The sequence below is a fragment of the Brienomyrus brachyistius genome, chromosome 1, assembly GCF_023856365.1.
Source record: "Brienomyrus brachyistius isolate T26 chromosome 1, BBRACH_0.4, whole genome shotgun sequence".
In the NCBI taxonomy this organism is placed as follows: Eukaryota; Metazoa; Chordata; class Actinopteri; order Osteoglossiformes; family Mormyridae; genus Brienomyrus; species Brienomyrus brachyistius.
This window is the reverse complement of record NC_064533.1, coordinates 12283728-12354608: the sequence shown is the minus strand read 5'-3', so window position 1 is coordinate 12354608 and position 70881 is coordinate 12283728. Positions and strand designations below refer to the sequence as shown.

The 70881-nt window shown below is 44.5% G+C and overlaps 4 protein-coding genes across 13 annotated transcripts in view; 2 read left to right on the top strand and 2 right to left on the bottom strand.

Moving 5' to 3' along the window:
• The window catches only part of LOC125751493 (toll-like receptor 2), a 6899-nt gene extending 3054 nt beyond the window's left edge, over positions 1 to 3845 (bottom strand). The window contains exon 1 of one of the 2 annotated variants that reach the window (XM_049030357.1): positions 3679 to 3845. In XM_049030357.1, coding sequence (XP_048886314.1) covers positions 3679 to 3680 — 2 coding nt within the window. In that variant the 5' untranslated portion in view covers positions 3681 to 3845. Of the gene's footprint in view, positions 1 to 3261; positions 3646 to 3678 lie in introns of those variants that run through there. The other variant, XM_049030364.1, reaches the window with a different exon arrangement.
• Positions 3846 to 6437: 2592 nt separating this feature from the next.
• On the bottom strand, positions 6438 to 10170 carry LOC125747761 (troponin I, slow skeletal muscle-like). The gene is made up of 6 exons (XM_049023237.1): positions 10096 to 10170; positions 9826 to 9867; positions 9565 to 9696; positions 9260 to 9349; positions 7845 to 8027; positions 6438 to 7308 (listed from the first exon to the last, which is right to left on the bottom strand). Exons 1-6 carry the CDS (start codon positions 10168 to 10170, stop codon positions 7210 to 7212), a joined length of 621 nt encoding a protein of 206 aa, XP_048879194.1. The 3' UTR covers positions 6438 to 7209.
• Positions 10171 to 14378: 4208 nt separating this feature from the next.
• c2cd5 (C2 calcium dependent domain containing 5) lies at positions 14379 to 44962 on the top strand. 9 transcript variants are annotated; one of them, XM_048996848.1, is made up of 30 exons: positions 14379 to 14698; positions 15437 to 15534; positions 15622 to 15708; positions 16012 to 16183; positions 16308 to 16403; positions 16564 to 16719; positions 17134 to 17335; positions 18587 to 18802; positions 19754 to 19905; positions 21068 to 21292; positions 22315 to 22403; positions 25403 to 25511; positions 28207 to 28260; positions 31424 to 31538; positions 33158 to 33253; positions 35254 to 35448; positions 35794 to 35980; positions 36217 to 36381; positions 38315 to 38455; positions 38564 to 38627; positions 39292 to 39353; positions 39468 to 39566; positions 39845 to 39934; positions 40504 to 40591; positions 40881 to 40973; positions 41533 to 41571; positions 41774 to 41875; positions 42740 to 42933; positions 43409 to 43555; positions 43660 to 44962. In XM_048996848.1, exons 2-30 carry the CDS (start codon positions 15445 to 15447, stop codon positions 43789 to 43791), a joined length of 3657 nt encoding a protein of 1218 aa, XP_048852805.1. In that variant the 5' UTR covers positions 14379 to 14698; positions 15437 to 15444; the 3' UTR covers positions 43792 to 44962. The 9 variants fall into 9 exon arrangements, with proteins under 9 accessions (XP_048852805.1, XP_048852279.1, XP_048852192.1 ...); XM_048996322.1 differs by lacking the exons at positions 18587 to 18802; positions 28207 to 28260 and having other exon boundaries at positions 14380 to 14698; positions 21071 to 21292; XM_048996235.1 differs by lacking the exons at positions 18587 to 18802; positions 28207 to 28260 and having other exon boundaries at positions 14380 to 14698.
• Positions 44963 to 46758: 1796 nt separating this feature from the next.
• On the top strand, positions 46759 to 58584 carry LOC125720981 (alpha-N-acetylneuraminide alpha-2,8-sialyltransferase-like). Its single transcript, XM_048996930.1, has 5 exons — positions 46759 to 47630; positions 50313 to 50457; positions 53213 to 53322; positions 53984 to 54076; positions 55979 to 58584. Exons 1-5 carry the CDS (start codon positions 47449 to 47451, stop codon positions 56484 to 56486), a joined length of 1038 nt encoding a protein of 345 aa, XP_048852887.1. The 5' UTR covers positions 46759 to 47448; the 3' UTR covers positions 56487 to 58584.
• The last annotated feature ends 12297 nt before the right edge of the window (positions 58585 to 70881 follow it).

The window sequence follows — 70881 nt, the reverse complement described above, 5'->3', positions numbered from 1 at the left end:
CATATACCATATCATACATATATATAGTTAGTTGCATCTTCTCTTCACACTTTTGTGACAGGAGACCCGGGAGCGATCCAGGTGCCGAGGGAAGCAGGCAGTTTTATGAGAACCAGGGCAAACAGAAGCAGAATCGAGAGGCAAAAGTGTGGTCGAGCTCATGAAGCGGAAGATCAGGTAAAGCCAGGGAAGTCAGTCCTACACAGGAGATGTTGGACAGGGGACAACATGGGGATCTGGGGGAAACAGAAGCGGACAGCAACACAGCAGGCAGGTCAGATCAGGGCTACATGGGAGACAAGCGGGAAACAGTCATTATGCCAGAACTCGGCGTGAGGTGGCACAGGCTCTTAAAGGGGCCAGCGCCAGGCGCATTCAATTCACTGAGCGAGCCGGCATTCTCACGAGGGGGGTGTGACACATACCGATATTTTCAGTCCAGATTAAGGTAGAATTAAGGACGGACTGTTTAAAAATAGGGCATGCTCACTATTTTATCTGAATACTTTCTGTTTGGAGTAAATGTAGAGAGCATGTATAGAGACGACATAAATTAACTGCAATGACTGCAGTAAATTAAATAGGAATTTTCCAGAAACCCTTTACCATCAAGTGCCACCATTTTCCAAAACTGAAATCTTAACAAAATCTGAAGAAGTACTAGGTGCCGTGTTTCGCTATATCAGGAAGGCTCAAATGCAACCTCCACTCAACATGGCACACAAGCTCAAATGTCAGGAACGGGCACAGAAACGTCTAAAGCTGATTTTACAAAGGTTTTGTGGACAGATGAGATGACAGTGTCTCTAAATGGACCAGGTGGATGGGCCAGTAGACGGGCACCTTCTTCAGGTGGCAACAAGGTGGTAAAGGAGCGACAGTGAGGGCTGCAGTTATCAGTGATGAATTTGCAGTACTTTAGCAACTTTGTGCAAAAATTCACTCCAAGATCTACTGCCAATCTTTAGAAGACACCTTCTTTAAACATTGGTATAAGAAGTCGGCAGCTTTCAAAAACTTAACGATATTAATGCATCAAAGCATTCCATAAATAGGCTGGCTTAGAAAGACTTGATTGGTGATGCAATGATGACCTGACTCCCTTCACCACCTGACTTAACCCCCATTGGGAAATACTGGGCCTTACTGAATTGTGAGATTTACCAAGATGGCAAATAGTACAATTCTCAGAGCAGCATCTGGGAAGGCTGTCCTAGTCGCTTAATATAGGATGTGATCAAATCAAAAACTTGATTGGTTAAATTGGTATTAAGGCCCATGACGGTCATTGGTCAGAAAGGTGACTATACAGGACATTAAACTTGGTGAAGTGGACTGTATATAATGGCCAGTAGTTTCTGATTTTTATTCAGAGTGAATAACTAAAGCTTATTTAAATGATTACTTCCCTAAATTATGAAATGATCGAAATCCACTTATTTTCCTATTGCCTTACATTTCTACACACTGTTTATTGTTTTCCTTATATTACTGCTTGCAACAGGCTAATGTAACATTTTCTCCTTAAATAAATTTACTTTGAGCAACAAAGAAAAATAATTAGATTCTATCGCTGTCTAAGTTTTCCTGAAAATTATCATCCGGAATTCCACTTGCTGTCATGACCAGCGCGTCCAGTCCTCGTGTGTGCCACGCCCCCCGATCATCCACGTGTGCTTTCCCGATTGTGCCCAGCTGTTTTTTTATCAGTCTGTGTATTTACTCCGCGTTCAGTCCGCGTTTAGTCCGCATTCCCAGACCTGTCATTGATATTCGTCGCTGTCTCCCCTGTGCGTCCGAATAAACCCTCGTATCCCGCATTCTCGCCTGCCTGCCTCATCCTTCCCCGCTTCCCACCTGCTCGGTTACCCCTGGACGGGGCACTTGCCTAGTAAGTTTAAAAATAAACACTTTGATTTCAGCCAATGGTTTCTTTTTAAAATTTTGCTTTATGTGCATTATAATATGAACTCGATTCACTATGTATTAAAAAGACTCTTTATTGAGTATCTTATTCAGTGAGCCTTTCTTTAGTCACAAGTTTCTACATATAACTGTCACCTTAATAATTTTCCATTGCTTATTACAATGCTGTTGTCACTATACAACAGCAGCATGACATTTTCTATTAATATGTCTCTCACAGGGCGGCATGGTAGTGCAGTGGTTAGCACTGTTGCCTCACACCTCTGGGTTCCAGTTTATTCATGTTCTATAATACATACTGTGTTTGAAAACTTGTCAGCATTACGATTTCAGGACAGATCAACCACTCTCTTAGCAACATTACGGGTTTTTGGTTGCGGGTGTTAAATTCGCTACTGCTATTAACACTAATGGCACATTAGCGCAAATGAAGGATTGCGGAAAGCGAAGTACGTCTTGCTTGGCGGTTAAGAGTTTTACGTTCATTGGTGTGAGAAACTGCGGTTCTAGTGCTAAACCACTAACGAAAAGACTACAAAAGCTGCGCCGGTTAAAATAGAAGCGCCCCGCCAGGTTTTAAATCATAACTTTCTGTTTTGGCTGTCGGTCCGGGTCCGTATGGGACAGCTTCTTGGTCCGGATCGCGGTCTGCCTGTTGGTAACCTCCGGTATAAGGGGAGGGTTTCGCGTTGATTATTTTATTTTTGAAAGTTAAGTAACAGAGACCTGTAAACCCATATTTGCTATACATTTGTCTTTTTAACTTGGTTTATTCAGAATAAACCATTCAGTAGGCAGGAGACTGAGTCCTCATCTTCTGTTCTATAAACACACACAACGCAGAAAATATTTAGCCATGTGTCAGCCCAGGGTGTTAGACACCCGGGCTACATCAGTAAATTTACTGTAGTTTTATGATACACTTTAACATTTCTTTGGTAAATTGCCAGAAGCCGAAAAAAGTTCTACACTGAACTCTGCAGCTGTTAATGCTTAGGTATCTGAAGGTAGTGTCCCTCACACAAGCTTGCACACAAAACCATACTTCATTTTTCAGTCTTTATACGGGGAGATAAACATTATACCTCAAACGTGCGTTTTGATTGCATTCTTCGCATTTACGTTTTATGCGTTTTAGATAATTAATATCTCAATCTTTCAAAATATGGCACTTAGCAAAATGACTATGCTTCCAAAAATAATACCTGAAGGAAAAAAATCGTGTATTAACAGGAAGCACCACACAGATGGACCAAACTGAGCATTAACTATGCAAATAAAAAAATGACATGTAATGTGTAACCATCATTTTAAACACGGGGAAAGTTCTCTCACCTGTCACAGAATTTCTCTGATAAATGTATTACATTACCTAAACGAAAATGGAGTACAACAAAATGGTAATGCGAAACTATGGTAACCTGTAACAAATCACAACCTTTAAACCCAGTGATACTTCACCATTTAAGACGCTAGAGCTCGGCTGTGAAGCCGCCATACCCTTATTTTACATGAACTTCAGCGCATCTGCTGATTAACTTGACTTGAAGGAATGATTGATTTGTCAATGTCGAAACTGCCAGTTAAGTTTTACTTAGCCTTTATTTTATGTTATTTTGGTCCGCCGTAATCTTTTTATTGTGGTGATGTAGTGTGCAGATGCAGGATTTCAGATATACAAATTCCGATTGAATTCTATGTACTCTATACATTCATTTTACATAAAAGAAACCGTAAAATATTAACACTCACATGTCATGATCACGTAGTTTGACCTGCCTGTTTTACGTTTATTTGTTATAGTATTTATTTTAAAAATATAGTTTTTCTTCCGTGGCTCCAGGTTGTTGTGCTCTCGATGGTGAGCTGCACTCCCTGCTTCCCTGGACCCAAACGAAGGCATCGTCCTCTGCGTGTTTTAAAACTGCCGGTTCTTACTGGGCATGCGCAGGTGCTCCGTAGCAGGAACACCCATAAATGGAGGTGATTGGCACCTCCTGAAGCTTCAATGACAAGGGACATCAAACCTGCGGGACCCTTACTAAAATGGAAGCAGAAGAGGGCTATAAGGAAGTAGAAAATATTAAGCCGCCCACTGTCTCAGCACCAGCTGAGCTCAATCTCAGACCATGTTTGGCAAGTTTGCAGTTTTTTTCCAGGACAGGATGCACTGATGTGGTAATGGATGCTGTACATCTCAAAGATGCACCACCATCGGTGCAGTGGTGTCTTAATAGGTGGGTATACTGTTATACTATATAATGATGTATATGCCATTATCCACTGGGTATACAATAAATACATTTTTAAGAGGTGGATATAAATGGTTCACCTGCATATACCCACCACCTCTGTGCAGCAGTGAACTGCAATGAAGGAGAAAATCATCAGGTTATTACCCTAAAAAAGATGGCTCCATATGCCTTTGTGATGATTTTCAGAAAGTCAGTTATGTGTCAAAATTTGGTGTGAATTCCATGCCAGAAATGGATGAACTATTACGGAGAATTGGCCGTGCTCTGTATATTATAGCTTGTGATATAGGCTACAGAGAGGTGCCCTTGGATGAGCAGTCGAGAGAGAGAACTGCACCCACATCACCTTCAGGTCTACATCATTTTACGGTCGTGCCATTTGGTCTTCATGGACTCCCAGCCACCTTGCACCATTTAATAGACCTTGTCCTTTAAGGATGTAAGGTCTATTTTACAGCTTACTCAGATGATGTAATCATCTACAGCATGACATGGAAAGACCATATCCGCCATCCCTGCAGCATACAGAAAACGATTCGAACGTTGGGGTTAATCCTGAACCTCTGCAAATGTGTCTGGCTAGAAAAGAAGATCTTCGATTCCAACTCGGAGTGCAGCAGATTCACCGACAAGTGGACAATGTGGCATCAATGCTCAATGGTCTATGGCTAAGAACAAAGAAATAGGTTTGTACTTTTCTAGGTCTTACGGGACGGTACAGAACATTTATCCCGTAGTTTGCAACCGTTGCTTACAAACCTCATCACCAATACTAGCAGCAACCCTATAAAATGGAGCCCAGCATGTGAAGAGGTATTCCTTAGACTAAAGACAGTCTAATATGCCAGTTGTACTTTAACAATCGACTGTACACTCTCACTTCTCTCTGTTATCTTCCCTGTCCCACCAGTTTTAATTTCAAAGTTCAAAGCTCACCCTCAATAGGGTTCATATAAGATTGATTGTTTCATTACAATGCAATACAAAGTGAAACTAAATGATGTTCCTCCTGAACCCACAATGCAACATTCATGAAAGGACAAACATTTCAGTTCTAAAGACAGAACTATGGGATAATTCATTTAATACAAAAAAATTCTGGAGAATTGCCAAACGTTGAAGGGGAGAAGAGATGGGAAAAAGACTACTAGCCATATTTTCCACATAACATAATATGATTTAACATAACATGACTTGACATGACGTCACATGACTTAGTAAAATCATTGTCATTGGTTTGTCGCCTGTCTATTATTCACCTTCTAAACATTTATGTTTTGAAAAGTTTTTGTTTTTTCAGTTCAGGTAGTTATGACTGTCGGACAGGAATTAACCAAGGTTATTTAAGTAGCAATGTATCACTTGATAAATAATTTTAAAATCAGCACGACTGGTTTGCAAAGATGCACTGATGTCATAATGTCTTCAATGCTTCAGGATCAGAGGACTATTTAATACAGATCATAGCATGACTCTTCTGGATGAATCATACTGCTGTATGGAGAGTGAGTGAAATGTTGGTGCAATACTACTCTCTTCTTTGCAAATGCTTCTGGGGGAGCGAAAATAGCAGTAATACCAGGAATCATCCAGGGTCAGACATTTAAACCGCCATTCACAGACAGCACCCTCATCCTACACAGACATGGGATTCTCGGTGACGATCCAACCAGCATTCCGTTTGCACCACCATCCCCTCTCTACCTCTCACAGCTTACTATTGTCGATGGCTGGAATTCATCGCTGCTGCTCAAGCACTAAAAATAGCCCATGACCTGCCGGTCAGTGTTATGGGTTTAGCACTAGTTCTATTCTCCGTATTACACATTGAACCGATACGCTCAGTGTTATAAAGCTAAATTCTCTTGTGGTTTTTATTTTGAGAATGCTGTTGACGTACTGAGTCCTGAGCCGTGAAGTCCAATTGCGATTGGGCAGAGGGCAGCGAGGCCGTTAAGGCCATGGAGATAAACGTAAAGGTTTGCTGGTTTAAGTACCCAAGTGAAGCTGTGTTACAGTAATTTTGATTAACTTGAATTACTATAGCTGTGTAAATAGATGTAAATACCTTTACGGAAAGGCAGCATCTAAGCAAGTCCTCAAAGATCAATTAAATACGTGATTTATAATGTAAAATGAGTATTTGTGTGCTTTATTTTTATAGTATTCCACAGCAAAACTTCCATGAGAGTAATAGCATATTGTGAAAACACAGTTCACACATGCATGGTGCTTAGGTTAAAATAAAACACCAGATCAAGACTGATTCTTTGTTTATTAGCAGTTCAGTTATTTTCAGCAATTATATTATATATTATATGATTTAAAATTATTGTATAAGTACTGTAAACACTGTTTCGTTTCAACAACCTTAGAGGGTATGATCATATAATAAACAGCCTGAAAATGTTAACCATTTGTAATCTAAGGGGACTTTTGAGTGATTTTCCCTTATTTTTGCAGTTTATTCCTGAAAATCTGGAATCCTTCTCATGGCATCTAATTGTTACACCATTGAGTCAAGGTTCACTTAAGGGTGAATGAGGAATGGAAAGAAGGACGGTGAAGCACAATGTAAAATGCTGTAGCTGCTACAAACGTCCTCCTGAGAGAGATCCAGGCGTGGCCATGTCAGTTAGCTGCATTCTGACCTTGATGGCATTAACAGTTTGAAGTGTATAAGCGATTAGTCTTTTCAGGGGTAGTTCCAAATCATATTTCAGTTAACCATTGTTCCTGACTCCAGAGTATATACCATGTAATCTCCATGCATTGTGTTTCATGCTGCGTTTCAAACTAAACATGAGAGATACCCAAAAGGTCCCGTCACTCTTATTGCCTCTTAGTTAGTAGCTACGCTAAAGTACATCTCAGTTACTTTAGAACACAGCTCTGCACACCCCTAGCCTTTGTGCTAAGATTTCATTGTCTGTAGTATACACCCAGAGATAAAATAAAAACGTCTCTTTTTCTAATTTCTTCATATGCATTTCCAGTCTTTAGTGAAGTGTGTCGTGCATCCCAGAGCTCACTGGCCACCAGCGGCATCGAACATCTTCTTCCTGCCCTCCATACCGGACATAGCCTCCACATTTTTACGCCAGTCCCCAACCTCGGTAGTGAGCACCTGCAAGAAAAGGTACATGCAACTGTTGAGGGGTTTATTCCGAGCTGGAAATGAAGATTGCCCTCTTACCACGTAGAACCCCCTCCCCCAAACAAATACTGATAAGACACGTAGCCAGGTAGTAAAATAATAAGTTTTAACAACCCCAAAATTTGCTTGAGTAAAATCTACCAAGTGGTATTCTCCCCCCCTGCCCAGACTGGCAAAATCGGTAAGGTTGCCAGACCCCCCATGAAATTTATTTCTGGCTATGGGCCTAGTCTGAAGGGAATAATTTAGATGGAGGGCAAGGACGAAAATATCTGAACACTAGCCTACTGGCTACTAAAAAACTGCATGTCAGGCTACATTTTACTGAACTAGGCTAGCTGGCTATTCACTGCTTAGATGCTTAAGCTCCACTCCATGGATGCATTTATTGATCAGTGCTCATTTACTTATACTAATTGCTGAATATTCAATCAAGGATGTTGGGAGGGTATTATTCTTATATGACTCTCTTGCTTAAAGGCCACAAAACGGCCCAGGAGCGGCACCTTCTCCTGCTTGATGTCCTCCTTCTTGACGGACTTGAGATTGGCGCGCAGGTCCATGGAACCTTTGTGCTTGGAGCCCAGAAGAGCGCGCATCATTTCGTCGGCAGATACACGCACTTTGCGGAGCGCCGGCTTCTTGAACTTCCCACCCAGGTCCTGGACCTTAAGCTTCAGCTCATGGATCTGAGCCGAGTAAGAACCGTGTAATGGTGAGCAGATAAAGATCCAAGACAGGCTAGAAGCTAGGCTTGTGCGATATCTCATTTTTCATACCGTCATACCTTTCGGACATTATATTGCGGTATACAGTGTTTTCAAAAGCACAGTTATTCCATTATTTTGAAATCTTGCCGATAAAATTAACAGAGCATGGGGGGTGGGGGGGGTTCTCCCATGATGAATATCATCAAATGGCACTTTATTTCTTGAGGAAACATCTCCATCCACTTGATATCCCCTATTACCTTAATATTGCCCAAGCTTATTAGAAACTAAAATGTATAATTAGGCACAAAGTTCCTGTGCAGCAGTATGACAATTTCACCGATCACCTAGGGAGACCAGCACTTACCGATCACCTAGGGAGACCAGCACTTACCGATCACCTAGGGAGACAAGCACTTACCGATCACCTAGGGAGACCAGCACTTACCGATCACCTAGGGAGACCAGCACTTACCGATCACCTAGGGAGACCAGCACTTACCGATCACCTAGGGAGACAAGCACTTACCGATCACCTAGGGAGACCAGCACTTACCGATCACCTAGGGAGACCAGCAGTTACTAATCACCTTTTGAAGACGTATCTTCACAAAATAACCGTGAGGAACAATGTATGTTATTAAATGTCAGTTAATTTTTCATTGATTATGAATGCATTGTAACAAATTCTGCATTGGCGGTACAATGAGAAGTTAAGACCACAAAAACACCATTAGAACACACAATATAACACTACCTTGTTTTTTTAGCAAAAGGCATGATTGATAGATAGTGTGCACACTCCCCTTTCTTTGATAACACGAGCATTTAGATAATTTCATTTCAGCATTCACTAGCATAATTGCCTTAGGATAAAAACTGTTTTTTAACTGGTTTGTCCTTGTTTTTATTGCTCTAAATCTCCTGTCTGAGGACAGAAACTCAAACAGACGTGGATGTGTTGGGTCATTAAGGTTTTTTTTTTTGCCTTTTTAGAGCAGCAGAAAGCACACAGTAAAGTTCTTCTAGGGTGGGGAGAGTACAACCAGTAGTTCTCTGAGCTGTAGTGACGACTCTCTGGAGCGGCGCCTTCTCTGCAACTGTGCAGCTGTTGTACCACACACACATGCAGGAAGTAAGTACCCTTTCAATGGAGCAGCGATAGAAGGTTGTTAGTCACTACAACATGGCCCAAGTTGGGAAATACGTACATCTCTATTATTCTTGACCACTTTCGCCTCACAGTCGTATCGCTCTTCGTCCACAACGTCGATTTTTTCATGAAGTTGCTTGCAAAGATTCTGTGTGAAGAAACCAAGAAACCACATAAGCATTTGGGCCCTAGTTAAGCCTTTGGTTGAGTTATGGTGGGATTCACCCATTTGCAAACGCACCCCATAAGTCTTCTGAGCCATGATTTGTTTCTGAGCACCTTTGTGACTCTGTCCTACCTTCCAGTCATTACTGAACCCCTGTGCTGTGCATTCAGCAATGGACAATTTGTGGTGTCTCTCACCTGCAACTCTGCCATCGACAGGCCTGAAAACTGGAGAGGGGCCATCTTCTCACCCAGGTACCGCACTTTCTCTTCATCCCTCTCCAACTTCTCCTTATCCAGGTCCTCCTGGGCCCTGGTCAGGAGCAAGATCTGAGCAGAAGATTATATGTTATATGATAATATGATCTCTTCAATGGATTGTTAAGAATGGTTGTATTGTAAAGATTGTTAGGAGGAAACATTTCTCTTGCGGCAGGCTGGCATGGTCCAGTCATTCACCTTCAGAGAAAGCCTACGGGAGGCTGATATCTTCGACTTTGGCTGTCAGAAAACATGGTGACTGGTGTTATCATCAAAAAATATATGATTTTGAATTTTAAGTACAAGAACGATGAAGTTTGAAATGACAGTAACACTGAGGGTAGTTTTTAGTAGTGGACACCACCACTAATTTAACTGCTGTGTTGTGGATGGCATTAAATTTACTTGTTCAATACTTTTTTGTGATTGTAAATGTACTGAGTTGGTATTATAAGTAGTGCAACGTACCTTAGCCTCCCCTTTGGGATGAAGTGGTCGTGGGACACTGCGCGTCTGTTTGGGAAAGACACTGGTGAGTAACATTCATCTCGTTACGGAAAACAAACCACCCAGGACCAAGCACTAAATGAAAAATCACTAAATTTAAGCACAGTGTGATGGAGAAGAACGCTGTGTTCGATTCTCCCACCCATGTGTGAAGTTTATGTGTTTTTTTTCTTTGTTTACATGACATTCCCTTGACCACCCCCCCCTGCAGTGTATAAGTGTGCAGTTGGTGAATCAGTATCTTTGAATTTCCCTTAGCGTGTGAGTGTGTGTCTCTAGGCGATTAGCTGGCATCCTGCACTTTGTGATTCACTGAATAGGCTGGAAGAGCAGTTAATCTAAAGTGGAGGCAGAAATGGATCGATGGTTTACTGTTAAACATCCCCATGTGTGGCGCAAGTATCTCATCTTTTTTTCCCAGAAATGCAATATGATAGTTGCATGTTATGTTGCAAGAAAAGCTGTGATAGATGCGTATAACAGGTTCGCAAGCAGTCAGCAGTAATGCATTGGCTACTAAGTTACTGTCCACCAATGGTAGAAATGATACTGCAAAGTATGTCAGAAAAAAAGTATTTAAAATATTTTTTTACATACTTATTTGCATTTCACTCAAAATGATTTATAGATACTCCAGAAATATTTTTGCTGAATACAGCTAAATATACTTTATAAACATTTCTTCATGTGGGTTACTTATGTGTTGAAATGTATGAGAATATATGTGAACAAAAGAATATAATACTTTGGTTATGTTTTACTATGTTGAATACAAACTTACCTCACTGTCATTTCAATTTTGAAGATAAAGGCAATGGAACAGACAAGTAAGACAGACGTACACAGCAGAAATAAAGAGGGCAAGGTTAATGCATCTGAGGGTCTGAAAGGAACTCATTTGTGTAATTACAGGTCACAGGGGTTGTAATTGAAATATTAGCAAAATGCAGGTGACTTGAAATGCATTTTAAAGCAGGATCACAACATGATATAAATGCTATCTTCCTATTTATCGAGTTCAAACATTTTCCAAAGTGCTTAGATTATGTGTGGACACATTTAACACCAGAGGCACTTGTAAAAGCACAGAATCAAACTAATGAAAAGATGCATTGCTCCTGCAGTACCACATCATCGAACGTGCAAATTAAAGGAAATGGGAAATTATAAATCACTGCTACACTTGGCAATCATCATAAAATATTCTATCATGTACGCCACTGCTTGAAAGGTGTACTTACTCAGACATCGTGACACCCTTTGAAAGAAAACAACAGGTTAAGTGGCAAAGAACACTTAAAATGCACTGTTACAAAAAAACTGCAAAGCAAAAAGAACCTTTGCTATTATTTAAAGCCTTTTACACTGAGATAGTAGTCAATTGAGTGATTCGTGGAAAATCCAGCAGAGCCGGACCTGAGAAAGAAAAAATGAATTGTCACCTGTTGATATGAGGGAACAGCAGTAATAGCAATAAAAGGGGCTGGGGTACTGTGGGTCGTTAAGGTTTAACACCTATTGGACAGTAAATATAGCACAATAGAAATGGAATGGTATGACCTGTTGGCAAGCATCAGACAATACCCAAATGGTGTATCCAGTCGGAGGAACTGTGTCTTAAATCATGACACCCGATTTATCGAATCATTGGAAAAGTTAATCTTATTAAGCTTGAAGACCATTAAACAAAAATGACTCCACACAAAAGAACAAGGACACTCAGACTATACTAAAGTATAAAATCAAACTGGGTGGCCAGGATGAAAAGACATTTTAAATTGCTCGTTTTGTCTGTATGTCATTGGTATACTATCAGTATAATATAATCTTAATCCTCTTCTAGGGATCAATGAAGTACCATATATCGATGTACGTGTTCCATACTTTGGAAATTAAGGGGATAATATGTGTGTGTGTGTGTATATATATATATATATATATATATCCTTAATTTCCAAAGAATATAATGATGCTGTTATATGTTGAGCAAGCAACAGTTTGTAGATTTACAAATTTATTTAAAAAAATTATAATTGGTTAATAGCCTCGTGCCCATTGTTCCCGGGATAGGCTCCGGACGCCCCACCACCCAGTAGGATAAGCGGTTTGGAAAATGGATGGATGGATGGATAATTGGTTAATATTATTCTATTATAATTAACTGATTTGTTTTTTTTTCCCAAAAAACGAAATGCAAATTCCAAAGAACAAAATATTTCTATGATTTCAATAAAGTATTAATGCCATATTTCAAATAATGCAATGCCCAATCTGCTACTTCCATACAAACACAGAGCAATGAATATGAATTTGAAACGCGAAGGCAATACAACTAAATACAAACTCTGACCCTTTAAAATGCAGCTTTAAAATAATACCTCAAAAAACTGTAATAATGTAGCAGAAAAAAAAGCAGAATTCTAAAAGATTGCTTTTTCCAGGCTTATATCTTGGCTTCATTGTTGTTGCACACTGCCTCACAGTACAAACAGCCCCACTGATGCACATTCCAGTTTCCCCACGGAAAGGTCATTTAAAAGAATCCCTGACAAATGTTTTGTCATCACACTTGTGGCAGACAGCAGCAGATGCTCATGCCATTAGTCGGTAATCCTTACACAGCCATTTGTAACTTGTGGACAATGCATGTTTCCTACAGCTACATCTTTCATTGTACTGAGGTCGGACATGCTCCCTGTCTGTGAAACATCAAAAAACAAACAAACTGAATCTAAGGCAACCAAACAAACAAGCTAAATGTGCATAGTGACACATTTGTAATTGTAACACCATTGAAAACTATTTTAAAGACGCCAGTCTTTAAGTATAGTATACGGCACAAAATGACAATGCATTACTAGACTTACTGGGTAGTGCAGAGAATAGAAAGAATGTGGTTAAAATAAATAAATGGATCATATTCCCCATTTGTTTGTTTTTATTGGATATTAAATTGTTTAGGTGGATTTAGCCCCTATCCTGGCCCGTGACCTTCATGCGGCTTGCTGGCAGCTTGGCACAAAGGGCACAGCTGGCTTCTGAGGATGGCAAAAATTCCTGGTGAGAACAGCCTCACGCACTAAATATATACACACCTATTAGTAGGCTACATCTCAGATCGTCTAAGGCATTGACATTCAGTCTAGCCATATCTGATTCAGTCAAAATAAGGCCACTAAACTAGTTTTTCTGAGAACAATCTCAACAAGCAATGCATTTGAGGTCAATTTTGAAATCAGCAACCAGATATGACACATAATTTACAGTTTACTCATTTATCTGATATTTTCATTCAAATCAACTTTCCGTAGAGGGGAGAGTTAAAATTTATGTCCCCTGGGATATATAAACTGACTTTTGTGTTGTTAGCATGATGCTCTGTTTGTTGAACTTCAGGAGCAGATACAGTAAGAAGTTACTTTTTATTTTAGAATACAGATTTTGATATTAGTTTCATAAGCATACATTTATGAACAAACTAACATTTTAGAGAAAAACTCATCTTAGTCATGGATTATGATTTAGACAATAGTCATACTCGAAGATTTATGCTCCATTCAAGCCGTGACCCACTGGGCACATGTTCACACAGCCCGGCTCGTTCGTTATTACTTCTGCTCTGTAAACTGAAGTTATTGTTTGGTACTTGGTTACACGATTTTGTTTACATACTTCCCCTTCCTTCAAATTTTAAAGTGCCGTTTTATGTGTAACTTTTTTTTGTATTACATTGTCTGTCCTTTTTTCCGCTGCCCTTTGGACTTTACATGAACTTAAATTCCGTTGTACACTTGCTCGGCATGTACACCGGTAACACAAATGTTACAATAAAGATGGATAAATTATTATCAATTAATAAATACGGTGTAGTTACATATACAGTATAATTAATTTACAAGGGTGTACAACAATGATGATAATGACATGACAGCATATAATTATAACACAGAAATGACTTTTTTAACCATAGATTGCATTTCTGTTGAGAAATTACAATAGCTTTAATCATGGTACCAGCTACTGGTAGAATGAGAAAAATACATAAATATACACCATACACAAATGTACCCAAGTATGCATAACGTTCAAAAGGGAGTATGTCAATAGACTAGCCTGCAAACAAGCTAATTATAAAGGTGTATATAAACACACTTAATTTCTCATATATAAAATACATGTGTGTCAATATCACTTATCGCGCCCATTCAAGACGGTCTAGCTGCAGAAGTCGTTAGCAGGCGGAAGTAGTTTCAATGAACCGGAAGTAATACGTTTGACAGGCTAGAGTAATGCCGTACTAATGATCTCTGGCTAGATTATGTTTTCATGCTTAATCGTGTTCTGTTAGGATTCATGCATAAGTTTGCAGACCGGTTATAAGCTGTCGTACACAACTGCCATGTGGCTGAATATAGTTTAGGCAAGAGCGCATAAAACCCCCCAAGACCCGCGTACGCCCATGTTATGGGAAAGAAGACGAGATCGAGCTGGTGGAGTATCAGTAATGTCAGATTGAAGCGCGGCTTTTGAAGCTGAGCTATTACAAATAACGAAGTGCTCCTAGGTAAGAGTTTTGTGGTAAATCGGTCAGATTCTGTGATGTGATGAAACGCATGTTTTGTGATAATCAAGCGTGTGTTTACCCATCTACAACATGAAATGCAGCGGCGTTGTTGCTAGCAGGTTAGCTAGTCTGCCTGCTAAATCAGCTTTTCCTAATCAAGTCCACTTGTTTGTAATACGCAACTAATAGGCTTGGCCTAAATGCGTGCAAGATCGCACAGTCGAGTACATTAAATAGTTTTTTTGTTCATTTAGAAATCGGAATGTGTAAAATTATGTTTAAAATGACAAATCACGCTGCACATCGCGTACACGATTGTCTTCCTTATACCGTGTGTGGCTGTAAGGTGCAGTATCTGACTACAACTGGCAATTTACTTCACTGTCATCAGACTTATGACGGGACTTCTGGATGTATCAACGTCGAGCTGTCTTTGTTGAGTGTGGGGAGAAAGGGAGTTGATTTCTTGAACATAGCGCGGAATTTGAAACATGTAGCACTTAATGTAGACATTTAACAAATGCAGTGCTTTTTTTAAAAAATATATTAAATGTTGTCTTACATGAGCTGCCTAACCGCATCTTGCCACGTTTTTCTAAACCTTGGATTTCTGACGACCCGCCCACATGTTCACGGGCTGCGCGCACCTCGCGTTATTTAAGCGTTCAGCGACATGCGTTAGTGCTTATACAGGTTTTGTTGCAACAATACCGTTTTCGTGCTCATTTCATTATGTAGGTGCAGGCATGCCTGGGAAGCTGAAGGCCAAAATTGTGGCAGGGCGCCACTTGCCTGTCATGGACAGGGCCAGCGATCTGACGGATGCTTTTGTTGAGGTGGGTGCCACTTCAGCTAATTGGTCCTTGACATCCTCAAGATAGTTGTTCGTACATATTGATGTGGTGGGGAAATGTCATCCACAGGTGAAATTTGGGAATACTACTTTCAAAACTGACGTGTGCCCCAAGTCCCTGAACCCCCAGTGGAACTCTGAGTGGTTTAAATTTGAGGTAATTTTTTTTCAGAGGGTCATATTACTTTAGCTGGTGTTTATTTGAGCTGAATTTATCAGGTCTCCGCAGTGCACTTACAAAACGGTCTAGTGTTAAAGATGCCGCGTGACTGGTGCCATTACCTTGAGTGCCTTTAGGAAGCCTTGTTAACGTTCCTCCTCCCCACAGATGATAAAATATGAAACATTCAATGCACGGTAACTTATTCTGCACATATTTCCAGTGCATGATTACTACCTATTTAAAATCGATGGGATAAAGTATTGAAGGATTGTTTTCTCATTGAAATTTCAAAACCAGGTGGATGATGAGGATTTACAGGACGAGCCGCTGCAGATCACTGTGTTGGACCATGACACCTACAGTGCCAATGATGCTATAGGCAAAGTCTATATTGACATAGATCCCCTCTTATCATGCGAAGCTGCTACAGTCATCTCTGGCTGGTTTCCCATCTATGACACGATTCATGGTGAGTACATCTGTGCTTTGTCCGTTTCAGTATCACACTGATATGCTTTAACCTGAAGCTCAGATATGATTTGTCATGTTGCCTGCGGTTATACAGTTTGCATTATGGTCTGGGTCTCTTGAAGGTATTCGTGGGGAGATCAATGTTCTTGTGAAGGTGGACCTCTTCAACGACTTAAATCGCTTCAGACAATCGTCCTGCGGAGTTAAATTCTTTTGCAGTAAGTCACAGATTGTGTGATTCTTATGACTTTACGAAAAGACACCCGTTCATGTTCTTTTTAGATCAGTGAGAAAATCATGTTGAGATTTTAAACAGGTGTAGCTGGGTCACCATTACTGCAGTATTTGATGTTAATGGGGCTGTGGTTATCTCACCAGCTACGTCCATCCCGAAATGTTACCGGGTGGTGATGGTGCATGGGTTTGTGGAGGAGCTGGTGGTGAACGAAGACCCAGAGTACCAGTGGATCGACCGCATTCGGACCCCTCGGGCGTCCAATGAAGCTCGCCAGAGGCTCATCTCGCTGATGTCTGGTACGGGACCTGGCTGGACCTGCCTCTGGGGTGGGATAGCCTCTGCTTTGTGAAATTCCGTTTTATCTCGGAGACCAGAGGCAAGGTGGCTTTTATCTGCTAGTTAAAAAAAAAAAGTGTGACGTTAACTTAGCCTGAAAAGTGGCCGCGTTCTTTAACCCTGCACAGAGTGGCACAGTCAGTCCTCTGCTGGGGATCCTCCTGCAGCTATGAAGCTGGTGGCAGAATGTAGCTCAGCAAGTTAGCATGCTGTGCTTGTGACCAGAAGGGCACCATTTCAAATTCCAGAGTTGAGAGTGTGGCTTCCCCATAGATTTCAGCTTTAATGAGGCCCTTAACCCTCATTTACTCCTGGGACTGTCGTCTCAAATGTGCACATTGCTTTGGACAAATGTAAGTTAAACGCCCTTTCAGGCGAGCTCCAGCGGAAGATTGGCCTGAAAGTGCTGGAGATGGGAGGCAACGCAGTGGTGGGCTACCTGCAGTGCTTTGATCTGGAGGGGGAGTCTGGCCTGGTAGTGCGAGCCATCGGGACGGCCTGCACACTGGATAAACTAAGTAGTCTCCCTACAGCTGTCCTACCTGCATGCAATTCCCCATCCAGAGAAATGAAAGAGTAAGTATGAGGCAGGGGGGACCCAGTGCACCTGCATGACTGAACTGCGCTGTATGTCTTGGGTGTGCACATTTAGACATACCACTCCTATTATAGGAATCTCAAAGAAGGCCAGATATTATACATGTATACAGCTTAAGCTATACATGTATACAGCCGTTATTTCAAATGTTAGTTGGCTCTGTCTAATGAGCAGAAATATTACTCTAGTAGTTTTAGTAATACGTCTTTTTTCAGGATGAATTTGTATCCCAAGATATATTTTCCCCCAATTTCCTGATGCCTTCAGTTTCATGAGTTGTATGTAGAAGATGAATCTTTATTTGTTATTATTTGTTTTGTACCGCATAGTGGTCCCGGACATGCACGTCCCTGCCACGTCGCGCTCCTTTTGCATGCGTTTTCTTCCCCGTCATGCTCCTGCATGCAAGGTGAATTTTCACATACGGGAAAAAAAAAACGATTCCATGACAACCGGGAACGCTGGGACACTGCGTAACATCCGGCGGATGAGAGGTGGCTGTTCACAGAACTGATTCCGACTTTCTGCCGATGACTTTATAAAGACGCTTCCTGAAATGAAGAGCTTTAGATAATACTGACATAGTGATTAATGTCAGGGATTACAGTTAATTAGGGTAGGCTTCATTGTTAAGTAAGCGTCTGATTGGACATCGGGAGGCGGTCTGGACCAGTCCGACATGACGAGCGAACGCACACTTAAGGGAATGCAAAGCTAATTTGCATCGGAGGGATTTACTGCATGCCTCTGTGTCTCCAGTTTCTTTTGTGCTGCAACCCCAAAAGAGCCATGTGGGGGGGGGGGGGGTCTGATCTGTTCCGGAATGACACCCCACTACCCACCGGAGAGCGAGGTATTGGAATCGTCCTGAGGGACTTCCTGCGAGGTCGATGTCATGTCCTGGCCCACTGCAGCAGCCTGCGCGCGCTGCTATTCCTCCTGCCACAGTCTGCTCCAGATCCGACTCGCTGCGCCCAGGGGGAGGAGCCACGCTGAGTCCCGGCGGGGGGGGCGGGGGATGGATTTGCTGCAGCTTTTTGAAGGAGACTTTTATTACAAGGTTGGGGAGGGTGGGGGGGCAAGTGGTTGGTTGTAAGGCGGGGCACACAAAGGGGAGGCCATTTCCCCCCTTCTCTCTTCTCCCTCCTGTCACCCCCCCCCACCTTCCGCTGCAATTTGCTGTCTGTGTCTCTGTTCTTTCTTTCTCCTCCGGCTGCCGACTGTCTCAGGTCCCCGGTGGCCCAGGTGCCCAGCCACGGATGCCGCTCGTCGCACAACAGCCCCGTTCACTCTGCCGCCACTGCCAGCGCGCGACTCTCTCAGGGCTTCTCTGTGTCTGTTCCTACCCTCATCTTCACTGGTATGAGACTGCATAGGCACAGGAGCTTGGGAGAGACGGGCCGTGAACATACGGCTCAGACTGTATTGCCAGGCAGGCAGTGTAGGCAGGTACCCCGCTCCTCCAGACCCCCCCCCCCCCCCCCCCACTGCCCTGCACCTCTCTCTGCCCATTTGTCTCGCCCACCTTCTTGCCATTGGCTGGGGAGGGCCGTGACATCACCAGCTTGAAAGCCTTCAGCTTCCAAAGCATTCTGGCTGCTTACAAGCCATTGTACCAAAAAAGACCTGTCAAAAAAGATCTTGATTCCAGTGCCATTTTCAATTCCATTTGCAGTCACTGGCATTATTCTTGTTTTTTTTTTTGTCTCTTCAGCTTCTTTTTTTTTCCTCCTTTTTTTGCCGTCGAATCATGACAACAAGAAAGAAGATTGATTTAAACTCGTCGCCTTCACTCCCCTCTGAATACGTTGCTTTGGTTAGCTGAAACAAACGCTCCGCATCTCATTTCCGGCGTTTCACCGGATTTTTGTCGTTCTTGCTTTTCTGTCAGCCTTTCATTTGCTTCTTCGCTTTCAGTCCACTGTGCTTTATTTTCATGTCCTTCTTAAATGTGTTTTACTTTTCCCGAGACAACTTTCTATAGACTTAATGTCTTTTCTGACTCCTGGCCATCATCCGCGAGACCCAGACTGTGCACACACCCAACCCTCACGCCTACACACACCCAACCCTCACGCCTACACACACCCAACCCTCACGCCTACACACACCCAACCCTCACGCCTACACACACCCAACCCTCACGCCTACACACACCCAACCCTCACGCCTACACACACCCAACCCTCACGCCTACACACACCCAACCCTCACGCCTACACACACCCAACCCTCACGCCTACACACACGCACACACTTCTGTCTGCACATGGCTCCTGGGGGGCTCCCTTTCTTCCGGTAGCCTGCGGCCCCCTCCCCTGCAGTGGGCCTGTCCCGTGCTGCTGGGTGTCCTGTCCTGGGGGGTTACTGAATGTGTTTCCACCTTCTTCTGACAGGCCTCCCTTCAGTGAAGACCCCAACCCCAATATTCATTCATCCGGACCCTCCACCCCACTGAAAAACCAAACCTATTCCTTTTCACCCTCCAAGTCCTACAGCCGACAATCTTCCTCTTCTGACACAGATTTGAGTTTGACACCTAAAACTGGTAAGGCCCCCTCCACTGTCCTTGTGTTCCTTTTTTTATTATTATTATTATTATTATTATTTTATTTGGGTATTTCCATTGTTTACTTTCAGTTTTGCTTTCATTTCTGCCTTTTCCACCTGTACCCTGTTATGTAGTTATTTTTCCCCCATGTCTCCCATATTTAGGTGTTTATCAGTGTAAACCGTTGTTTCTGATATTGCAAATACAAAAACATTTCTCAGTTTAGAACACAGCCACTGAAATGCTGCAGCCAATTGCCATTGATCCTGTGTAAGGTTTAGCTGGTAATTTAACAGAGGGTTCAGTAATTTAACTCAGCTGCAATTCTCCATTTGTTTAGTTTCTGGCTATTAATTATTACCTTAGAGTACATTGCTGAGTTTATCGTCTGAACAATTGTATGGTTGATATGATGCTTTCGAAAGAGGAATTGAGGAAAGACAATGTACTGATATTGGGGTTTGAGCTTTCAGTTCCGTCTCCCCTGAATACTGGGAGATGTTGGGAATATTCCTAAGCTGCACTCATAAAAGGTGTGCTGAATCCATTACTCTTCGTTATGAACCTCAGCTTTAAAAAAAATAAATGTATAAAAGGTACCACAACTAATCTAAACTCCACTGTTCTGGGTTATTTGTTATTTTGGAGTTTTCTGTTGATCGTGGAATTTTTCAGTTTTGCCAGCTACTTGGGTTTGGCCCGATTTTTAGCCAGTATATCCTGGCTTGTCATAAGCTTTCTTGAGGTACCTGAGCTGTGATTGGGTAGATTGGGTTTCTCCTTGAGAGTCAGTGGCATAGCTAGACATTATGGGCCTCTTGACCAAATATCAAAAGTAAATTTTGGGCCCCCAAGGGTAGATTTTGGAGCCCAATACAGTGTGGGGCCTCCTGAATGTGCCAGGGTGTCCATGCCTTTCTGAGAGATGCATCCAGTTAGCTTGGTTGAATCCCCTTTCTGCCCTATTCATGATGCATATTCACTCTTCCCTCCATCACACTTTAATTTTCCTGCGTGTTAATTTAATTTCCTGTTCTGTATTCGCTCTCTGCTTCCTCCCCCCTTTCTTCCCAGTCATGCTCCTTCCAGTTTGCCCGTCATACTCATGATCTTGTGACACTTTCATCTTCTCTCCTCTACACGCTTCTTTGTGGTCCAGCAGCGGGGGCAGCATCGTCGCGTGTGGGGCCCAGGGTCTCCCTGAGCCCTAGCTCCCCCGCCCTCTCTTCCGAGCCCCTGTCCATACCAAACACTTTCTTCCTCCCCCTGGGGCCCCGGTCCGGCCACGGCTCCGCCACTCCTCCGCCTGTCTCGGCCCAGTCAAACGCCACCATGCTGAGAAAAAGCGTGTCCTTCAGTGAGGACTTGCTGCTGGCGGCCTTCGGTAGGACAGATGCACTCAAACAAGTTCCACAGCCCCCTCCCCTTAACAGACACCCCCCCCCAAATCCTTGCAGTCCCGGTACTGGGGTCCCAAACAGACACTAAACTGACTTCTTGCATCACATCATTTTGTCTTCCACTTTTGGATATGTCTGGGTGTGCTTTGTTTGAGCCTGTAGCCAGCTGCTAACCCACTCCAAGCCTTACTAACCGTTTTCTTTTGTTATCATTTATATGACTGTGTTTTGCTCCCAGTACTGTGTACTGGCTCAGTATGTCTGTGAATGGAATTGGAAGCCACTTCCATCCCAAAACCACAGTTAAACCTTCCCCGCTTCTGCACGTCTGAGATAATTAATACTGTTAATAGTTAACCATCATAAGATCTGGAAATGAGCTTTTCAGCCTGCCTGTAGATTGTGTTTTTTTTCTAACATTAGCTTTCTAAACTGCAGAAAAGGTTGCTCCCCATGTTCTCTGTGACAAGCTCGTGTATCTGCTGCCCCCCCCCCCCCCCCCCCCCCCCCCTACGATTTGGCACCATTAGCCACCCGTGAGTCTCTGGCTCCCTCATTAGCTCCTGTCAGAGTGGCTATTTGCTGCCCTCGGTGGTTAAAACTCAGCGGTACAAGCTGAGCTGTTAAGGCCATACCAGAGGCTGCTGTCTCAGCCAATGGGAAATAACGAAGTAAACCACGCTGGAGATCCTATCAGAGCCACTGCTACACAGGAGAGTAGATAAATGTCGGCAAGGTAAGCTGGATTTTATCTCCCAAGGTCCAAAACCACCATCAGACCTGAAATGGGGCTATCAGAGCAATCGGCATAAATTATTCATATGGCTTTAACGAGTCATCCTCACCCTTTACCTCCAGCTCCTGCTTTAAGACGGTTTTTGTTTTGCAAGCACCTGATTGATCAGAGGCAGACAGGAGAGGGATGGCTTAGTGTCGTGTCAGTGTTGCTGGCCCTTGCAGCGCGGGTGTCTGCAGCCATGACCCGGCCTGTCTGCCTGCCTTGCAGGAATGGGCAGCGGGGGCAGTGCTGGGAAGGACGGCGGTCCGCTGAAAACCCTGCTGAGGCAGCAGACGCAGTCGGCGCTGGAGCAGCGGGTATGAGCCACGCGATGGGAACGCTCTCGGCACTCAGTAACACGTTTACACACTCTGCTCATGCCTGGTATCCTCACTGATTTTACTCTGCTACACTCACTGACTATGCTCCCTTAGTCTAAACTTTTACTGCAGGGGTGGGGTTACAGAGGCACTGACCCCAGCTGAAAGCTGATTGGCCAACCTGCAGTGCCCCCTCCTATCATTCACTGATTCAAGACATATTATTGGCCAATGATAAGGTTGGCCCCTGAATTAATTCTGGCCCCTCTCATGCCCCCACCTTGAAAAAAATCCTAGAATTGCCTCCTCCCTTTACACTCAGTGACATGTTTACTCACTCCACTCATATTCATACCCTCATACCCTACTTTATTCACTGGCTGTGCTCCCTTGGCCTCTATACACAAACCCACTATGCTCAGTGACATTGTTTACTCGCTCTGCTCATGCACGGTTTGCTCAATGACTTTACTCTGCTGCCCTCAATCCCTGTGCTCCCTTGGCTGTTTACTCCCTCTATGCTCAGTGATACATTCACTCACTTTGCTGATGCCTTGTACACTTTACTCTGCACAGTGCAGTACTCTGTATATTATCTGACTTTACTCTGCCACATTCACTGTCTTGGTCTGGTCGTTCGCTCCATCTATGCACCGAGACTTTTCTACATTGTTGCTGTACTTTGTCAATCTGATGATATCAGTGACTCATTCACACCTACGCTTAGTGACTCATTCACCTACTCTTCCCCTGCACTCAACTCTGCTCACTCAACTTCCCACTCTCCCCTGCTAAGTGTCCTCACTTCCTTAATCTCTTACTCACTTCCCCACTCACTTCCTTACTCCTTCACCCACTCTCTCACTCATTTCCTGACTTCCGCACTGATTTATTTCACTCGCTTCCTTAGTGACACACTTCCTCACTCGCTGATTCGCTTCCTCACTCCTTCACTGACCCTTACTCGCTGCCTGGCTTCCTCACTGACTCAATTCTTTACTCATTCTATCACTACTTCCTCTTCACTTACTTCTTACTTACTTTCACTTCCTCACTAACTTGTTTCCTCACTTCCTCCTTCACTGACTCTTTCTCACTCATTACCTGGCTTCCTCACTGACTCACTTCTTCATTCACTTCCTTGCTCCGTCACTGATGCCCATCCCCGTTCACAGCCTCGCTTCCTACCTCACTCCCTCCCTCATCAACTTACTCCCACACTTACTCACTGTCGAGGCTGTCTGTCAGCATCCCACGTCGTGCTCAGTGCCCATTCAGAACGGTAGCCCCCAAATCGCATGTCAGGCAATGGCGCGGTGCCGTCGGGCTGTGTGTGTGTGTGTGTGTGTGTGTGTGTGTGTGTGTGTGTGTGTGTGTGTGTGTGTGTGTGTGTGTGTGTGTGTGTGTGGCGTCCGCCAGGCTGAATAACGTGTTTCCCCACCTTCTCGTTCTCTCTGAGGCTCAGGGAGCGTCGTCCTCTCGTGTGTTTGTTAGGACAATGGTATGTTGTGGAAATCACCCTGTGTCTTTCTGTGTCTATGAATTTTTCATGGATATGACTCTTATTTTACTTTTTCTGTTGTGTATACATCTGTTTTCCTTTGTGGTGCCCTACATCTGAGATGGTTTTCACTGAAAACGTAACACCCATGACCACATCTCCCGCCTGTAGGGAACGAGCCTCTACATCTGTATGCCTCACAGACTCTGCCTCTCCACATGGGTCCTTCTCACCCTCGTCATGCTTCTCGCTTATTAATGCCGATTGTGGTCATGCACTCAGCATCACAGGGGTGGGGGGTTCTTGTTATTCAGGGCACCAGGATTAACGTTGCCCGCTTCGGTAACAGGCGCCATGCTGGTTGTCGCGCATAGCAGCTTAATCGTGTTTACTGTCAGTAAGCAGTATAGGGGTTGTTCCCTAACTCACAAAAAGATAAAACTTTTCCATGGGGGACAGCCACCACAAAGATATGAATAATAAATAAATAAACGGCAGAAAGTGTATAGTGCAATGCAGCTGGTGCAAGTGAGGTAGAAACGTGCCTTTGAAGACGTACGATATGTGATTTCCATGTTTACAAGCATATTCCTGCCTCGTACGAACTGCCTGCATTCGTTCTAATTATCTTTGTTTTTGCCCATGATGGTTTGCGAGCCTCTCAGTTTGCGCTTTGACCTACTTAGTGTAAATAATTCATCGAATGAAAAAGCGCGATTGCCTGTACTGCTCTCCAACGGCAGCTCTCTTATGCTGCCATGTTAAATATTTGAGGTGGTGGTAAAAGACGCCATTTTTAGCCTCCCCATTACATCATCGAGAGAGCTACGAGGGGGAATCTCGGCTTAATTTGTTGACTAGTCCTAATAGAGTTAAATATTTTATTATCGGTTGACAAAGGCAGTTGTAGTAAATGCAGAAATATTAGCGTGGTTATGTTAGAGCAGGTGTTGGATAGGTTGCTTTGTCGCTGGTTGAGGCCGGTCTATCATTCATCTGACAAGTTGTCATGTGGCGTCCGAGACGCGGGCCGTCGCTCTGCCAGGCCATCTCAGAGCCATGGCGCCCCGTCGTCCATTTCCAGCCTGTTCGAGTCGCATGGGGAATGCCACTCCCTCCATCACGGCCTCTGCATGATGCCTCGGAAGGATCGAGCTGATCTGATCGGATCCTTCTCTCTCTCTCTCTCTCTCTCTCTCTCTCTCTCTCTCTCTCTCGCTTTCGGTAGCATCTCCCCTTTCGTGGTTGGGTTTGAGAGCCAAAGAAAATACCCTGCATCCGAGTTATTTGGTTGAATCCATTGGATTTAGTTTATTTGCATATTAATGCATCGTAAGGTGTTTTTTTTTTTTTTGTACATCTTTTTTTTTTTTTTTTTTTGTACATCTTTTTTTTTTTTTCTAATTTGATGGTACCACGATGCGATTATCTTACACTGTAAATGCCAAACTGCAACCTCTCTAAATCTTGTCTTTTCCCCCCCCCACACACACAGGAGTTCCCGTTTTTCACCCTCACCTGCTTCCCCCCTGGCTTCCTGGTCCACGTTGGGGGTGTGGTCAGCGCACGGTCAGTCAAGCTTCTGGATCGTATCCACAATCCCGGTAGGTGCCCCCCCCACGTACTGGCTGGCCTCCCCGCCTGGGACGCATGTACCTCGCACTCCCAGCTCACTTCCCACCCCAGCATCCTTTTCTCACTTGCGGGTGGGGGGGTGGGGGGGTGCAAGGGATTCATATCGGGGTTTTCCATCTGTGAGGCTGCACTGCCTGAATCGGCCATCCCATTTTTTTATGCATGCTCTGGAAAGGTATTCAGTCGAAAGTAACGTGGCAAAGAAAGTAAAAGAGGAGACAAACTGATTTGGACACTTGGAGGGAATCGCGGAGTGAAGTCAAGTAAAGTTCATGACAAATGCTCCGTGGTTTGTAGTGTGAGTAAGAACCTGCTGCTTAGCACCGGTAGTATCTGAGGCTCTAAGCATCAGGGCACGGCTGCAGAGGGCAGGACAGCTTGAGTGACATCACTCTGGAAGATCCTCTAGGATGTGAACACCAGGCTGTTATGTCTGAATCCGCTTTATTCGAAACACTGCTCTGTGTAGGCAAAAGCCTCAGGCCCCAATAATCCAGGCACAACATAGGTTATTAATATTATTATTATTATTATTAGAGGTGTAACGGTACACAGAATTCATGGCTCGGTACAAATGTTAGTTTTGGGTTTGTGGTTCAGTGCAATTTTGGTACAGGAAGGAAAGCACAATTTGAAATTGAAATAATTTATTATTAAAACCACAAACACAATTAGGAACAGTAGTAAACCCAAGAGATGCTTGTTTGTACTTTCAAAAAATAAAGATGTAGATGTGAAAATTACAAATATAACAGCATAATAAAATAAATTTCGTCCGATTCTTGTGTTCTTTACTTTCTGTCTGTACTGATAAACCACCCTATAGCCGTAATTATTTTTTTAAACCTTGTCTAGATTTCCTGGCAAAAGCGCCTGAAATGCAACAGGGACACAAACTAACAGAGACAGTGTCTGTTTTGCCCCTTTCATACACAAACTGGGATGTCATGCCAAATAAGTTAACAACATGTTTTCTTCGGTTTTCAGCATGATTTTCCAGTTTGGTGTAACAGACCCAACAGTCTTGGTCTCAAAAACTACTCTCTTCAGCGTTGATGTAATTTAAGTTTCCCAAACATTAGCTGTAACCAACTCACGCAAGTCACAATTACCATAATGTTTTCTGCATTCGACATCTACATGTGAATTTAGATTCCTGTTAATACTGCAAATAATGTACAGCACATAACAATATGTACCATTACAGCCCGTGTTATTTTTTTATTATTTTTTTCATAGTCATGGTTGTGTGTAATGTTTAGTGTTATGACAAGCAAAGCTTCATTTTAAACTGAACCGCAAAGCCACACCAGGCAGAGAAGTAATTCTACGACAGCACAGGAGCAGTGTTGAATAGAGAGAAGACCATTTTTTGGTATGTACACCTGTGAGCTGAATGTCCCCCTCATTTCGCTGTGAAGCAAATTTACTGTTCAGAACACTTCAGAAGTCAGCAGATGCACGGTTATGGAGAGGCTATGATTACAGCCCAGTGAATCATATTTTTAGATGTATATATATAATTTAATTGCCATGAAGTTTTTATTCTTTTTTCATAAAATAATTATAATTAAATCTAATTTGCACCTTAATATAGTTTTCAAAAAAGTCAGTTGTGCTTCTTACAATAATGAGCGTAATTATTTAAGTCACATGTCAAGCAGTCATTATAAGCACGACACACTTAAGATTTGCAATACCAAATGCAAAAGAAGTAGAGTATGGTGTTTCCATTTTTCTGCTGTGGATTGAGATTAAGTATAGATCAGAATTAAATTATATGTCAGAGGATGGAACTTTTTAGGAGGTCATGGGATTTAGCCTGAATGGGAAGATTTCAACGCTGCTGTGGATTTATCTTAATATCTCTTAAATTCAGGTCTGATCATGACTTCACCGCTGCCCGATCTGTTTCTCTTGAAGCAGGGACTCAAAACGCGTTGACAGAACTGCACTCCTTGCCTCCTTACAGCTAGTATAGCTTTTAAATAGTCCTGACGGTGTTGCCGTGTAGCGATTTTTGTCAATGATCTACCACAGGTACTGAACCAGGCTGCGTCGGGGAGGCGGAGCATCTGAGATCGGGCCTTCAAACCGAAGGGAGAGTCAGGCTCTAGTTGGTAGATCCGCAGTGAGAAAACGGGGACACTTCACGCCTCTGCCTGCATGCAGCGCTGTGTGTTAATGAGGCCTTCACATGAGAGCGCAGTGCATGGTCCGGGATAGAGCGGCGGCATTCTTCAACCACCCTGTGAATCTGTAATACCGCGGCAGTTGCGGCGTCCATGTGCTGTTTTCAGGCCTACTGAGCTTAAGGCCGACTGATACTCTGCTACTGCATGCCTCTCACTCTTACTTTCCCTCTCTTCTTCCTCTCTTTTCTTCCAGCCTCCCTCTATGCTTTGATCTGCTTCCCCTCGTCCTCCCTCTCTCCCCCTCCATTGTTTTTAACCCCTCCCTCCCCCTCCCTCCGCCGTTCCCTTTAACAGGCCTCTGATTAACTCTGTTGTCTGTGTCTTTGCAGTTCCTGTGGAGTGTTTTGTGGTTGTGCTCTTCCTGTTTGTAGCTGTACTGTCTATATCTTCTTCCTTTTTTTTTTTTTGTTTTTCTCTTCTCTCTTTCGGCGCCTTTAACTGATCTACTAATTTGCTGTTTTGAACTCAGCCTTGGGTAACACAAGATCATACAAACTGCTAGACTGGAATAGTTTCACTGCAGGTATTTCCCCACTCTCTTGGTATTGTACATACCCACAGAAACTATGGCAGCTCAGTGAAGTTCCTGCATTTAGGAGCGTAGAGAGACAGGGACGGGAAGCTCCCTGTTTTGCATTCAAATTGGCGATGGGTATTTGTTTGTGTTGAAACCCACAAAGGGCTCTTGGGGCTTTAGGTACCTGCTGGTACCTGCCTGGTACCTGCCATTCTCTGCTGGCACGTTTTCATCTTGCAGCCTGGAATGGAGCAGAGTACAGACCTTGATGGATCTGGTCACAGTACAGGGACAAAAAGCTTAATAGACGTTTCTCCTTTTGCCGGGAGCTGAGCTGTTTGTAGGGAATCGCAAACATGCTCTAAAAATGCTTCGAAACGAAAGCAAGAATAGTAGCTGGAACATGCCAAAATTGAAGATTCTGACGTTAAATGTCACTCTCTTGTTCACTAGACTCAAAATACACCCTGTATCTTATTTATTTTTGACCACTGGGCTCTGGAGCAATTTGCTGATTTTGCTTTATAGACCGACAGGGGAGGCCCTAATTCCGCCCTGTCAAGTACAGATGTCATATTGAGCACTGCTCCAGAAAGCATTTGTCTGGCAAGCTCAACTCCTTCAGGCAGCAGTTAGCCCACTGTCAGCATACCAAGCTCGTAATGAAATGTATGCGTTTTCGCATGCAATGTTCCTTAATGGCGTTTAATTGCCTGACTAACTTTGTCCACTGTGAACCAAGCGTGTGTGTAAATATATTTATATATAATACGGCAACCCTGATTCATTTCTGTGACACATTAATTGCCCATCACCAATTTCCAAAATTTTGACAGTTTGTATATACATTACTGCTGTTTTTTTTCTGCTGAGTTTATGGTAGAATAAAATAATCCAAAATGATGCACAGGAACATGCTACTTGAAACGATATCCATGCGTTTAAAATACAATTTAACAGATACATCGAGCAGGACGTTGTTTTGGACTGGGTTGGTCCGTAACGGTAAAGAGTTGGTTTTGATTGCTGCCGCATGTGAAGTCGCACCAGGACTGGTGCATCCAACTCCGAACATTTCCTGCCTCCTCCTTTCCTATCCACGTTTTCCGTTTTGCGATATGTTCCTGGTTCCTGGCATTTTTTTCCTTTAAATTTAGCAGCCGCTGGCTTCTGCATCCTTTACATCCTTCCCAGGAGAGTTTATTTTTACCTATAGAGGTGTACTCACTAAGGGGATGTGTAGCAGTACGTCTTTGTAAGGGATTCTCCTTGTACTGTGACTGTTTGGTATAAAGCACCTTCCATATAAATAATGAAGAAATATATCAAGCAGTTGTGGATACATTCTAAATTCCTTTAATATTTCAGTAGGATGTTTTTAGTGCAAATATGCCTATAATATAGTTGCTATAATCTATGCATTGGGTAGGTGTTTCTCATAATATAGAAAAGGCTCATTGGATAGTCTTTCCACTGATTCATACATTTGCAGAGCAGTCTTACACGGAATGATCCCACTATTGACTAAATAGTTTATAACCATGGGAGATTTTAAATTATAGGTTTACATATAGGTTGTCTTTTGTAGCTCCTAGCTCAGTGTGATTTGGGGAGCTCAGACTTGAGAGCTACATGACATGCTTTTCTGTTCTTGCCTTTTTCGCACAGATTTAGAGCCATAACTTCTCTGACCATTTCAGTGAGCTGCCATACTTTTTTCCCCCCCTGCTCTGTTCTGTCATGTGACTCAAGCATGCGCCAAGGTGAAACCCAACCATTTCTGGCTACTCTCTGCTGAATCTGCTTCTGGCATTTCCTTTGCACTCGCAAGGCTGACGCTTCCTTAAAAGAGCATCTTGAAGAAACCAGCCACGATAGGGGTGGGAAGAATGGTGTCGAGATGGAGAACCTGGGGCATGTGTGTCCTCGCCCCCCAAGGGCCGTATTCATAGCACGATGGGTAGCTTGTTCTTGGACAAGTTTCCTCCTTGTAGATCAAAATTCTAACAGAAAAGGATCTGTCCTTCCCTAAGCTTTTGCTAATGTTCTCTGAGGCTCTGTAAGTTTACATTTTGAGGACCACAATTCGTGGTCGTCACTGCGATCTAATTTTACTACTAACTAAATAAATAGTATCACTAATAAGAGAAATTACTTTTCAAATTTACAATCTCTATTTAGGATGTAAATATTGCGTAGCCTTGCTATGCAATCAATAATAGGTTGATACCGATGAACTGATTTGAATGCAAACGAATGATTTTCGTAGCTGTGTCACTAATTGTCGATGCCAAAGATCCTCTCCTGCCTGGAGAAGTGAGAGTTAGTTTATCGGACGTAATCATTAGTGTCATGGACCTTGTTTGGGAATATCTGACATTTCTTGATGGATGTTCTCCAGATGCCACCTTGGGTAAGAGTCTGGCAGTGAGATGAATGAATATGGCCCTTAAAGCCCCACCCACCCCGCACACCCCTCCCCCTTGCTGAGGTTTGCTGAGGTCTTCCTGAAACTGTCCTTGTGACTTAGGTGGCTGTTCCGTATAAGGAGTCTGCTGTCATGGATCTACCTCACCTCTTATCAGAGGTTCTGCAGAACTTCCCGTGAAACTCCATCCACATGTCTCTTCTGTTTTGTCTCTGGCTGTCTTTTTGGCTTCCCATGCAAATGAAATCCATCCGTTGACCACTAATGCTGTAGGAGACTCTACCTTGTTTTTTTTTTTTTTTTTTTTTTTTAATTCACAAAGTGTAGAAAGTGAGTTTAACACAAGGCATATAGACTCTGAATGTTTTTCATTAAGTAGCAATGGCTGCAGTACTTAATGAAATTGGTGGATTCAGCTCTTGTTGACCTCCCCCCCCCCCCCCATATCCCTCTGAGTCACTAGCCTGAGTCACTAGCGATGAGGTGTCATCGACATGCGGATGTGCTGAAGACGAGCAAAGTCCAGCTCGCATCAGTGGTGCACCATCGTTGTATGTTTTGTTGATTAGCTTAGGGTTGGACGAGTGACATGAAATTCACCATTTAACTGATAAATGGCTTCATGAGATTAACCCCCCCCACCCCCACCCCCCGACACATCCAGTCAGTGTCTTCCCCAGCATGTGAATACCATCCACCTCACGAGCGCCCCCCCCCGCCGTCAACTTTGTGTCGTTTCAGATGAGCCAGAGACCCGAGATGCCTGGTGGGAGGAGATCCGGCAGGAGATCAAGTCTCATGCAAAAGCGCTGGGCTGCCACGCCGTGGTGGGCTACAGCGAGTCCACCAGCATCTGGTGAGGGCTGCTCTGCTTAGGATGCTCACTTATTATATGTAGATGCTCCTCAACTTACGATAGGTCGGTTATGTTCCAACGAGCCCATCATAAGTTGAAAATATCAAGTAAGTCAAATGTGAAGACGATATGATAAATTGGTAACTAATACAATATGTTGTTAAACACCGTATGAGATGTTTACGCTCGCAGTTGCTACGGAGACTGGTAGCGTCACTGCGTAGATGCTGCCATTGCCCAGCCTCAGTAGAAAGTATCTTGCGGCATATCGTTACCCCGGGAACAGATCGAACTTTAAAGTTTTGGTCTGATGATTACTGCGTGTGGATCGCTAATGCGGCATCGTAAGGGTGAAATATCATAAGTTGAACCATCCTAAAGCGAGGAGCGTGCGTGCGTGTGTGCGTGCGTGCGCGTGTGTGTGTGTGTGTGTGTGTGTGCGTGTGTGCGTGTGTGCGTGTGTGTGTGTGTGTAAGAGTCGGTATTCCTATCCTGATGGGGACACATCATAACGTGATAAATATACGTATTTTTTCCCTTATGGCAGGGGTATCAAACTCCAGTCCTGGGGGGCCGGAGCCCTGTGCAGCTTAGCTCTTTCCCTCTTCCACAACAAAAAATTCAGCTCAAGAGCTGTGTGGTAATTAGCACAAGGGGTTGAATCAGGTGTGTTAAATGAGGGGAAACCACAAAAATGTGCAGGTCTCTGGCCCCCCAGGACTGGAGTTTGACACCCCATGCCTTATGGGGACTGATTTCCTGGTCCCCAAGAGGGAAAGCTCTATTTTTCTAAAAGTCAGTGACTGCTATGAACAACCTAAAAATGGTAAAACTCTTGTATTTTGTTTGGCTACTTATGGTGATGTTTAGGGCTGGGTGGGGGTTAAGGTTGTGATAGTTAGCGTTAGCATTTTTCCCATAGAAATGAATGAGCGGTCCCCATAAGGATAGGTACAGTATATCCAAAGTGTGTGTGTGTGTGTGTGTGTGTGTGTGTTGTTTTAAGGATATTTATCTGCATGGTAAGTGTATATTTGCACAGAAAGAATTTAGCATTGGAACATATGCAAATTAATAGGCACACTAAACAAGAAGCATTTATTTTTTCCAAAAAGTTCCTGATGTCGTGATGAATAGCTAAAGGACGCCTCTTTGGTTCTCAAACCTCTCCTCAGGGGCACCCCAGTCTTTACAAACATTTGTTAAATTTCACTACCAGCTCAGTTAATTAGTTCATTCAATTAGTTAACTCAATGATTAATTAGCCAAACTAGTCGGAGGTAGTGGTCAAGTCCAAAATGCATGGCTGTATTGGACGATTGCTGCAAATTCTGGGGTGACTGTAGGAGAAGTTTCGAAATGCCTAAGCTGACAGGCATAATATCGTAGTATTTCACCAACATGAGAGTCATCTAAGCATCATTTTGTTTGAATGCCTAAGACTTTTGCACTGTACATCATGTAGGTATAGCTCATCTGGATGCACATTAGTTTCATCATGTTTGTTTCTGGTATCCCTATACTCTGGTCTTAATGGTTCTGCTTTTGGTTCCTGTGATGAGACGTGGTATGATCCCTCTATCTTTGTCCTTGTCTCTTTGCCCGCCCCTACTGTGCAGCGAGGAGGTGTGCATCCTTTCTGCGTCGGGCACGGCAGCAATCCTCAACCCCAAGTTCATGCAGGAGGGCTGCCTGGACAGCTACAGCGAACACAGGTTGTCATGGCATCCGGCCTTCTTTGCAGCGAGATCAGACAAGGCCGACTTTCATATTCTCCTTTACACCAAGGATAGATAGCTCTGGCTCCGCTTCATGGGTCACAGGGCGGACTTGCAGGATATGGGCCACCACCAAAACATTATTAAATTTGCATTGATCTCTACGTATGTAACGATGAATTGCTTCAGCATGTCCACCGGCACCACAGTGAGCTCAATTCACCACCGCCAGAGCGAAGATTATCGAAAGGGCAAACGGCGCTAAAAAGCTGCACGTGCAGGACTTAGTTTATTTGGAGATTTTTTTTTCTTTATTTACTTATTTTGATTTGGGATTTTTAAAAACAGTATTTTATTCAATTTCATTTGCACTGTTAAGAAGAGGACACGTTTGAAACAGTTTAGAAAGATGAATAAAGGAATATTTTTGAATAAATTAGTCTGCTGTTAAAAAATCGTGACACAATCTTATTGTGTATCGTGAAGGTATCGTTACATCCCTATTGATCTCTCATATTTTCATAAATGATCAAAAGAAGTGCGTGAGATTTTTCTCAAACCAGTGGCTATTACAGAAGATTATATATATCATGTTTTTAAACCATATTAGAGTGGCCCCATTTTTTTTTTAAGTGATGCCAGAGAAGGCTGCATTCTCATCCTCCTTTTGTAAGAAGAAAAATTGTGACAAAAAATGAGTGAAACTGTGCTGTATTTAAGGGCTGTACAGACCGCCTGAAGTCTGAACATTACAAGTGATATTCAGCATGTAGAGACAATCAGGCAGTCATGCATTTTATTTAGTAGAAATAATTTGTCACAGCAACCACAAGAAATGCATAAAATATGCAAAATAAATTAACAGAATGTTCAAAACATAAAAAAACTATTTTGCAATTCAGTTGCCCTGACATATGTCAGTTGACCTTGAGCATAGTCTTAATATCTCAACAAACCACAACTGCAGGCCCTGACAAAGACAGTGTCAATTATCAGTGAAGCTCAATGCATATTTAATGCAGTATAAGTAAATAAACTTGCCAGTATGTCATTCAGGTCGGCTTATTACGTCTGACAGTCCAGCCAGAACAATCTGCTTGCTACCATCAGTACTGACGCCAGTATCCCTGCATGACTTCTAAAGGGAACTTCTGTTCCTCGCCTTTGGTCGTCAGTTTGACGCCTCTTTCTACACCCTGATGACTGTCGGTAGCTGATCATGCTGATCATCCTTCCATGTAGCAGGAGATGATGTCAGAATTTAATCCATTAAATGCTAGAATTTGGAAGAATTTCTTTCTGTTGTTGGTAACCAGTGAAGAAAAGGATCCGTTTCTTCATTTTCACTCATATTTTTGACTCTGTCCATTTCCTCTGCATCTATAACAGAAGGGTCAAAGAATGTCAGGGCAGTGTTTCCCAATCTGGTCCTCAGGGACCCGCAGACAGTCCACGGTTTGATACTGAGAGCTGGGAGGGAGCAAAACTGTGGGTCCCCGAAGACCCGATTGGGAGCCACTGCGCTAGAGCGACCAAGCTCTCCCTCAGCGCCGCCAACGATGAGAGATGCAAACTGAGCAGCTTCACGGGCAGCGTTTTTGTAGCCTGATAGCATCTGAAGGAAACATCAAATGGCCTTTGCAACCTCTAAACCTTTGTCTAAACTACTTATTTTTGTCTCCGTTTTTTTTTCTTCCTCATATAAGGTCACGAAAGGTTCTCTGTTTTAAAATTCATACTTGTAATATTTTGTCATACACCTACGGGCCACCCAACCCCAATATTTAAAACACATTATATTGAATATAATGGAAAATATTGAAAATGTTTAAGTACTTATGAATCATGTTGCTTCCCGACATACGACAAGGGACATGTTTCTGTGTGTGTTCGGGGTTAATTTGCAGTACCTTGTACATGTTACATATTTGCCTTTTAAATATACACGTACACTGATCGGGCAGACCTGTTTTAATGTCCCTGCGTTATTTGCTCAGCAGGTTGGAAGATCCGTCGCCCCCTAGCTGTGGCTTTTGTCACATTCCCTACGACGAGCTCAACATGCCCTTCCCAGCTCACCTCACGTACTGCTACAACTGTCGCCGGCAGAAGGTCCCGGATGTGCTCTTCACCAGCATAGACCTGCCGGTGGAGGCAGCGGTGATGGGCAAGGGCAGCTTGATCCAGGCCAGGTACGCTCCGGGCCATGAAGCCCCCCCCCCCCCCCCCCCCGTGACGTTCAGGAGGAGTGAGGGCTTAGCTTGGTATTTAGGGACATTGCAGAGCTCTCATGAATATCACAGGAAGAGCACAGTTGGAAGTGCTTTGACCTTAACAGATTTCAGCATTTTTTAATTTTTTTTTTTTTGTTCCGTTTAACGACAACCTTTGAAATTAAAGGTTAAACTGTTCATTTAGTGCTGTGAGCCGCTCTCCTCTGTGAGCTACCCATCTTACCTCGGAATGGCCCTCAGCTTGAAGCTGAATGATGGCTCCAAACCACCCGCCTCATCACACTGTGCTGTCCCTCCCGACAGGCTGTGCCGGCTGAAGAAGAAGGCCCAAGGGGAGGTGAACGCCACTGCCATCAGCAACCTGCTGCCCTTCATGGAGTATGAGCTGCACACCCAGCTGATGAACAAGTTGAAGCTGCGCGGCATGAATGCCCTGTTCGGGCTGCGCGTGCAGATCAGCGTGGGCGAGAACATGCTGGTGGGGCTGGCGGTGAGCAGGTCCTGGGGTCAGGGGTCGTGGGGACGGCGCCTCAGGGTCTTTCTGCATGTCGGAACATTTTTTATTTCCTTGCTCTTAATAGATTCCTGCTTCTGCTGTCTGCTAGCATGCGACAACTGTTTATCACAAGATGGAGGTGGTTTTATGCGTGTTAAAAGAAAAAAAAAAAAAGCGATACTGGACATTGAAAAGAGGATGGCATGGCGTGACATGCCCTGGTTGCTCAGTCTGCCACAGGCGTGTACCTGACGGCCCTGCCCGCTCCGGGGGGCATCCAGATAGCGGGGAAGACGCCCAGCGACATCACCTACGAGCAGCATATCTCCAACATGCAGAAGAAGATCAACGACACCATCGCCAAAAACAAGGACCTCTACGAGATCCAACCCCAGGTGAGTGGCAGCCCGTAGGCCTGGAGAGCGAGAGCTGTCTGTTCATTGCTCTGGATCGTGCCATTTCCCGGCGAGGCACCAGCAGTCCAGAATGCCCAATATTTATATACACAAGGTCATCCAAGGACAGCTACTTTAGCTGTGGGCTGACCTCACAGAATCGTCAGATGTCCATTCCATGTTCACATGATGCAGGGCGAATTTCTAATGTTTAAATATATATTTGAGGAGTTCCATTATTTTTACAAGACCCCCCCCCCCCCCAAAGTTCTTTGATGGTACACAGAGCCATTCAGAGGCATTAATATGATACATTAAAGCATGACCATTCATTGCGTTCACAAAATTCATCACGAAGAAATACTTATGCATAAATCGGTGTATTTATGTTATCCTATCACAAGCTATTGGGGTTAAACGTCTCACTTTAGCTAATTTTGTAGCTGTGTTTCTTATATATTCCATCAGAAACATTTTAATTTATATTTGACATCTTTTATATAATTCTCTACGGCACTGGGCTTTCTTACTGGATGCCTTTTAAAGGGTCACTCCAAAGTATATTTATTTTGTCATATGGTTCATCATCTTGAAGATTGCTGGCTCATGATGTCACCGTCCTCCTCTCTGCAAGTCTAGCTATGTTCCATGGCTGGGGAGTTGGGGATGTCTTGTTATACTGAAATGGAAATTAATTGACATTGGAAAAAACGAACACGAACATGGAGCGTTCATGAAATTACCGTCCGGGTAGCAACTTACTCAGCGAGTCTGATATCAATCTGAAGGAGTGCAGAGGTTTTATTCCAGCAAATCACAGCCCATAAAATATTTCGAAGGCCTCTTACTGCTTCCTGCATTTATTGGTTGCTCACGTCAAAGACATGCATTGTTCCAGGACTGACAATCAGGTGGATGTGTAGTCATAAATATAGAATACATTAAATGGGCCACTCTTCACTGTATACGCACGTATACTGCAGTGGAAAAGATTTTAGGCCAATCTGCACATTTAAATCCTGGTTTAATCGTGGTTCTGCTGCCTGAAGGCTATGGTGAGCAGCAGGTTGCTTCCAGGTTCAAAATTTCTATGACAGCAGCAGACAGGAACAAGGTAAAGCAGGAGAGACTGGCAATAACCATAAACCAGCCAGGTAGAGGGCAGGAGCGGCTTTTTAATGCCAGAGATGTCAAGTTATCCGGCAGTTTCTCATGAATCGGAGGATGAGCTCAAGTGACCTTCAAAAGGAATGGGAAACATTAAGTGGTGTGAAGTGCACTGCTAGGACAGTTTGTATCAGGCTCCTAGAAGCAGGACTGAAGACCCATAAAGCAAGGAAGAAGCCCTTCATCAGTGAGAAACAGAAAAACCAAGCTGTAGTTTGCAAAAAAAAATTTATATATATTTTTTTATATATATATATATATATATATATATAAATATATATATATAAATATATATATATATATATATATATATATATATATATATATATAAATATATATATATATATATATATATATAAATATATATATATATATATATATATATATAAATATATATATAAATATATATATATATATATATATATATATATATATATATATATATATATATATATATATATATATATATATATATATATATAAATAAATAACAGATCTTGGAATTTACAAGATGGCTGCTTAGGGGTTGTGCTGATCAAGCCCATGTGTCCCTCACTAGCCACCATACCGAATAGCTATGAAAACACGATCTTACGGCAGCATTCCACAGCATGACTGCATCGGCATTTCAAGCTTCTGATCCTTGGCTGACAGCAGGGAGAGGCATGTTTTCTGGGGTTAGCCTGGTCCCCCACCAGCAAAAGGAAGCACAGAATGGATTATTGCTGCTGGCATTCACCTTCTTCTCTCTTTGGGTTGCCGGTAGGAGTTCATCGAGGAGGTGATTGGGTCGCCTATTCCAGAGTCCCGGCAGCGTTCCCGACTTTTCCGGTCACACTCAGAAAGCTCAGATGAGGTGTCGGAGCTTGACTTGTCACACGGAAAGAAGGATGCCTTTGTCCTTGAAGTAAGTCCTTCTGTCGTCTGTCATCTTTAAAAATGTTGATGTCACACTGACGGTGTGTCGATGCTATTCATTGAGGTACACAACACAGCAGATCTCTCATCCTTACAGATTGACGACACAGACGCCGTGGAGGACATCCACTCCCTCCTCACCGACGCGCCTATGCCATCAGGTACCAGCATCGTCGCCAGCTTGAAGGTGCAGGGCATGGGGTCCCTGGATGCAGCTCTCCAATCCAGGCAAACGTTCAGCAGCAGCACAGGGCTCTGAAAGTCTAGCCTACCCATAACCAGCCTCAACACCCCCAACTGAAGACATTGCTGGCCTGAGGCAGTCTGATTCCAGGAGACTGGCCCATCCTCTAGTAGTTCATGGTACCAACTAGCAAGTCACCAGGAGCTAGTTAAGGACTTGAAATACCAAAGGCACCACTGAGTGGTCGTCTCGCCTTTGAGAGGTTATCCTTGAAAAGCTGACGGCCATCGCGTTTCTCAGTCCAGTTCTCACGCCTGAAACAAATAATCAAGGGCACCAAATACCTTCTGCGGTTTTGTTATGGGTTCCGAGGGGAGAAAACTGTGGCACAGTGTTGAGAAACACTGGCTAAAGGGATCCTGAGATTTGAGTCTAGCAACTAACCCTAGTCTGTCTGTTCTTGGAGCATGAAGTTCTCTGATCGAAAGATGAGTCTTCGGTAGAACTTCTTAAGTCATGTCACTTCATGCACTGCCAGCTGAAGAGGAGATTCTCATGTGAAATGCATGCTGTCTAAATGCTCATAGTAAATGTAATCAGTGTTCTCTAAGTCCTTTGCTCACTTGCATACTCCTTCTTAGGCTTTTATAGCTGTAATACGGAGATTATGCCTGGGATTTACAACTGGACATCAAGTTTACAGGTATGAACTTCCTATTTTCCATAGTGCCTGGCAGGTAAGAGCTTGGCACCAAAACAGATGTCAGTGATTGACTTTTTTCCCCTAAGAATTACCTGCACACCCATTTTATTTCAGATGTTCACTTCGGTGCGCGTATTCCGGCTGAACAACATTAACCTGACCAACCAAGGACTTAACAAGATTTTTAATGACCTCTGTGAGAATCTGCTCAAGGTGAGAGCAGTCCTAGGAACTTAGCCGTCCGCTGAATGAAATTATTTTGTGGATCCTAAGGGGTGTGTGCTTTAAGCTCTGAAGGATGGTTGAGATGTGCGTGGGTTGGCTGTCATGAGGTGTATGAATCCATAAAGCATCAAGGAAGTGATGTGCTGAAAGAAAATATAAAAGGTTATTATTATTATTAATACTTGTTAACTGAAGCTTTTATGCACCATGATTTGCACTGTTTCGCTTTTAATGCTGGTGCTCAAGGGAGTCGTTTTCTCTTCCAGAGTCTGTACTTCAAGCTGCGCTCCATGGTTCCCTGCTGCCTTTGCCGTTTGAACTTCGCTGTGGCCGTACCAGAAGAGGAGCTCATTCAGGTGAGCCTGCAGCAGTAAGCAGCCTTCCCAGGCTCACAGGCCGCTTTCTGTTGGATTCTCGCTTCTCGGGGCACCCAGACGAGCTAAAAGCCTTGATTTAGCATGAGTTGGTTTTGTAGACCTAAAATTTGAACTTCAAAAGCATTCCAGTGTGCGGACAGGTTTGCATATACTGGAAGTTCACGCAGAGGTATCTGACTACAGTTTCTGAGGGTTTTTTTGACAAGTAATTTTTCTTGCTCTATAAAGCAAAAACTCCTTGTGCCAGGTTACCGGACTTCCAGCATTCGATGGTGTTGGTCGATTCTTGGAGGAGTTAATGCTAACAGTACTTTTGTACCGTTCAACACCTGTACACAATCTGCACTTCTTAGCCGACAACCCTGTTAGTTATTACTGTTCTTGGACTTCCTCCAGCGGAATTTTTCTGCCGCTGTAGTTGGCTGTGTGTCTTCAAAGGAACCATGTAACTTCAGCATGCATCACTGGCATGTAGTTCATTCAGAAGGTATGAGCCGGAGCCTGTTTTCAGGAGAGACGCCGTAAGCAGTTCACATTGTCTCTGCCAGGTGGCCGTCACTGCTGTTGCCATGACTTTTGACAAGGAGCAGACTCAAGAAAACTGCAAAGCAAATATGGAGAAGGCAGTAATGAAAGGTGGCTCTATTTTTTTTTTTTTTATGTATTTGCTATTTTTTTTTTTTTTGTCAAATAAAGTAATTTTGGTTTTGTTTACTGGAGATTAGCATATAGCATCCAATTAGTTTTGTGATGAGTGTTAATAGTAGGATATCTGGTTGTGCTCAGTGGGAGCAGCTAGATTGCTGAGAGCTTCCTTCCTGCGCTTGGTGGATAAAGGATTGATTGTCCCCCAAATCCTTCCCTGCCTTATGTCGCTCTCTCTCTCTCTCTCTCTCTCTCTCTCTCTCTCTCTCTCATTTTGAAGTGATATCAGAGAATGAAGAGCAGCTTCAGTTCCCACTGGAACTGTGCACAGAGACTCCAGCTCCACAGCCCTTCTCCCCCAGCAAAGGCACAGGTACTGTGGGCTGGCTGTACTGTGTGGGGGGGGGGTAATATCCATCCTTATATTCCATTGGTTTTCACTCCTGCTTCTGGAAGCGGTTTTGCTTTCCTGCTCTCTTCCTGTGCATAGAAGGGATGTGAAATAATGAGTGTAGTCAAGTGCCAAAGTGCTCTAGATGAGAAGATGCCAGGACCAGGAGTGAAGACCTTAGCTTTGTCCTGTCCCACCAGGCCGGATCTCCATGCCTGTCAGTGTGTAGAGAGTGGGAGGCTCCCACGCGGTCTGTGAGCCGCCACGACTGACAATGTCAGTAGACATGGCGTTTTTTTGTCTCACGGTCTTGGATATTCCACCATATAGAGTAACAGCATACGACTGTCTCCAAGGCCACTGTGGTACGAAAAAACACGAAGTGCAGTGATAGACACAACAGGCTAGAAATACAAATTAAAAATCCAGGCATGTCAACATTAACACACAATTTAAATGTAAACATTGCTGGCATGCTAGGGGTAAGACGGCCGCCCTGGGTTAGTTCTGGCCTTGACCCACCCTGCCCTCCTGTCCACAGGGCACCAAGATGGCAGTGGCATCCACACCTCCGCCAGAGGTAAGGCCCCCCCCCCCACCTGCCCATGCGCCCATTAGCACTACAATCAGGGCATTCTTTTTAAATCCTTTTTTTCTTTTGTCTCTCAGACAGATAGTGCTTTCCTGACGAAGCGATTTGAGGCAAATAGCCAATGTCATCCATGTTATTTTTTCCTTTTTTATTTTTTCTTCTTTCTTTTTGTCTGTCTGTGTACTTTCAGCCACCTCAGTTGATTACAGTTCCTTTGCAGACAGATGCAGCACCTGGATAGAGCTCATTAAACTGAAAGCTCAGGCCATAAGACGTGGATCAATTAAGACAAGTAGGAGGACACTGTTTCTAGCGCACTCTGGTGAAAATCCCAGCGGTACTATGTAATCTACCTCTGCCATGACGGTGGTGGGCGGAGCCTTGCTGCCCCACAAATGGCATTACTGATCAAGCACAGCTGATTGACAGAGTGTGAAAGCTGAGGACACGCCCCCCCTATGCGGGCTTGTCCTGCTTCTGGTTAGACGTATTTGGGCTCGACTGTTTATTTTCGCCTGCAGTCACCGCTCATTCAAGAATATTATTTCTAATTTTTGTCTGTGCACAGTTTAAAGGTCTAGTTGATTTCGGTGAATTCGGAAACATGAGCCAGCACCGCACGATTTAGATTCTCTGCAGGCTTTTCTGATTGGCTAGCTGGTGGCTTGAAAAGCATCAAAGCTATAAAGCGTAAGGTTACATTTTAAGAAATGTAACATCTTTCACACTCTCGCTCCTCCAAAACAGTAACTCCCTCGGCAGACGACTTGTCTTGTGTTCCCTTTATCTTCTCCTCTGATCATTGCTCAGGCATAAGCCGTCTGATTACCCTCCTGTTCGTTTGGTTTTGTCCGTGCCGCCCCCCTGCCCCCATCTGTTCCTCCCTTTCCATTCATGTACCGCATGCTATGCATGAGTACCCGTTTCCTCCATGGCAGGCCATGCTAAGCTACATCGTTGAGGCTTCAGATGGTCTCTGAATGCTGTCACAGCCATTTCACCACACCGAAGCAGACGGCACTCTCCCTCCATCTCCCTCTCTCTTTTTCTATACATGCTTCCATGGCTCTTGACTAACATCTGATCATCGTTCCCATGACGCCGTCTGAAGGCTGTGTGTCTGCTCCCTGTGTGCACCCCCCCCCCCCCCCCACAGCAGCCTCCCAGGAGAGAGGCAGCCCGCTACCAGAGGGGTGTTCGCGGTCCCTACGCTGTTTGCGCCCGTTCCCCAGCAGCACGGTCTCTGTTGTCAAAATGACCCCGCTTTCCTTCCTCCCGGGCACTCGAATCATCAAGTACCTGGGTATCATCAACATGTTCTTCATCCGGGAAACCACGTCACTGCGGGAGGTAAGGGCAACGTCCGAGGGAGCCCCCCCCCCCCCTCACGCCAGCAGGAGCTGCCAGACCTGTCTTGCTGAAATACCACGGTGGTATTAATCTGCTCACATTGGTCAATCTCAACACAGATTCGACGCCTGAACATTTCGGGGCTCTGCCTGTGGCATGGAATTTGAAGCTCTCTCTCAAATGACGGTTAAGAGGCGTGTGTAAAAGTCATTTGATTGCAATACTTGTGGCCTGTCTTGAATAAGACAGTCGATTAAGCTTTTAATGTGCGAGCGTTTCTTTTCATAACTTGGTTAAAGGTTTTTGTTGACTTTCATTTAATTGAAATTGTAAGTGATTTTCATTTAATCTGGGTGAGCTGCTTGGTGCATTAGGGCTACATTTGTAAAATGTTAGGGTTTTTATAGCATCGTTAAGTGATGCGGAGCATTACGTTTCAGTGTGTTTGTGTTTTGTCTGTGTCTGTCCTCCACAGGAAGGGGGAGTCAGTGGGTTCCTGCACTGTTTTATTGCTGAGGTGTTTGCCATGGTGCGGGCGCATGTGGCAGCCCTGGGAGGGAACGCCGTGGTGTCCTACAGCATGAAGGAGTGTGTCTTCATGGAGAACCCCAACAAGAACCAGGTGGGCCTCAGGCATATCTGTGCCCCTGCCTCCCTGCCTCACTGCCTCACTGCCTCCCTGCCTCCCTGCCTCACTGCACTCACACTGCGTTCCTCTGCCCCCAGGCTCAGTGCCTTATCAACGTGAGCGGCGACGCTGTCATCTTTGTGCGGGAGTCGGAGGCGGATGTGGCATCTATTCCTGCTCAGACATCTAGCATGCAGAATTCGAGCACCGCTGCAGAAGCCAATGCATAGAGAGAGAACACACACACACACTCACACACACACACACAAGCATGCACTGGCATGTGCTATCCAAGCCAACTCTGGATTTGTGGTTGTCTTTGACCTTCAGGACAAGCGCCCAAAGGTCAATGCCTCTCCATAATCACCATTACTTTAATACTGAGGGGGGAAAAAGGACCACAGGGTCTGAGACACTGGGCTGGCCAGGTGGATTCTGTGAAAGTTGTGTGGACATCTCTATTTATTTATTGATTGTTTTTTTTTTTTTTTAATGAAATCAGGATCACGGCGGGTGTCCAAATGTTTCAGTGTCTCGTGGTCTGGGATTCCTCTGGTCGGAGACTTCAGTAAATTGTCCACGCTTTCGTAGAATGCCCACCCGGCCGTGTCGGGCACCTGAGAGGACACCCGTGCCAAATCAGTAAGAAGGCCCCCATTGACGTTCCATGCCTTTACACAAAGCAGAGGCAGCTGTATGTCATTTTCCCGGGATGAAGGCGTCCCTGAAGTACCTATTCGGGATGCTTCACCTGCGTGGTCAGAGAGGTGCGGTGGGTACTCTGTGCCACTTGCACTCGACTCTTTTATATATATATTTTCAGTGCACTTTTTAAGGTGGGAAGACAAGAAGTGTTTTTCCTTCTGTCAAACATCCTTGCTTGAGAAGCTCATACTAAATAAATGTAATGAAACTCGTGTCGCAAAGTGCGCTGCTCTTCTCATGGTTAAGGTGCCGCAGAATTTAATTTCATTTTTAGTTGTGTACTACTGAATTTTTGATATTTTTTTAATTCTGTCTAATGCTGGAAAATGCAGTTTTTTTTTTTTTGTTTTTTTTTTAGTGTAGGTGCCACAAGCAACCTTTTTATTTGTGTAAATGTGTATTAAAAAAATCAGATGGGTATTTTTGTAAAAAAAAAAGAAAATAAAGTGAGCGATTTAGTAAATTGTGTTTAGTTGCATGAGCCATTTGAACCTTTGGGAGTAAGTCTGTAGCCTGTAATCCTAGTGAATAGTGCAGAACAGGCAGGTTCAATCAGTGTAAGACTTGAATGTACAGAAGGGGGCGCTGTTGCTTTCTTCTAATTAGCAACATGGTAACCTTTTCAATGGACACGTTCCCTGTAATTTGGCCCAGTCCTTCTTAATCTTGCACAATAAAGTTCTATTTAAAAGGTGACAGAGGTCTGCAGTGGTTATGCTTCCTCCATTAAGTGAAAATTACGGCTTGAAGTGTCTGAGTGACTGTATCCATCTTTAAAAGGTGAGGGTTTGTCCCTTCTCAGTAGAGTCTGAGTTATTCAGCTCTCTGTGGGGTTTTTCCATTCCCATCCACCAAATGAACTGAGGTTGTCACACTCACTAAATGATGTACAGTGTGTAGGACAGTCTGTGAGGCGAAGTGGTGCCGATAACTGCATTTCAGGATTGGCCATATCAAAATGTATTCGATGTATAAATGTTACTTAGGAGGGAAAAAAAACGGATTTAATGGTAACGTCTTTTAACAGTTACCACCAGTTGTGGGAGGGGATGAGGCTTTAAAAATCCCTTAACGTTTGGGCATGCTGTCGTTCACTGCCTCCTTAAATCCAAATGGAACAAATACGGTACCCAGCGGTAAGCTGGTAATGACTGGCCCTTCCTTTGGTACCCTCCCAGTCTGTATATCACATCCAAGATGTTCCCTGGTAGTGGAATGAGCATTAATGGAAGACTCACGGACAAGTCTTCCGGTCTGCGATCTGAACTCCCAATGAATACAAGTCCGGCAGCCTCAGCTTTCAGCCACTTATTCCTTTGGGAAAAACTTCAGGTGTGTTAATGCCAGTTTAAGAGCAAATGATATTCTTCGTCCGACAGCTAAGTATGTCAATGTAATGAAGGGATAATAGTTTAGGAGCACAATTACCTTTTTACATCAGAGTGAATACTTAAGTAGCTCAGTTAGGTTTATTTAGGTAGCTTTTAAGTAGCTCTGAATAAACTTCTGATGAGGTCATTTTTGTGTTTTTTTTTTTTTTTTTTTTTTTTTTTCCCTTACAATACCTGCATCAAATTATTAAATTACTATCAAAGTGATGGGTTCTGCCCTAAGTATTCTTTTTTTAAAAAAAATTATAGATGGTAGAAATAAGAGTTTAGCCTCTATTCCAGGGGTTTGACAACATGTCTGTGACAACATTCCTGTGGAGAAATGTTTTGATTGAGAAATAAAACTATGTAAACTATGAAATACCTAGGGGAGAAGGGGGGGGGGGTATTAATGTAGCTGCACGAACAGCTAAAATTTACAAAGTACATTTGGGAAAGTTACGCTCCATAAACAGCATCACTCAGCCAATGAAATGAGGGGGTTGCGGTATGCAGAGAGCCTGTCCAAGGCTGTGATATAGTACACAGTCCAGCAACACATTCTCCATAGGCCTGTGCCTTACACGGAAGCTTGTGGGATACATCTGCTCTGAACTGTGACACTTCCATTGATCACTGCCTTAATCTTGTAGTAGTTCACAGGGAATCGCTGAGAAACTAATCAGTGGACACCATGTGACATGTCCAGGCCTACAGAACCCTAGGCCAAATAGGTCACTGAATCCACATCGACTCATGTCAGCCATTAAAGATGAGCTCAGTGTGGAGATCACTACATCAAAAGAGGATGTGTGTCTGTCAAAGATAAAGATTTATTTACAAAACTATTGGACATTTATTAAAGTCAGTAGTGCCATATTTACTTAGAAAGTAAAACGATGGTGTGTATTATTAGCTAATAACTAACAAATTCACCAGTTGTCATCAACTGAGATATATTTAATATTTTGGATATAAAGTGCACATTCTTTAGAGCGAGCATATGCTCTATATATAGCCTAGGCTACTCTGCCGGGGAGCCTCATGCACCATCAGCTTCCAGAAACTTATGGTTTTGGCTCCTCAACTTCATCAGCGCTCCCAGCATCACGTCACAATCACAAATTGCCAGTCACGGTCAGTACCGGAGAAATGCCCAGCTGAGGGCAGCAGACGTCCGCGGACGCTCCGCTCTGGGGCAGTAGCAGGGCACGCATGCAGAGAAGAGAAGCGGCGCTTTGTTCCCGTCGGAAGCCCGCTGCGGATCTGGCCGTCGGGGAGAGAGAGGGGGGCAACGAGAGAAGGGGAGAGAGCGCAAGGGCGACTGGATAACGGCGCGGGGCTGGGTTTTTAAGGGATGTGCAGACGCCGTCGACGGGGAATGAGGATCAGGGTTGTGCTTCTCAACGGGGCTGCGGTGGATTTTTGTATATATATATATAACTGGGGATGCAGCATGACAAGACGCAGTATCTTGCCACTGTGAATCAAAATGCATCCCCCCTTGCTTTAGCGGTCAAAAAGATTGCTTGATGATGGCGTATTTTTGTTCAGCCAACTAAAACCCCGTGCATTTCATCAAAACGGGAGTGAGCGGCTCTGCTGAAAACCAAGGATTTTGTCCGTGTCGACGAAAATAATTCTTGGACTCAAATTCCGATTCCCATTTTTTTTCCATGGAAAACAAAAAAAATCAGATCACTCCAAAATTAAACAGTCGATGTGGACTTTGCCATTTTTGAAGACTGCCTTCACCGATACTTATTTCAATGACTTTGAATGCATAATTAAATAATATAAACCTCTTCGGTAATGATGTTTGTAAGATGCCATAGGAGCAAGTTGTCTGTATCTGCGGCACTGTGTGTCATCGTGTTGTGCTGGATGTACAAATACCCGGTGTACAGGTTCCCGAGCGATAAGGAGATTGTAAATAAAGTCTTACAACAGGGACGAACATGGAAGAAAAACGAAACAAGCATCCAGTTATTCAGGTATATTTCCTACCGTTAAAAAGTCCGTCTGGCTGGGAAAAGAAGTTATGCAACAACGGAGCGATCTCCAGGATGTATCTTGGTTGTATTACATTTACAAATTGCGTCATTTTAAATGACATTTACTTTTGTTCTTGTTTTGTACATTTGGTGACAGAGTAATAACTGCAATCAGTGATGAGTATTTTATCCGGTGCAGGCGTCATTACGTCGCACCGTCGTCATCGGCGTGGTTACTTTTCAGTTTTTTATACAGGCTGTAGTATAAAAATTAAACAAAAGATTAATTATTTTTTAGCAATAATTACATCACAATTAAATGTTACAGTTTTGTGTTTTACAGTAGTTGCATTTATTAAAATGTAGCGCTGTTGAAAAGTTTAAATGCATATTCAGAATAAGTGGTTACAGAAGTCATGTTTGCTTATGGGGCGGCATGGTGGTGCAGTGGTTAGCTCTGTTCAGCATTGCCTCACACCTGGACCAGGGTTCGAGTCTCCGCCTGGGTCACATGTGTGTGGAGTTTGCATGTTCTCCCCATGTAGTCGTGGGGTTTCCTCCGGGTACTCCGGTTTCCCCCCACAGCCCAAAAACATGCTGAGGCTAATTGGACTTGCTAATTGTAGGTGTGCATGTGTGAGTGAATGGTGTGTGAGTGTGCCCTGCGATGGGCTGGCCCCCCATCCAGGGTTGTTCCCTGCCTCGTGCCCATTGCTTAAGGGACAGGCTCCGGACCCCCCGCTACCCAGTAGGATAAGCGGTTTGAAAAATGGATGGATGTTTGTTTATCCGTAAATTTTTAGTAAAACAGTGTCTTGGTGGCTTACAATATAATTACAATAGCAAAAATCTGAAATTACAATTTTATTTCTAAACAATAAGCTAGAGTGATTACATGAAACGGGGACATGATATTAATTATCATGATGCAACATTTAACCGCTAAACAATTGTGTTTCACTGGTAGGACGTATGACCACACACATATTTAGTCAACCTTAAAAGTTAGACAGTTTTTGCTATATTGGTAGTTTTTAGGACATGAACTGGACCGTTTTCGGACTTTTCTGACTTGTTACAACCGTGGCATGTTGCTTTTGTGAAAGTCAACTTTATTCATAAAACAATAGTACTCACTGTGTTGTGGCCATGTGTTTGCTGTTTTATTTTTCAGTCGGCCTAAGAAAAATACCCCCTTTTCAGCAGCGTTTCTATGGACTGTGAACATCGGGGCTTCCCTGAAATAGTCCAGGCAAACCACAAACTTCTCTGTTCATTTTCTTGTCATTTGGAATTTTTATCGGTTCAAACAAGAAGTTGTATATTTGGGAAAGTAGAGCTGTAACATTAGGGCTTGCAGTACACGTTGTGTTTGTTACTCTTCTTAACAACACGCGACAGTAAGGGCATCCAGAGGCGATTCTAGGGACTCTGGAGGCCCTTAGCAAAAAACTCCTCCTCCCCCAACACGGTAAAATTAATTACCTTTATTTTATCGTGAAATGTAAATTTATAATATCAACAAAGAGAATATAATAAACAGAAGACCTTTGTTTTCACTTTTGTGAAAAATAGAATACACAAATTTAGCAGATTTGTCTTTGCAATGGACTGTGTAATGGGCCACCCTTGGGAGCCTGCCCCCTCCCAGCTCAGGGTCCCAGACCAGTGCTCGCCCTGCCTGTCCTTTTGCTGTAACTTGGGTTACTGTAGCTGTTGTTCAGATTTGCTAGTTAAAAGAACTTGACACAACTTTGAATTGTAGTAGAATTTTTTTGTATGCTATGCTCTCTAAAGCTTAACTTACCAGCTCTCTGACAAGTAATTTTATAATGAATGTTTTGCAGGTAATATTACTTTAGAATTGCTACTGTAACATCACTGCTAGCCAGTAACACCTGGCAGGCTATGGACAGGCTTGGGCTGCCCAATCTGAAATAAAATCATACACTCCCAGTGCTTGATAGTCTTCTCCAACATTAGGCAGGACACTCTTCGGATGGGCAAATATTTAGTCCTTTGGTAGAAAACAAATAAAACTGCCGCAAGTCCTGATTTCCTGAGTGGTTTAAAATGTGCATTTTTCCATGTGCAATCTGACGAGTGCGTAGATGCATTTTTTGTTCCAGAGCACAAGATTGTCTTTTCATATGCAGATGCTCCTCATGTGTTGACCTTTGACCTGCTTTCTTCTCATTGATTTGTTTTTGAGTGTTCTCTTTATGTTTATTTTTTATTTTTTATACAGGTTTCATTTTTGACAGAGCTGTAATTCTCATGTGCATCAGCTTATGATCTGTAAATGAAAATTGCACTAAAATAGTCTGTGAATTTCTTTTCTCGAGATTGTTGAACCTTTGAAATACACTGAGGGCACCATTCTTTATACTGAGACTTGTTTAGTGAACATCGCTGAAACACGAAGGCAGTGTATGTCTAGAGAGCTGGCATAGATTATTGTTGCAGTGTGCAAATATGGCAAAAACTATTGCTTAAGTCCTTAGCTATTTTGTTTATTTTATTATGTCATGGGTTAGGAAAGAGATGCATTTGCATATGAATGTAACATTGCCCAGGCACGTAATTTGTGTGTCTGTCCCCGGAAGTAGTTTATAACGGTCAGTCATTGTGGTGGCTCAGCAGTCATTGATTTTTATTTACATTCTTTCACTTTCTCCACAGAGAGCTGCTGAAAGAATGCTGTGACCCCCGGAACATGTTTGCCGTGACTAAGGAGAACACACCCCTAGGGACGGTGCTGTGGTATGATGGAGAGCTGTTCCACTGGCATACAGTGAACAATGACACCTATTCCCTTTTTATACAAGTAAGAATCTTTATCCATTCCAATATTGATTAGAATACTTGGTAACGCTTTACATTAACTGCACCTTCATGATGCCTTTATAATACATGCAGTGCACCTTCATAATGCATTTATATAACATTCATAAGCAGCACATAACTGTACCTTAACATCCTAACACACCTTAATAGCGTTAATAAACATTAATAACACATAATACATTGATATACATTAATTATGCACATTAATAGCACTGTAAACTCACTCCTACAAGGGTCTGGGTTCAATTTGAATTAAGCAGAACTGTCATTTGTAGTAAATATTTATGAGTCATGTATGATAGATTAAATTCCTTCTTTACACCCAAATGGAGCAGCACTCATATTCGTGAAATAACACAGTTCAAGTAGCACAGGGTAATTCTTATACCTTGCCTTTGCCTGTTATAAATCTTACAAAAATAAACTTGATGCCATGCTGGTCTTGAAATAACAAATTTATAAATTGCACTTTTATTTTAAGGAAGACATTAAGTTCCTTTCACTTTTAAACAGCTTACTGCTGAGTTGATTACGCAGAAACGCTCGCTCACCCTGTCATTTTTAGTCAGCACCTAGGGGTTCGTGTGCCGACATTGACCAGTTCTCCCATTATGCATTTCCCAGTTTCCTTTTTACAGCTGGTAGTTTTGTGCCACGCGGGGCCTCTAATAAAATTATTTGTCATGTAGCTCATTCAAAATACACAGAGGGAGTCTCAGAGCTAATTTGGGAAACGGACTTATAGTGAAATGGACTTATAGTGAAACACTCCTGAATCTGTCAATTTATCATCTGCGCTGAAGCTTACTTTGCACTTGAATGCTTCGTAGGTTTCCGTCTGTTTTGGGTTTTATGTCAGATTTAGCTATTTAATCTTCGTCTAGTTTTCTCTGCAGCATATAATTTGAATTTGCTGTCATGTAGATATTTAACACACCTTGAAATAGACTGTTATTCACTTTAGGGTGTCCCCTGTCTCGTGACCTTGTGCTGCGCCTCTATTTATGGAAGATGGACATTAGATATGAATGTGCTAAAAACACGATCGGGGATCGACTCATTTGGACAGTGGGACGCTGGACAGTCAGTTCAGTCCATAAATAAAGAGATAAAAAGTCATCGTGCCTGCAGTGTAGCTCCAACATGGCAGGCTGCGAAGGAGAGAAACGTGAGAATGTGAACAGCATGCGCTGTCTGCTGCTTCCTGTCCATTGATCGTCAGCCCTGTGAACTGGAACAGAAGGAGCCTTACGGGAATTAGGAAGCCACTGCAGTGGCCAGAAATAAAACAGAAGGTAGAGACACACAGCAAACTCGGAGTCTGTCCATCTGCCACGTTGAGACTGATCTGGCATCCACTGCCAGCAGGCCGGTGATATTATGGGAACTGGAGGTTGCGGGGTGTTACTGGAGAGTTTACTGGGTGGCTAGCTCTGATTGCATGGGCATACCGGTTGTGTGCGTGTAGAGCACCTCCACCACCTTAATATGCTGCTTGGGAGGTGTGAGATTGTCCTTGGTAGTGACAGCAACATGATAGATACACATGGCCCTTTATTTGGGGTCACGGAGCGTTGTGGTGAAAATCAGAGGGGAACCAGCTATGGAACAAGAGGGCTGACTTTGGAACTGAAGAATGTGTAATAAGTTCTGGGTTGGTGGCCTACATGTGTTGGATAATTCTATGGGCAGGAGGGAACATGAGAGTGTATAATGTGTATGAGTGACTGCAGGATAAAAGGAACTGGTCACCTGACTTTGCTCCGCCCCCTGAAGTCCCTGCCCCACCCCTCTTTTTAAACTAGGGAGTTTGCAGTTTACCTGCTTCTTTACCTTGCCATTGTTCAGCAAAGCCGACACGGAAGGCTGCTTGCAGACCTGACGGATATTCTAGGTCCTTCCGTCCGTTTTCTGTATCTACTTGTTCTGTGCAGGGTCACGGGGGTCTAAAGCTCATCCCGGAAGCTACAGGTACAAGGCAGGGAATAACAGACCACTGACGCCTATGGGAAAACCCCACAGCAACATGCAAACTCCACACTTAAGCCAAGGTGGAGACTCCAGCCCCAGTATTACAGGTGTGAGGCAACAGTTCTAACCGCTGCACCACCAGGCCATCATTAGCTCAGTATATTTATTTAGCTATTTACTGATGTCAGGATCCTCCCCACCCCAGGATAACTTGGCCTGCTTCCTTAACCACCATGCCACCTGCTTGTTTCCCTACTTGTGGGGAACATGAGTTCAGATTGTGGCTGGGACATGATACCCAGGAGTAGGTGGCCTGGCCAATTGGCCCGGTGACAGTGGGCGGAGCTTATTAACGCCGGCCATACAGGATCCTGAAAACCCCACTAGCTACTTATGGGCTAAAGGGGTTGTGGTGACCTGTAGCTCAAACATAGCAATGGCTTGCTTTCACTATTAAATGGTGCGAGCTTCCAGTGCAATGGCAACCTCACCCCAAAGTTTAAGATACGTTGCCTGACCCACACAATGAATCACTTATTGCACAGCAACATCCCTTGTTGTCTTGAGTTGCCTGGTGACCTTCTGGGTCGCGTGAGTTGGTCCGGCAGCTCCAAGTTAAAATATCGCCAGCCATGTCTGTGATGTCTGTACCTCCGCAGCTGGAGTTAAGTGATCCAGAGCCGCGCAGTCGTCACTAACGATTCGTCCGGGCGCATTCAGAGACACGTTTAGCAGCGCATGCGCGTGCACTCTTCTGTTGCTAGGAGACGCCGTTGCGGCTCCCGCTTAAGAAGTGTTCTGTCGTTGGCAACGGTGGGGTCCTGAAGAGGAGCGGCTGTGGCAAGGACATCGACCAGGCCGATTTCATCATGAGGTCAGTCAGTTCTGCCTGTCACACCTGCTGGGTCTGACCCACTAGCAGATTAATTCCAATATATCCTGAAAAATAATTATAATGAAATCGATTTAGCATTTCACCTTTGAACTGAAACACTTTTCATACCTCTTTCTTGTTCTTGAAGCCGGGAATATAGTAGAAAATTAGCTTAGAGTTTATTCTAGTTTGCTGTGCTTAAGATGTCCAGGAATAAGAGAACTAAGTTGGAATTTTCTCCAAAAGAACAACAAACAGTTGTGAGCGCATTTGCTGAGAGTAAATTGTCTGGTTCGTGAAACTGTCAAGAAGTTTTACTTAATTAACTGGCCACTGAGTGTATAATGCAGCTTGCTAATGCGCTCTGCTTCGCCAAAGAGTGGATGATATGGCCGCAACTGAATATATACAGCATGAACACAGAGTCTGGCACTTCATTTACGGCTTGACTTGGCAGTCAAAAGGTTATGGTTAGACATTGTGGCTGCGACACATCAGAAATTGAGTATGGTGGTCGGAGGAGAATAGCCAGACCCGTGAACGCTTACAGGAAGGCCAGAATAGCTCAGTACAACTGTGAAATGCCGAATAGCATTTCTGAGAATCACAGAACGGTTTATCGGTTTTCTACAGTTGCCCTTCCTGTGCCGTTTGCCTGCAGGTGCAACCTCCCACCGCTGTCCAAGGACTACACAGCAGACGTGGGGACCAGGACACACTTGGTGACAGCAAACCCCAGCATCGTTGAGAAAAGGTGTGCACGCCTCGTGTCGCCACCCAGGGGATGGAGCTGCGGTTGGTCTGCAGTGCTTTGCTTCAAGGCCTGGCTTCGCCTGTGTGGAAATACAGTGCAATGTGAATTTATTTAACAGACGATTGTATCCAAAACAATTAAAACATTTTTGAGAAAGCAGGGTCAGACAGTCCTTTGAGCAGTTGGGTGTTATGAGTCTGGATCAGGGACCCAACAGTAAAATCAATCTAACAAACTTGGGATATGAACCAGCAACATTCTGGTGACAGGCACTGCTGCGCCACACTCCACCCCTCCACGTGCTGTCTTTGACATCACAGGGAGGATTCGCATTGGGGTGATGGTGCAGAATAAGGGGTCGGGCTCCGTCTACATGGCATCAGCCGGCTGGTGACTCTCGACCCAACTTAGTCTCACAAAGTGTAACAAGAGAAAGGAACTGAAAGAGTACCCTGCTCTGTGTCAGTGTCGATTTAAAATAGCTCAGCAGTTCTTCATATTTAATAGAATATTCACATGCTTTTGATATCTGGGTTCACTTTTCATGCACAAATGAGAGTATAAGTAAGAATCAGAGAGAAAAAACACATCTATATAATACGTATCTGTAAGAAAATATTGGTTTCTTATGGAAATCATATTATTTCCAAATGGCACTTTTCTTTACAATGTTATTAGGAACGGAACAGATTCCTATTGCATTGTGTGCCAAGTTGCGAGTTTGCAAAGTCAGGGGAAAGAGCAACTCTGTCAGCTGATTTGGCTAGAAGGGAGGTGTTGCTGAGTGCAGTCGGCTGGATGGAGCCCATGTCTTGTGAGGCGAGCAGCTTTATTGCAAGAATAATCGATGTGTGTTGAATCTGCCTCAGATCTCTGATTCGGCCCTGTCCCGCAGGCCTGACAGAGACGCACTGCAAGATCGAAACATTAAATTACAAATTGGTTACAGGGGAATGATTTAATGAGCTTTCCCCCTTTAGCATCGCAGGGCTCAACCACGTAAGAAAGGCTGAATTCTGCACACAAAACTGGCACGACCTGGTTGCACAATGACTGTTCACGGAATCTTGTAAATAATCGTAAGATTAAAAAAGAACAGGTAACATTTGCTTTTTGGTTCCTTGGAATATTATCCAATTGATCGGTATGGCGTTTACTCTGTAGATTTCTTTTCTTAATAAGAACCAGCATGGTGTTTATGCGCATGTTGAGTCATATACCTACAGTAGTGCTCTTTACAGCACCATTTGGCACATTTGCATAGTCTGCATATTTATTTTAATTATAAAATCCCATACAATATATAACACGTTTGAAACATTATGCTTTGCATCCTTCGTTGACTTCTTGTGTGATTCATTCAGTCTGATATTGAACATGACCGCCAAGCATTTTGTATAATAAAAACACCAGCTACTGTATGTTTTAGCGCTTTGCGTTTAACAGCTCTGCTTGAGATTCAGGTTATTTTTACAGCTGGTATTGTGTGCATCTGATGTTTTTTTTTTCTCAGGATAACGTCACACTTTGGCAGTAAAAGCATTGACTTCACGGTCCTCCCTTCAGCCCAGAGTGTCTCCATGAAATTGCAATGGGTGTTATTCATGAATCAGAATGTATTTGAGTACATTCCGGTTTACTCCTAAAATGATTGTCCTTATTTGTTCGCAAAATGGTGCTTGTAGGATTTCAGTGCTTTCTGGTGCCAATCTCTCAAATTCATGAATATGAGAGAGTCTTTGGGGCAGGAGAGTGAGATGCAGCTTTGGCCATCGTGCTTTTTTAATTAATGAAATTGAAAAAGAATTGATTAGCTGACAATATACGGCTGCTGTAAATGAGCAGTGTGCCTAAAAGCTTTCTCGCTGATGAAATGTCACGTCTCCGGAATGTGTGACACAGATTCCAGAACCTGCTGTGGTCGCGGAAGTCTTTCGTGGAGAGCATGAAGGCCTACAGTTCTAGCTACGTCTACATGCCGGCCTTCTCCATGAAGCCGGGCACGGACCCCTCGCTGCGGGCGTACCACGCCCTCGCCGACAGCAGCTCCAACCAGACGGTGCTCTTCGCCAACCCAGACTTCCTGAAGAGCGTGGGCAAGTTCTGGAAGGGGCGCGGCGTGCGTGCCAAGCGCCTCTCCACGGGCCTCTTCTTGGTCAGCCTGGCACTGGGGCTGTGCGAGGAAGTCACCATCTACGGCTTCTGGCCCTTTTCTTTGGGCCTGAGGGACGACTTCGTCAGCCACCACTACTACGACAACGTCCTGCCATTCACTGGCTTCCATGCCATGCCCGAGGAGTTCCTGCAGCTGTGGCATTTGCACAAGAGTGGCACACTGCGAATGCGCGTGGGCGACTGCTCCAGTGGGGGCGGCGGAACCCTGGTCACATCAGAGAGAGGAAGCGAGTGAGCAGACCCCTCCCTCTTACAACCCAAACGCTGGAAGTGACCATGACGCATCTGCATGGTGTGCCTGCCATCTCTCTCTCTCTCTTTCTCTCTCTCTCTATTTCAGTTTGCAGGCTTGGGTTGTGTTTCACCATTAATGCAATAACAGGCAGGCATGACCGCCGCCACCAACCCCTGGTGAAGTCAGAGGGAACAGCGGACTTTCAAAACAGCCAAGAAAAAGTAGCAATAGACAAACGGCGTGGAATTAAAGATTACATCCAGGACAGTGCTTGACACTGAGGAGTCTCCACTTCGATGACTGAAGTCAGTCAATCTAGAAGACGGGAGGCAAGAAAAATGTATTTGCTGCAGGAAATGCTGCAGTGAATATTTTCGGTTACATTAGGGCCATTTTTAGCAGGTGTTTAACTTTACTTATGTACAAGAACCCTAAGGTTTCAAGTTGAAGATAAATTGCTGTTATGTTTAAGTTTGCTGCAGTATTTTATTTAACTTATAAGGGACCAGGTTGCCATGTACCTGAAGTATTCACACAAAAAAAAAACATAAAAAAACTTAAAAAGTGTTGTTAATTAGGTGTGGGCTTCCCGGCTCATGAAGGAGGGGTATCTGTACTTCACTGGGTTGTTTTGTGAGGTACAGGCGGAGACATTTCCGAGATTGTGCCAAACGACGTGAGCGGGGAAGGCGTGACGACACGTCTGTCCACCTGCCATGCTCAGGTGCCGGTCACCTGTCCAATCAACATGAACGCATGACCACCGTGCACAGTGTGACCGCTGCTGTCTGCCTGCTTGGAGTCAGTACGTGTGTCCGTACGGTGCTTTTTATGTCATTTCCTGTGGTTCTGTACGAGCATCACAGTATGTTCAGCGTAACTTTAACCCTTGTGTTTTGTGTGGTTGGGCCGGTTGGTAACGGGAAGGTGATGTTTCGCGAGTGACGTAACGTTCAGAAAACCATTTAACGGTAATGAACGAATGATTTTCCATGACACACCAAGTCATCGCTTGAAAGCCTTGTATAGTACAAAATACAAAAAACAATATCTCTGTATTGAGAAAGAAATTTTCCATTGGGACTGTTTAATTCATGCTCTGTATCTAATTTAGGACCCTAGAGTCTGGCGTTTTGCAGTGGTGTCTTTTTTCCTCATTGGGTCTGTAAGCTCTCTCCACCATGCCAGCCTCTCTCAGCGACAGACCTCGCACGGCCTCCGCTCGTTCTGCTGTTAGTGACGCTGTGGAGGTGGATGTCCGTGCATCACGGGTGCAAAGCCCCCTTCCTCCTTCTCGCTGGACACCACAGCAGCTCCAGGTTCTCCCCAAGGTGAATGTGGAGGGGTGTAATGTCAGTCAGAGATATTTCGTTATATCCTCTCACCTGTGTCTATTTTTTTTTTAAAAAAAAAAGGTTGAGTGCCTTTTCATTGTCGAGGTGTAATACTTTATAGAGGCAAAATGTTATTTTATAGGGTTCCAGGTTTATGTTGTTAAAATCGATTGGATCTTATACATTTTTTTTTTCATTTACTGTTAACTGTTACTTCATACACTTGATTTCTAAGCCATATTCAGTAGAACCTACTCAGAAGGTGTTTAGAACACTAGCTACTGGTTTTACTGTTGTACTTTTTGGGATCTTATTTCTTTATGCAATTCAGGAGATTCATCTTGTGCCAGTTAAAGATCACATTGTACCAAAAAGCCTAGTAGTATATTTTATGTCAAAGACAGTGAGGTGTGAATAATGAAATAATTGCTCCTTTTTCCTTTGTGAATGAAGTCCCTAAGTACTTTATCTGGTAAAATAATAAACCTTTTGTGAGTCGTCTTAATTGTGTCCGCCGCTTGGGTATGTCAATGTAAAGAATAGTGCTTCTGTCATGATGGTTTACAGTGGGATGCCGTGAATGAGTGTCCCAGTCGCATGGCCTGTGAGTGTAGTGAGCCAGTCAGCTTTCCATCACGATGGGGGATGCTGCTTGTCTACAAGAATTATGTTTAAATAAAAGAGAAAAATGTGTCAAAGTTTTCTGGATGTCAATGGAATTGTCCAGGAAAGAAAATAAAAACAATGCATTTGTGATGTTAAAACTGGATTTGAGTACATTTGTTATGTCTGGTGAACCTGTTTTTTTCTGGAGATCCATTCCCAGAATACCGTTATTCCCCATCTATCGCGAAAGACCATATAAATGAATTTTTTTTTATAGTTTTCACAAAAAGTTTGCTTACAACAATCGGGCCACAAGCAAGGTACGCGATGCATTGGGCATATATGTATATTTGACATAGAAACAATGGGCTATTGTCATCTGGAAACAAAACACAAATAGACTCGATTTATTTTGTGCAGATTAAAACCGCACCCAGTTTTGTGTCACGCTGGCACTGTTAATTGTGTGGCCTTGAGGCAGAGGGAGTCCTGTCATTCTGAACTTTCTTGAGGCCTAGTTGTAGATGTACGGCAAACTAGAGTGGCACCCTGATGTTCGCAGGCACATCAGTCAGGTGTGTGTGTGCGTTTGCTAGTTCGCGTTCTTGTTTCTGTGCCAGCCGGGCTTGGAGGATTCTTCATCGAGTAAGAATAATGAAGCATACGTAAAAAGCAACAGGAGATGAATTAACCTCAATTTACTCCTTTTAACAGACTTTAATGACTTTGTCTGTGAAACAGATCCCAGTCATTGGTTTCATCTGCATCCCAGTGTCTTTTTATAACTATCAACCTTTTTTCTAGTACTGATCCATATTTTTAACAGGAAGGGGTAGTCGGTGGGGTGGCATGGTGGTGCAGTGGTTAGCAGTGTCACCTCACACCTCTGGGACCCGGGTTCGAGTCTCCGCCTGGGTCACATGTGTGTGGAGTTCGCATGTTCTCCCCATGTCGTCGTGGGGTTTTCTCTGGGTTCTCCAGTCCCCCACAGCCCAAAAACATGCTGAAGTGAATTGGCGTTACCGGTGTGCATGTGTGAGTGACTGGTATGTCAGTGTGCCCTGTGATGGGTTGGTGCCCCATCCTGGGTTGCTCCCTGGCTGCCAGATTAAGCTCCAGACCCCCCTATAACCCTTAATAGGACAAGTGGTTTCAGAAAATGGATGGATGGCCTGCATGACATGAGTGAACCTGATTGGGGGGGGCAATCTTAAGGCAAATCCTTCTGTGGACAAAATGTGTGAAAGTGAAATGTTTGATAGCCATGGGTAAAATGAATGTTGTTATTGCTTTTCGTGCAATAAGTGGTATGAATGAATAACTGAAAAAAAAATTGTTTTGGGGGCGTTTACCAGAGTTTTGGTAGAACATTGCTTGTTCCCCATTCAAATGCAAGAGTGCCTGGCAGTTTAATTAAGCTAGGGGGTTTCAGCAGATTGCCTCCTGCGGATTGTTGTCCGACCAACAGCGGCAGCACTTCTGCCTGGCATAGTGGCCAGCATCTGTCACCTGCAAGCCGCATGGCAGACCTCCCACGCATGACATGGCACCTAGCAGTTCTGCTGCACGCCATATGGGTCAGCAGCTGTGCAGCACCAATGTTATTTTCTGACTTTGTAAATTCGCAAAGCCCCAAATTTTGCCCTCGGTGTCCTTCGTAAGTGATCTTGGGAGCCACACATGCTCACATGGCCTTCCTTGGGATCAAGATTGTACATTGAAGAAGGGCGACAAAAATATCCCAGTAAGGTAAACCCAGACAGTAAAAGGCATTTGCAAAAGTAGCGAGAAACTATGGCACAGCAAAGGAATTTGTGCATGAAATCATTTAACAAGCACCTAAGCTGGTTTGTTACCCCAGAAAATCAGCATGTCCCTGACGAGCCGGACACAGTGAGCCTCTCTGATCCCGGGAAACGGCCGATCACTCAGCCAGCAGTTGGTGCTTCATCTCTGGTGGCATTATCCCCAGTGTGCTAACTGCAACCTGGAGCTTCCATTTCAAGCCAAAAGATACACTGAACAATCCCTTTAGAATCGGAGCACTCCACTGGAATGCTTGGAAGAGCAAGCTGTGGAAGATGTGTCCTTTAACCCCACATCTGAAGGTGGATTTCAGGAACATGTCGAGATCTGACACATTAATCACACTCGCTGTTGTGAGGCGACACGCTGTTAGATTTTCGAACTGGCTTCCCAGCCTTACAGTGTGTGGATCCCCTGCTGTTACGAAGCCTTGGTGATACTATGGTGAAAAAAAGTTTGGATGGGGGCCGTTTTTCTGCAAGGGGAGGCTTAGAGAACAGACAGGAAATGAACTGCGATTGAAATTCAAACCATTCTAAAGAAGAGCTAGAGATTCACAGCATCTCTGCAGCAAAACATGCCCTTAATGTGCCGTTTCTGCACATGCTGAGAAAACAGGCCACATTGATCTGCCACGCACTTCCTTAACACTGGAGTTAGTGAAATGTCACATTGCCCACACAGATCATGAATGCAAATCTAGGCACTAACAGATGTGATAATATTACACAGGATCACAGAAATGACAGAAAATCATAGAAAATGCGGCTCGTGTTCAATGTATCTCTTCATCCATGGATCACCCAGCCGTAAATATGTGAGTCCGCACAAACCACAGGGCTGAATCACTGCCTTAGATTTCCCTCCAAGTTATTAATCCTGATTAAAACACTGCACCACCAAGGATAACAGATATTCACACTTTTCCTGCAGTTTCACTGCTAATAATTTCATAATCAAATGATAAAATAATATGATACAAATTAAACAAAGTCTGTGCTGTGACAAAGTTCAAATTTATATATAAAAAAAGACACTTAATACCGGGCCCTGCGACGAACTGGCACCCCATGCTGGGTTGTTCCCTGCCTCGCACCTGTAGCCTCCTGGATAGGCTCTGGACCCCCTGTGACCCTGAACAGGATAAGCAGTCACTGAAAATGGATGGATGGATGGATGGATGGATGAATGGATGGATGGATGGACGCTTACTACAAAAACATACTAACAAAAAATTCTGATACTGATACCTGCTGATAATGAGAATTACAACCCTTATATCTGATGGATCAATTTATGACTCAAACATAGTACTGGAATGTAACCTCAGTAAATGACTTTTTTTTATGACCATAACAAGAAGATAAATGCCAAGAGATACATATAATATGGTGCCAAAGAATGAAAGGAATAAATGCATCCCTTCCCAGTGCAGTTCATCAAGGTTGCTGGGATCCGGACGTTCCTTTGTGGTAGCACTGGGACCAGTCATCACAGTGCTGTGCCACTGAGAAAAAGTGTCCTTTAATTGTATCACTGTTCTTAGAAGTCCTTAGCTGGCACCGTTTATGAGAGGGGTGTTAGATCACAAACCACTAACACAGCTCATACTGGTCACAGACTTCCTTACTGCACTCTTCATTAGAGTTGCCATTTAATTTTCTGCTCAGGCTGAACATTCGTATGAAGCAAATGAACATTCACGTGAAGCAAAAATGTGTAAAACAGCAGGGAAACTCAGCACAACCAATCCATCTGCGATGGTCCGGTCCCCAAAGAATCAGGCCCTGTGATTCAGTAATACGATTCAGAGCAACGACAAATTGCTCAGTTTGATGGTCGGTCTCTGTTGGAGGTTCTCATACAGTCGAGTGCTAAGAGACTCTCTCCCTGATCTCATTATGCTTTCAGAATGTAATGCCACCAAAACCATAATATGTTTTGATCTGATTATGTGGACATACAATTTTTAAAATTGAGAGTAAACGACATCTCACATTTTTCTTTTTGGGCATATTTAAAGATTGTAACATTATCCATCTTCTAAGTGAGAAGAGGTTTACAAGGTGTAACACAGCTTTGTGCTGTTTGGAGTAGGATCACAATAAACCATGGTTACAGTCACAGTGCAGCCTGAAGCCGTATCCCACACCAGCGTAGCACCCTGAGCAGGCCAGTCCATCGAAGGGCACAAAAATATGGGAAATTTAGAGACACCAGTTAGACTGACTGCATGTCTTTGGACTGCAGGAGGAAACCCAGGGGAGAGGATTCAATCTCCATAGGAAATGTTTCATCGAAGTTTGCTTCCTTTCCGAATTCCTACGGCAAATTTGATATCGCATTCCCCAGAGATCTATTATTTCCCTTGGAATTTGTACTTGTGTATTTTTTTTTCTGCAAGTGCAAACAGTGGCAGCAAGTGCAGATTTGGTACCGGGGCGCTGTGTGAGTGTGTCAACCATTGTCTTCCTGATGGTGTGACCGGTGAAGAGGAGATGAGGATGAGCACATGTGCCGGACCTGTGAGGTGTGTGTGGCTGGCGTTTACTCACCGCCCTCTGAAACTGCCACTGAGTCACAGTGCGTGGTGCATCTCGGGTTTCAAGCCCCTGATTGTGCCCTGGGTGACAATGAAACATCGGCCCCCACCATTCTGCTCTTCAACTAGATGCTGAGCTTCTTTCGTATACATATTTATTGAATTTTTATTGGATCTGTTTTTGTCTCTGTAATCAGGGTGCTGTATCCATTTGATCTACAGTATAATGATAATCCACCCCCCCCCCTCACTGGACCAAGACATTGTTTGCAACCAGCCACAGCTGGGTTTCATGCCTAATAAACAGGGGACTGACGTCGTCACGGAACCCCCCCCCCCCCCCCATCTAACCAGTGAATGTGGTGTTAATTAAAACATATTCAGTAAAAAGGAGTGCACCCCCTCCCTTTCTTGCTACTGTCACCCTCGAAGCAGAGAGAATCTGAGATGTAGAGATGAGATTATGTTCTTAGGCTGCGTCCACACATCAAGCGGTGAACCGCCTGGCCCTCGTGAAAGCCGTTAGACGGGTGAATGCCGTGTCATGACAGAGTGCTAGCTACGAAAATAATTGTGATTGTTTCGGCTTGAAACAAAATAAGTAACATTGTTTTACGCCAAAAAGGCACTTGCTCTCTTGCTGCTGGGTCGAAAAGGTCAGAAAAGCTCGCGGTGGGTCCACTTTAAATACACAACACTAAAGGCGAATTTAATTCTGGGAGGGAACTTCGTATGTATGGTGAGGGTCAGTACATTTTTTCTGAATTAATTCTCTATATGACTTCAAAGTGACATTAAATAATGCGGGATACTGGGACAGTGCAACTCTTAGTTGCCCCTCCATGTTGCTAAGCAGTTTGGTTTCCAATTCGCTGAAACTGCCCGTCACAAAGCGAATATTACATGTGATTGGATGGCACATTAGTAGAGGTAGGTGCACTAGGTCAAAGGTTGACATAGAACGGCACATGTGGCTTGTCATGTGGTCACAGCCTAAAGGCGCCGCGAGTCCAGCAGGCAACACATAGCTAACGTCCTGTTAACGTGCATTCTACACGTATTCTACACGTATTCTACACGTTAAAATTCATGCGTTTTTGATCTGTTTACCGTTCTATAGTCACTGACCGTGTGAACAGGAAAGCAAATTGTGAACAGGAAAGCCTTGTGGCCTGCGCCCAACAAAACAAAATAGCTCAAAGGAACTTGATGTTCCCCCCTTGATTACATTCTGTTAGTCCTGGCTCATTTCAAGAAGTTTCACTCCGTCTAATCTGATAGTCGTAGGAAACCACCGGTTTGAAATGAAAAGGCCTACAAACAGAAAATCAGTAACACTTTCCACCAACCTCCTGATCATGACAGGGGCAAAGCCCCTTGTCAAACATTTAAACTGGCAGGCGAGATGGAATTAAAGCACAGCCTTTACACGGCCGACAGCAGACTTCCCTGGGGGGAGCAAGACAGTGAAGAAGAAAGCCAGTCCTTCATTCAGGGAAGAAGCACCATGGGAATTTGTGCTGCTGTACAATGCAGCAGGGTATCATTGGGGGAGGGGGGGTCCTGCACAAACATAGACTAATATACTTCATCAAAAGCCTTTAAGAGATTAATAATACCTACTACCACAGCTTGCCACAGTATCCCCCAGATCACTGACTTTCCACTGACTATTTACAGAGCACAGAAATGCAGTTTAGCTGATCTATGCAAAAGATATTTTAGTTAAGACTGATTGATATGAATCTGCTGAAAAGCATGATATAGAAAAAAAAAACAGCGACAGTCTTAGGAAGACTTTGTGCTGTATATTGCATTCAACACCCAGATTACAGTCCTGAAGAATTAAACTTATTATATCTGTAGCTTAGAGCCCTGGTTGACGCCCTGCCTGAGCGTAACTCACACCCGAGTAAAGCCCAACGCCGGCCAGCTTCAGCAAGCAGCCTGAAGCAAGGTTACTGAATATCCCCAAAGTCAAAACCCATGTCCACTAATGTACTTCAAGTAAAACCTTTTATGGCTAAATTTATTACTATGATTTATCATACAAAGCTCTGGTTACTGCCTACCATTAGAAATGTGATGATATGGTGATTCATTTCATTAAAAATATATATGACTGGCATCCTATCCACAGTGTATCCCAGCAGACAAACTCCAGACGCCCACGACAGTCACCAGGATAAGTGGTTAGAAGATGGATGGATGGAAAATAGTTATTATTTAAGATTGGCTTAATACTAAACTCAATATACACCCCTGTGTCCGAAAAAGTTGGGACATGGTGTAAAATGTAAATGTAAGTGTAAAATGTAAATATCCAATATTGGTTTTTGGCCTTGTCCCTCGTGCACAGAGATTTCTCTGGATTCTCTGAATATTTTAATGATATTATGTACCACAGATGGTGAAATTCCCGAATTCTTTGCAATATTACATTGAGGAACATTGTTCTTAATTTGTTGCACTATTTGCCCTCACAGAGTGGTGAATTTCTTCCCATCTTAACTGTACGGAGACTTTGCCTCTCGGGGTGGGGGGGCTCTTTTTATAACCAATCTTACTGACCTGCTGCCAATTAGCCTAATCAGTTGTGAGATATTCGACTGGGTTTTTTGTTGTAGCATCACACAACTTTTCCAGTCTTTTGTTGCCCCTGTCCCAACTTTTTGTAAAAGTTTTGCTGGCTTCAAATTCAAATTGAGCATATATTTGTCATGAAATAAAAACATTTCTCAGTTTCAACATTTGATATGTTGTGTTTGCTCAATTAAATATGGGTGTTTGTTCAATTAAATACGGGTTTATATGATTTGCAAATCATTGCATTTTGTTTTTATTTACATTTTACACTGAATGCCAACTTTTTTGGAAACAGGATTTTGCGTTGATGCTGGTAATGACAATTATGAGTGAGAATGAAGTTTCCATTGAGTGTACAGAAGCAAGCATGTCCACATTGCAACATTTGTAAGTTTATCTCCAGATGAATGAGATTTATTTTTCTACAAATTGATTACCCAGTCAGCAGATTTACTATTCTTACACATTCTAGGACATCGCTGGTATGGCACCTCCACTATTTACATTTCTGAGCAATTCAATGGAGAGGAAGTGATTCAGCCGATTCCTCCCACCCGTCAAAAATGAAAAAGAGAAGATCTCCACACTTCCTCTGGCAGTGTGGGCGGGGCAGCTGGGTGTCCAGACTGGATGCAAGCTGGAGTGGAGGTGGACGATGGGGGGGGGGGGGGGGATTTTCTCAATAATTCAGGATGAAGGCCATCTGCACTGGCTTTCCTGCATCCCTCCCCAGATAATAACAAGTGCTTTGTGACTAGACGTCCCATCTGGCAATTAATAGAACCAGGCACTTTGGAGCAGAATCCATTTGGCTACTGTATGTTGTTTATTGCACACCAGCAGGCAAAAGCCAGTATAATACCACACTCTGTGCTGTTGCTACTTGAGGGCTTGTTAGTAGGATCAACTTGACTGCAGCATTGTCTATAGTCTGTGCTTAAAAATGTATTTGTAGACACCTATACCTTGGGATTTGACTGGGTGCTACATAAGGCAATGCCTCTGTCTGGGTAGAAGCTGGTCTCCGTGCTTCATTTATGCTGAATCACACAGCCGCCACAAATCACAGAGCACTCGCAGTGCCCAGCAGTACCTTCTGAACCATGACGGGCCAAGGAATGCTATCCGTATTGGACTCCGGGCAGCCGGCCTGCAGTGCTGATGTGATGGGCCAAGAGGGAGTATCCCTCAGTGCACTCTGGCAACACTCTGGGAAAGATTGGGGGGGGGGAACTCCATTAGGCAGACCTTTCCGGAAGCTGGGAGCATTAATTAATTTGATTTTGCAGGCATCTTACATGATGAGGTTGCACCATTGCACCATTTTAAGGGGGGGGGGGGGGGCGGATAAAGGAGGGTAAAACTGAGATGGTGAAATGCTACCTTAGATGCTTTCATAGTCACATTTTACAATTGCTATAAATCTTTATTCAGTCATCAGCTGAGGCCAAAGCACAGCGGGTCTGCTAGGGTGGGGGGTGTCTACTTCCTTCCCTTTGGAGTTCCCACTCAGGAAATAGGAGCTTGACCATCTCAAGCAAAGAAAAGTCAGCTAAATCAGGATATCAGTGCGGAAATCGATCCTATTAATAAACAGAACTATAAACTTAAAAAAGAATAGATGGAAACTAATCAATTTAACATCCTGCTAAAAGCCTTCTGGTCCCAGGCTTTTCCGGCAGAGTTTGGAATCGGGGGGCGCTGTCACGTTATGGCGGGAGAAGGACGACGCAAAAACAGGCTGGTGACAATTGACACAACCAGCATGGGAGTTTATGGTGGGGAACAGGCAGGGCAGCACACAGGGGCAGGACAATGACCAATCAGGGAGCACAGGACTAGGTGATGTCACGCCCACACGGGCGGACACCCCCATCTGCAGCTCATTGCGAGTAACAGAGCTAGGGACAAAACCTGCGAGTACTCACCAGTCCGACGCGAAGTATTGCGCTGATGTTTCGAAGCCTTACTGAGCACTCTGTTGTCCATCGTCTTACCCTGCTTCCGAGCCCTGCCTGTTTGCCTCGTGTTCTCCCCTTACCTCTCTCTCTCTCCCGTTCCAGACCCGTTCCCGTACCTGACCCGACTGCCCTGCCTGTCCCGGCTCGTCTTGTTCCCGATACCCTGTGTGTTCCTGTCTCGTCCCTCCTTGTAGGATTGACCCCCCAGCTAACGAACCCCTTGCCTGTTTTTCGACCCTGCCTCTCGCCTGTCACTTCTGGTACCTCTGTTTGGTTGTTCAGAATAAAGTGCTTAGCAGCTTGCATATTGGGATCCTGGTCTTTCTGCCCCGTTTACCGTGACAGAATACTTCGCCGCTTCCCGATGGATCCAGCAAGCCGGGCTGGCCTGGAGGATCGCCTCACGGCAGTGGAGCAACTCCTGCCAGTGCAGGCGGCCCGAACACCCCTTCCAGCATCCCCACCTCGCCGTGTGACGTCAGCTCCCATTCCTGTTCCGGAGCGCTACAACGGGAATCCCGACCAGTGCCGCGGCTTCCTAATGCAATGCGGCATTTACGTCGAGGACCATCCGGAAATGTTCACCACCCAGGCGGCAGAGGTCCAGTTCGTCATCTCGCTCCTCACCGGACGCACTCGGGAGTGGGCTACGGCGCTATGGGCCAACCAGAGCCCCCTGATTGAGTCAACTTGGGACTTCCACCACGCACTGGTGGAGATGTTTGATCATCCGGCGGTGGGGCGCCGTCCCGGTGATCACCTCCTGGATTGCCGGCAGGGAAACCGCTCCGCAGCGGATTTCTCTTTGGAATTCCGGACCATCGCTGCCGGACTCCAGTGGCCGGACGATGCCTATCTAACCATTTTCCGCCGTGGACTTAACCAGGATCTACAGGATGAACTCGCCTCACGCGGGGAGGCGATGACTTTCGACGAGTTCGTCCACTTAGCGGTCCGACTGGATAACACGGTTAGAGATCGTCGTCACTGCCACCATCTGAGCGAGGCTCGCCGTACTCCCCCGACACCAGTCCCGGAGCCGCCGTAACCTATGCAGCTGGGAATAACGCCGCTCACTACAGCCGAGCAACGTAGGCGGACCCAGAGTGGCTTGTGCCTCTACTGCGGAGAGGCAGGACACCTCCTCCGGACCTGCCCCATATGCCCATGCCCCTCAGAGGAGGTTCTGCCGGTAGGTGATTCGTCGACTGCATCCTCCACCCGTCGGCAACTTACCGTACCTGTGAGAGTTGAGTCAGAGGATCGAGAGATCTCAGTATAAGCTTTGGTAGATAGTGGAGCCGCTGAAAACTTCATCAGTCACTCCCTTGCGCACCAATTAGGGGTGCCCCTATGTAGGCTCGCTAAACGGCTCTCCGTATTAGGGGTTACGGGAGAACAAATGAAGGAGGGAACAGTCGAGTTCAGTACTCACCCCTTCACCCTGCACGTCGGCGTCCTCAATGTGGAGGAAATAACCATGTCGTCCTGCCCCAGGCAAAGGACCCAATGATATTGGGTTATCCCTGGCTCCTTCGTCATAACCCTAGGCTTGACTGGAGAACAGGTGAGCTCACCGAGTGGTCCGCCGGGTGCATGTCCGCCTGTATGTCTATCCCGTGCAGGACCTCCAACATCAAGAGCCCTCAGCCTGAGGACATCACCCAGCTCCCCGAGGAGTACCGGGACTACAGGGACGTCTTTAGCAAGGCAGGCGCCTTTTCCATTCCGCCTCACCGTGAGTGTGACTGCGCGATTGAGATCGTAGAGGGAGCTAAACCCCCCAAGGAGAGATTGTACCCTGTTTCACTCCAAGAGGAGGAGTCCCTGGACACGTACATCCAGGAGAGTCTGAAACAGGGGATCATTCGACCCTCCAAATCTCCTTACACCGTGGGATTCTTCTTCGTGAACAAGAAGGACGGAGGTGTGCGCCCCTGCATTGACTACCGGGCCCTGAACACCATCACGGTAAAGCGAAGAGAACTTCTTCCGCTAATTCCCTCGTCCCTCGAGCAGCTGCGGGAGGTGCATGTCTTCTCGAAGCTCGGTCTTCGCAGTGCATACAACCTTGTTCGGATCCGAGAGGGGGACTAGTGGAAGACGTCATTCGTAACCAGTAAGGGGCAGTACGAATACCTCGTGATGCCTTATGGGCTGGCCAATAGTCCCTCGATCTTTCAGGCGTTCATGAACCAGGTGTTCGGCGACCTCATTCATCGCTGTGTGGTGGTGTATATTGATGACATCTTGATATACTCACCAGACGTGCAGTCTCACCACCAGCATGTCCGCGAGGTCCTGGAAAGGTTGAGAGAGCACCACCTCTACGCCAAGCTTGAGAAATGTGAGTTCCACTGAAATCGGATCCAATTTCTAGGGTACGTCCTCGGAAAAGGAACCATTGCCATGGAGGAGAGGAAGGTGGCCGCGATCCGCAGCTGGCTTCCTCCTCGCAACCTCAAGGAACTGCAGCGCTTCCTTGGTTTCGCCAACTTTTACAGGCGGTTTAACCGTAACTTCATCCAGGTGGCGGCACCACTCACCTCCTTAACTCGCAGTACAGCCTCATGGTGGATCTGGTCCCTGGAGGCGGAGGCCGCCTTCGGGAGGCTAAAGAAGGCCTTCTGCACCGCCCCTGTCCTCGCCCAGCCGCGGCCTGACCTCCCCTTTGAAGTGGAGGTGGACGCCTCCAAAGCCGGAGTGGGCACGGTCCTCCTTCAGAGAGATCCACAGACCGGAAGACGTCAGCCCTGCGCTTTTTATTCAAAGAAGTTGACCGCTGCCGAACATAACTACCCGGTGGGTGAAAGGGAACTGCTCGCCATACGACTGGCGTTGGACGAATGGAGGCATTGGCTGGAGGGGGCCCGCCACCCGTTTGAGGTATTTACCGATCACCGCAATCTGGAGTATCTGCAGTCTGCCAAACGTCTTTCCGCCCGACAGGTCCGTTGGGCCCAATGGTTCGCCAGGTTCGATTTCCAAGTTCGCTACCTCCCGGGCAACCGCAACATAAAGGCGGATGCACTCTCTCGGCAGTTCGACCCTCCCACCAGCACCGAACGGACGGAGCCCATTCTCAGCCCTACCTGCTTCGCCTCAACCATCACCTGGGACTTAGAGGAGGACATTCGCCGCGAGAGCGAGAGAGGAACAACCCCTTTTATGCCCAGCGAGGAACCAGCCACCCAGGTATCGCCGCCACGCTCCGTCTAGTTGCTCGCAGGTACTGGTGGCCGAGCTGGAGGAAGCAGGTGACCGAATTCGTGGAGTCCTGCCCTGAGTGCGCCCGGGCAAAAAAGCCACCACAGGCGCCCGCCAGTTTGCTGCTCCCGTTACCGGTTCCAGTCCGACCATGGTCCCACTTGGCCATGGACTTTATCACCGACCTCCCAGGCAGGTAGGACAACCATCCTTACCGTGGTGGATAGGTTTTCAAAGATGTGCCGCCTCTTCGCTCTTCAAAAATTGCCCTCAGCCTCCGAGGTCGCCGACCTGCTCATTCAACACCTCTTTCGCTACTACGGCATACCGGAGGACATAGTTAGTGACCGGGG

Coding starts and splice junctions, on each gene's coding strand:
- c2cd5 (XM_048996848.1), top strand. CDS start 15,445: ATGCCTGGGAAGCTGAAGGCCAAAATTGTGGCAGGGCGCCACTTGCCT. Junction 25,512..28,206: donor GGATCGTATCCACAATCCCG/GTAGGTGCCCCC, acceptor TTTTGAACTCAG/CCTTGGGTAACACAAGATCA. Junction 31,539..33,157: donor AGCGAGTCCACCAGCATCTG/GTGAGGGCTGCT, acceptor CCTACTGTGCAG/CGAGGAGGTGTGCATCCTTT.
- LOC125720981 (XM_048996930.1), top strand. CDS start 47,449: ATGATGTTTGTAAGATGCCATAGGAGCAAGTTGTCTGTATCTGCGGCA. Junction 50,458..53,212: donor CCTATTCCCTTTTTATACAA/GTAAGAATCTTT, acceptor TTCTGTTGCTAG/GAGACGCCGTTGCGGCTCCC. Junction 54,077..55,978: donor CCCAGCATCGTTGAGAAAAG/GTGTGCACGCCT, acceptor TGTGTGACACAG/ATTCCAGAACCTGCTGTGGT.
- LOC125747761 (XM_049023237.1), bottom strand. CDS start 10,170: ATGTTACTCACCAGTGTCTTTCCCAAACAGACGCGCAGTGTCCCACGA. Junction 9,868..10,095: donor ATCCCAAAGGGGAGGCTAAG/GTACGTTGCACT, acceptor GTTTTCTGACAG/CCAAAGTCGAAGATATCAGC. Junction 8,028..9,259: donor TGGTCAAGAATAATAGAGAT/GTACGTATTTCC, acceptor TACTCGGCTCAG/ATCCATGAGCTGAAGCTTAA.